Genomic DNA, 72,089 nt, shown 5'->3' with positions numbered 1-72,089 from the left:
GTCAGATGTGTGGTTAGATGTGTGGTCAGGTGTTGTCAGATGTGTGGTTAGATGTGTAGTCAGATGTGTGGTCAGATGTGTGGTCAGATGTGTGGTTACATGGCAGCTCCAGTAACCACTGGTAGAGGTCTGGTTGTACTGGTCAGCTGCTCATTTAGCATGCAGATATGATGTGTGTGTGTGTGTGTGTGTGTGTGTGTGTGTGTGTACCTTGCAAGTTGTTGTATTGGGGCTTTGCTCTTTAACTTGGGATAGATCTTGTTCCAGCCTTTTACACTGCAGACAGAGAGACAGACAGATAGTTACAGTGCATCCGGAAAGTATTCACACACCTTCACTTTCCCCACATTTTGTATGTTACAGCCTTATTCCAAAATGGATTAAATTCCTTTTTTTCTCATCAATCTACACACAATACCCCATCATGACAATTTTTTGCAAATGTATTAAAAATAAAAAACTTAAATATTGCATGTACATAAGTATTCACACCCTTTGCTATGACACTCAAAATTGAGCTCAGGTTCATCCTGTTTCCACTGATCATCCTTGAGATATTTCTACATCTTGATTGGAGTCCACCTGTAGTAAATTCAATTGATCGGACATGATTTGGAAAGGCACACACCTGTCTATATAAGGTCCCACTGTTGACAGTGCATGTCCGAGCAGAAACCAAGCCATGAAGTCAAAGGAATTGTGTATGGACCTCCGAGACAGGATTGTATCGAGGCACAGATCTGGGGAAGGGTACAAAAAATGTCTACAGCTTTGAAGGTCCCGAAGAGTACAGTGGTCTCCATCATTCGTAAATGGAAGAAGTTTGGATCCACCAGGACTCTTCCTAGAGCTGGCCGCCCAGCCAAACTGAGCAATCGGGGGAGAAGGGCCTTGGTCAGGGAGGTGACCAAGAACCCGATGGTCACTCTGACAGAGCTCCAGCGTTCCTCTGTGGAGATGGGAGAACCTTCCAGAAGGACAACCATCTCTGCAGCACTCCACCAATCAGGCCTTTATGGTAGAGTGGCCAGACGGACGCCTCTGCTCAGTAAAAGGCACATGACAGCCCGCTTGGAGTTTGCCAGAAAGCACCTAAAGGACTCTCAGACCATGAGAAACAAGATTCTCTGGTCTGATGAAACCAAGATTGAACTCTTTGGCCTGAACGCCAAACGTCACGTCTGGAGGAAACCAGGCACCTCTCATCACCTTGCTAATACCATCCCTACAATGAAGCATGGTGGTGGCAGCATCATGCTGTGGGGATGTTCTTCAGCGGCAGGAACTGGGAGACTAGTCAGGATCGAGGGAAAGATGAATGGAACAAAGTACAGAGAGATCCTTGATGAAAACCTGCTCCAGAGCGCTCAGGACCTCAGACTGGGGCGAAGGTTTACCTTTCAACACGACAACGACCCTAAGCACACAGCCAAGACAATGAAGGAGTGGCTTCGGGACAAGTCTGTGAATGTCCTTGAGTGGCCCAGCCAGAGCCCAGACTTGAACCCCATTGGACATCTCTGGAAAGACCTGAAAATAGCTGTGCAGCGACGCTCCCCATCTAACCTTACAGAGCTCGAGAGGATCTGCAGAGAAGAATGGGCGAAATACCCCAAATATAGGTGTGCCAAGCTTGTAGCTTCATACCCAAGAAGACTTGAGGCTGTAATCACTGCCAAAGGTGCCTCAACCAAGTACTGAGTAAAGGGTGTGAATACTTGTGTACATGCAATATTTCAGTATTTTATTTTTAATAAATTTGCAAAAATTCTACAAATCCCTTTTCGCTTTGTCATTATGGGGTATTATGTGTAGATTGATGAAAAAAAAAAAGGAATTTAATCCATTTTGGAATAAGGCTGTAACATAACAAAATGTGGGGAAAGTGAAGGGGTGTGAATACTTTCCGGATGCACTGTATATACAGTTTTAAACAGGTATATACAGGTATAAACAGTTTTATACAGGTAAATACAGTTTTAAACAGATATATACACTCACTGGCCACTTTATTAGGTACACCTTGCTAGTACCGGGTTGAACCCCCTTTTGACTTCAGAACTGCCTTAATCCTTCATGGCATAGATTCAACAAGGTACTGGAAACATTCCTCAGAGAGTTTGGTCCATATTGACATGATAGCATCACGCAGTTGCTGCAGATTTGTTGGCTGCACATCCATGATGCGAATCTCCCGGTCCACCACATCCCAAAGGTGCTCTATTGGATTGAGATCTGGTGACTGTGGAGGCCATTTGAGTACAGTGAACTCATTGTCATGTTCAAGAAACCAGTCTGAGATGATTCGAGCTTTATGACATGGCACGTTATCCTGCTGGAAGTAGCCATCAGAAGATGGGAACACTGTGGTCATAAAGGGATGGACATGGTCAGCAACAATACTCAGGTAGGCTGTGGCGTTGACACGATGGCTCAATTGGTACTAAGGGGCCCAAAGTGTGCCAAGAAAATATCCCCCACACCATTACACCACCACCAGCAGCCTGAACCGTTGATACAAGGCAGGATGGATCCATGCTTTCATGTTGTTGGCGCCAAATTCTGACCCTACCATCCGAATGTTGCAGCAGAAATCAAGACTCATCAGACCAGGCAACGTTTTTCCAATCTTCTATTGTCCAATTTTGGTGAGCCTGTGCGAATTGTCGCCTCAGTTTCCTGTTCTTAGCTGACAGGAGTGGCACCCGGTGTGGTCTTCTGCCGCTGTAGCCCATCTGCCTCAAGGTTCGACGTGTTGTGTGTTCAGAGATGCTCTTCTGCATACCTCGGTTGTAATGAGTGGTTATTTGAGTTACTGTTGCCTTTCTGTCAGCTCGAACCAGTCTGGCCATTCTCCTCTGACCTCTGGCATCAACAAGGCATTTTCGCCCACAGACCTGCCGCTCACTGGATATTTTCTCTTTTTCGGACCATTCTCTGTAAACCCTAGAGATGGTTGTGCGTGAAAATCCCAGTAGATCAGCAGTTTCTGAAATACTCAGACCAGCCCGTCTGGCACCAACAACCATGCCACGTTCAAAGTCACTTAAATCACCTTTCTTCCCCATTCTGATGCTTGGTTTGAACTGCAGCAGATCGTCTTGACCATGTCTACATGCCTAAATGCATTGAGTTGCTGCCATGTGATTGGCTGATTAGAAATTTGCGTTAACGAGCAGTTGGACAGGTGTGCCTAATAAAGTGGCCGGTGAGTGTATATATATATATATATATATCAAGTCAGGTAACTGTTAGGCCTACAGCGCAGCCAGATCCAACCTCAAAAAGGGCATCAGAACAGCCAAACAAATATTCCCTACGAATAGAGGACCACTTTCACAATAACTCTGATTCTCGGCAAATGCGGCAAGGCATTCAGTCTATCACAGACTACAAAAGCTCTAATAGTGGTCCTGCTGTCCATGATGCCTCCCTGCCAGACAAGCTAAATCATTTCTATGCCCGCTTCGACAAGGACAATACTGACCCGGCCACAAAAATCCCCAGCCACCCAGAAAACCAGGTGCTCACTCTATCAGTCACAGAGGTCAGAGAATCACTGCACAGAGTGAACACACAGAAGGCTGCCGGACCAGACGGCATACCGGGTTGGGTCTACCGGGAATGTGCCGAGCAGCTGGCTGAGGTCTTCACACCTGTATTTAACCTCTCACTGTCCCAATCTAAAGTCCTGGCATGCTTTAAGACCACCTCTATCATTCCTGTCCCCAAGAAACCAGCATCCACATGTCTGAATGACTACCGACCCATAGCACTCACCCCCATTGCCATGAAGTACTTTGAGAGACTGGCTCTGGCTCACATCAAAAACATTATCCTCCCACATTCGACCCACATCAGTTTGCCTATGGTCCCAAAAAGGTCTACTGAGGTACCATTGCCACTGCCCTGCACTTTGCTCTGACCCACCTTGAAGTTAACAACACATACATCCGGATGCTGTATATAGATTACAGCTCTGCCTTCAACACTATCATCCCCGCCAAACTAACCACCAAACTCCTCTCCCTTGGCCTCAACTCCTCCCTCTGTAACTGGATCCTGGACTTCCTGACCAACAGACCTCAGTCTGTTAGGTTAGGTGACCACTCCTCCTCCACCCTGACCCTCAGCACAGGTGCCCCTCAAGGCTGTGTTCTGAGCCCCCTCCTTTTCTCCCTCTTTACCCACGACTGCCTGCCAACTCACCCTTCAAATGTTATAGTTAAGTTTGCAGATGACACCACAGTCATTGGCCGTATCACCAACAATGACGAGATGGCCTACAGAGACGAGACTGAGCACCTCACATCATGGTGTGCTACCAACAATCTTGTCCTCAATGTGCCGAAGACAAAGGAGCTGATTGTGGACTTCAGGAGGTCTAGAAGCTGCAGCCACTCCCCCATACACATCAATGGGGTGGAAGTGGAGAGTGTTTCCAGCTTTAAATTCCTTGGAGTCTACATCAGTGAGGACCTTTCCTGGACATTAAACACCCAGGCCCTTGTGAAAAAGGCCCAACAATGCCTGCATTTCCTGAGGAGGCTGAGGAGCGCCCGTCTACCCCCCAAAATTCTCACCAACTTCTACCACTGCACCATAGAGAGCATCCTGACCATCTGCATGTCAGTGTGGTACGGCAACTGCACCTCAGTAGACCAGAAAGCTCTGCAGCGGATCGTCGAGGCGGCCCAGCATATCACCGGTACCCAGCTCCCAGCCATAAAAGACATTTATCACAAACGCTGCCTTCGAAGGGGTCTGAGCATCAGCAGAGATCCCACCCACCCCAACCACGGACTGTCCTCCCGCCTGCGCTCTGGGAGGCGCTACAGGAGCCTCAGAGCCCACACTACCAGGCTCAAAAACAGCTTCTTTCCACAGGCTGTTGCCCACCTGAACCTGGCTACCCACTGAATGTCGGTAGATATTTTTAAATATTTTGTACTCCAGCTTTCTTTTAACTTATTTTTAGCTTTTGGTTTTCATGTGTGTATATCTTATATTGTGTTTGCTGTGTTTGTCTGTGTCTGTCTTGCACTGTTTGGTGAAGCCACAGCCCTCATTTCATTTTTAACATGTGCCTGCACATTGTTTTTAATGACAATAAATTGAATTGAATTGAATACAGGTATATACAGGTATAAACAGTTTTATACAGTTATATACAGTTTTAAACAGGTATATACAGGTACACTATATCGACAAAAGTATTGGGACACACCTCTTAATCATTGAATTCAGGTGTTTCATTCAGACCCATTGCCACAGGTGTATGAATCCAGCAGCTAGGCATGCAGTCTGCATTTATAAACATTTGTGAAAGAATGGGTCGTTCTGAAGAGCTCAGTGAATTCAAGCGTGGTACTGTCACAGGATGCCACCTTTGCCATAAATCAGTTCATGAAATGTCTTCCCTGCTGGATATTCCACGGTCAACTGTAAGTGGTATTATTGAACAGTGGAAGCATTTAGGAACAACAGCAACTCAGCCACGAAGTGGCAGACCACGTAAAGTCACACAGCGGGGGTCAACGAGTGCTGAGGTGCATAGTGCGTAAAAGTCTCCAGCGCTCTGTTGACTCAATAACTGCAGAGTTCTAAACTTCCTCTGACATTAACATCAGCACAAAAACTGTGCACCAGGAGCTTCATGGAATGGGTTTCCATGGCCGAGCAGCTGCATGCAAGCCTTACATCACCAAGCACAATGCCAAGCGTGGGATGGAGTGGTGTAAAGCACGCTGCCGCTGGACTCTGGAGCAGTGGAAACGTGTTGTGTGGAGTGATGAATCACTCTTCTATGTCTGGCGGTCTTTTCTGTTCCAGCATGACTGTGACCCAGTGCACAAAGCAAGGTCCATTAAGACATGGTTGGGTGAGTTTGGTGTGGAAGAACTTGACTGGCCTACACAGAGCCCTGACCTCAACCTCACTGAACACTTTTGGGATGGACTAGAACGGAGATTGCGAGCCAGGTCTTCTCGTCCAACATCAGTGCCTGACCTCACATATGCTCTTCTGGATGAATGGGCGAACATTCCCACAGACCCACCCCAAAATGTTGTGGAAAGCCTTCCCAGAGGAGTGGAAGCTGTTATAGCTGCAAAGGGGGGGGACCAACTCCATATTAATGCCCATGGATTTAGAATGGGATATAATAAAAGCTCCTGTAGGTGTAACGGCCAGGTGTCCCAATACTTTTGTACAAATAGTGTGTATATACAGTTACTATATACAGGTACATACAGTTATATACAGGTATATACAGAGACACAACACAGTTTGAACAAATAACCAGATATAAACTTAATTTATTGACCTCAGTTGTCCAAAAAAATCACTTATCCGTGTGGAGAAAAAATACATCCCATAATATTAGTGATATTAATATAATCCCGTAATATTAATGATAGTAATATAATCCCGTAATATTAGTGATATTAATATAATCAAGTAATATTAATGATATTAATATAATCCCGTAATATTAGTTATATTAATATAATCCCATAATATTAATGATATTAATATCATCCTGTAATATTAGTGACATTAAAATCATCCCGTAATATCAATGATGGTAATATAATCCCGTAATATTATTGATATTAATATAATCCCGTAATATTAATGATAGTAATATAATCCCGTAATATTAGTGATATTACTATAATCCCATAATATTAATATAGCAATATAATTCCGTAATATTAGTGATATTACTATAATCCTGTAATATTAATGATAGTAATATAATCCCGTGATATTAACGATAGTAATATCATCCCATAATATTAGTGATATTAATATAATCTCGTAATATTAGTGATATTATCATCCCGTAATATTGATATCAATATAATCCCGTAATATTAGTGATATTAATATAATCCCGTAATATTAGTGATATTATCATCCCGTAATATTGATATCAATATAATCCCGTAATATTAGTGATATTAAAATAATCCCGTGATATTAATATAATCCCGTAATATTAGTGATATTAATATCATCCAATAATATTGATAGTAATATCATCCCATAATATTAGTGACATTAATATAATTCCGTAATAGTAACGATAGTAATATCATCCCGTAATATTAGTGATATTAATATAATCTCGTAATATTAGTGATATTAATATCATCCCGTAATATTAGTGATATTAATATAATCCCGTAATATTAGTGATATTAATATAATCTCGTAATATTAGTGATATTAATATAATCTCGTAATATTAGTTATATTAATATCGTCCCGTAATATTAGGGGCAAAACGTATCAACTGTCCTCTTCCACGAAGGTGAGCAGAGGAAGAATCTTCTCCCCATGATCATCTGCTAGATAGATCACTTGTTACTTTTCTCCTCCACCTCGTTTTGTCTGGCCGTCTTACTTTTCTCCTCCACCTCGATTTGTCTGGCCGTCTTCCTTTTCTCCTCCACCTCGTTTTGTCTGGCCGTCTTCCTTTTCTCCTCCACCTCGTTTTGTCTGGCCGTCTTACTTTTCTCCTCCACCTCGTTTTGTCTGGCTGTCTTACTTTTCTCCTCCACCTCGTTTTGTCTGGCTGTCTGTTTCTGATTGCCATCTTATTATTTCTGAAAATACAAAATAATGTGCAACACACAATATCCATACAACCCCCCTGAACCCACAACTCCTCATCACTCCATACTTACAACCCCCCTGAACCCACAACTCCTCATCACCCCATACTTACAACCCCCCTGAACCCACAACTCCTCATCACCCCATACTTACAACCCCACTGAACCCACAACTCCTCATCACCCCATACTTACAACCCCCCTGAACCCACAACTCCTCATCACCCCATACTTACAACCCCCCTGAACCCACAACTCCTCACCACCCCATACTTACAACCCCACTGAACCCACAACTCATCACCCCATACTTACAACCCCACTGAACCCACAACTCCTCACCACCCCATACTTACAACCCCCCTGAACCCACAACTCCTCACCACCCCATACTTACAACCCCACTGAACCCACAACTCATCACCCCATACTTACAACCCCCCTGAACCCACAACTCATCACCCCATACTTACAACCCCCCTGAACCCACAACTCCTCATCACCACAAACATACAACACCCCTAAACCCACAACCCATCACCCCATACTTACAACCCCCCTGAACCCACAACTCATCACCCCATACTTACAACCCCCCTGAACCCACAACTCATCACCCCATACTTACAACCCCCCTGAAACCACAACTCCTCATCACCACAAACATACAACACCCCTAAACCCACAACTCATCACCCCATACTTACAACCCCACTGAACCCACAACTACTCATCACCCCATACTTACAACCCCCCTGAACCCACAACTCATCACCCCATACTTACAACCCCCCTGAACCCACAACTCCTCATCACCACAAACATACAACACCCCTAAACCCACAACTCATCACCCCATACTTACAACCCCCCTGAACCCACAACTCCTCATCACCACAAACATACAACCCCCCTGAACCCACAACTCCTCATCACTCCATACTTACAACCCCACTGAACTCACAACTCCTCACCACCCCATACTTACAACCCCCCTGAACCCACAACTCCTCATCACCCCATACTTACAACCCCCCTGAACCCACAACTCATCACCCCATACTTACAACCCCCCTGAACCCACAACTCATCACCCCATACTTACAACCCCCCTGAACCCACAACTCCTCATCACCACAAACAAACAACACCCCTAAACCCACAACTCATCACCCCCCCCGGAACCCACAACTCCTCATCACCCCATACATAAAACTCCCCGGAACCCACCAGTCCTCAGCACCACATACATACAACCCCCCCGAATCCTCATCACCACATACATACAAACCCCCTGAACCTACAAGTCCTTTAACCACATACAGCACTGGACCTGGATGTCAACATAAACTCCTTCCATCAGAAGCACTGGATGCAAATATTTAGAGCAAAAAAACCCTCAAAAACCAAACCAGCTAAAACACAGGTAAGTACAAAACAAGTATATATTTTTGTCCATGCATAGATTAAGACGCTAAACAGAAAACATGTGACTCCACAGAGGGAACGTATCGCCCCATCTTCTCATCTAGACATCTACCCTCCAAAACCGTTAACAGGACATCTTTTCTGTCTGGTTATTTTGTTTGGCAATATGACTGTACCATGCCAATGAAAAATGACAGAGAAAGCGAGAGCAAGACAGCGGGGGGGGGGGGGGCAGACTGACTCCTCAGTCTCGAATATTTCCCAGAGGTCTCAGCAGACGAGTCTCACTGCTTTCCAAGCGGAGAGATAATCCCTGAGATGAGGAGACGGAACGAGGGATCAGGAGAGAGAGGGAAGAAATACCACAAATGGAGTGGACCACGATCCCCTCATCTCTGTCCTTATCCACCTCTATTTCTTATCTTCATCAACCTGTCTTATTCTCTCTTGGATTATCTTTCATTCACTACACATTTATAGTTGGCCTGGTGGTGTCACGCTGCGAGGGTGCTGGTGTATTGGTGGGGTTAGTGCAGCGGTCGGGAACCTATGGCTCGCGAGCCATATATGGCTCTTCCGGTGACGGCATATGGCTCCCAGACAATTTTGAGTTGAAAATTATTTTTTTTTCAAAAAAATCAGTTTGGAACTGATTTTAAAATACTTGTGATATTTCTTAATAATACTGTGTCATTTTAAAGTAAACAGAAATTAGTTTTGAAGATAAATTTCACGGGTCACCCGTGGGTCGGGTCGGGAACCAATGGCTCGCGAGCATGTCCGGGTCATTGTAAAGGTGAAGAAATCAATTTTATCAGATAGCCAACTAGTTTATCCGCTTCAACCCTTGTAACGGAAAAGATGGCGAAAAGAAAAAAAGACGATGATTACCGTGCATTCCAGGCTGCGTGGACAGAGGAATTTGCATTTGTGGAGAGAGCAGGATGGATCTGCGGTATGTCTAATATGGAATGATAAAATTGCATCGATGAAACGGTCAAATATAAAGCGGCACTTCGATACGCACCATGCTTCATTTGCATGGAAATATCCAGCGGGGGACAGCAGGAAAAGGGCACGCGAGGAGCTACAGTGGAGAGTGCAGACGAGTCAGCAGCAACTACGTGTGTGGACCAAGCAAGGTGACGGGAATTCCGCTAGCTTTGCGGGGGCTTTGGCAATAGTAAGGAATGGAAAGTCATTCACAGATGGCGAGTATGCCAAAACATTCATGCTTGATGTGGCCAATGAACTGTTTGATGACTTCCCAAATAAAGACAAGATAATCAAACGAATAAAAGACATGCCCGTCAGCAAGAACTGTGCACGATCGTAGCATCATGATGGCAAATCAAGTCGAGGAAACACAAATTAAGGACATAAACACCGGGACATACTTTTCTCTCGCGTTAGATGAGTCAACAGACGTTAGCCATCTATCTCAGTGCAGTATCATTGCCAGGTATGCTGCAGGTGACACACTGCGTGAGGAAAGCTTGGCTGTTTTGCCAATGAAAGGGACAACAAGAGGAGAGGATTTATTCATGTCTTTCATGGAGTTTGCTAAAGAAAAAAAACGACCGATGGATAAACTTATTTCTGTCTGTACTGATGGTGCACCCTGTATGTTGGGGAAGAACAAAGGATTTGTAGCGCTTCTCCGTGAACATGAAAAGAGAGCCATCCTAAGTTTTCATTGCATCCTGCACCAGGAGGCGCTTTGCGCTCAGACGTGTGGCCAGGAGCTTGGCGAGGTGATGTCTCTGGTCATTCGAGTGGTCAACTTTATTGTTGCCCGAGCTTTAAATGATCGCCAGTTTAAAGCTCTGTTAGAAGAAGTTGGGAATCATTATCCCGGTCTGCTTTTACACAGCAACGTGCGTTGGTTGTCAAGGGGGAAGGTGCTCAGCCGTTTTGCAGCTTGCCTGAGTGAAATCCGGACTTTTCTTGAAATGAAAGGCGTCAAGCATCCTGAGCTAGACAACACTGACTGGCTCCTGCAGTTTCACTATCTCGTGGACATAACTGGCCATCTGAACCAGCTCAATGTGAAAATGCAAGGTATTGGAAATACAATCTCATCCCTTCAACAAGCAGTGTTTGCATTTGAAAGCAAGCTGGAAGTCTTTCTCAGGGACATTGAAACAGGTCGTCTTCTGCACTTTGAAAGACTGCAACAATTTAGAGATGCATGCTTAGCAAGTGACTCCACTCAACATCTGGATCTCCAGCAGCTAGCTGGCTTTACGTTCAATCTCCTGCAGTCATTCAAAGCACGTTTTGGAGAATTTCGTGCGCGCACTGGTCTTTTCAACTTCATCACTCATCCACATGAGTGTGCAGTGGACAAAATCGACCTGACATGCATCCCCGGGGTCTCTATCGGAGACTTTGAGCTGGAAGTTGCTGACCTGAAGGCATCAGACATGTGGATGAGTAAGTTCAAGTCACTTAATGGAGAGTTGGAAAGTCTTGCGCGACAGCGAGCAGAGCTGGCGAGGGAACACAAGTGGACAGAAATTAAAAATCTTCAACCTGAAGACCAGCTGATTCTTAAAACTTGGAACGAGCTTCCTGTGACATACCACACAATGCAGCGTGTGAGTATTGCCGTATTGACCATGTTTGGCTCTACATATGCATGTGAACAGTCTTTCTCGCATATGAGGAACATTAAGACCAACCTACGCTCACGTTTAACTGATGGAAGCCTCAACGCCTGCATGAAGCTCAACCTCACCACGTATGAACCAGACTACAAGGCCATCAGCAAAACCATGCAGCACCAGAAGTCGCATTAAAAGTAAGACATATTTAATTTATTATACGTTAAAAATACTATATGGCTCTCAATGAAATATATTTAGAAATATTTGGCTTTTATGGCTCTCCCAGTCAAAAAGGTTCCCGACCCCTGGGTTAGTGGGTTTTTTTGGGAGTATTAGTGAGATTACTAGGGGTTGTTTGGGGGTATTGGTGGGGTTAGTGGGTTTTTTTGAGAGCATTGGTGAGATTACTAGGGGCGGTTTGGGGGTATTGGTGGGGTTAGTAGGGGTTGTTTGGCAGTATTGGTGGGGTTAGTTGGGGTTGTTTGGGGGTATTGGTGGGGTACGTGGGGGTTGTTTGGAGATATTGATGGGGTTTGTAGAGGTTGTTTAGGGGTATTGCTGGGGTTAGTGGGGGTTGTTTGGGGGTATTGGTGGGGTTAGTGTTTTTTTATGAGTATTGGTTCGGGTTAGTTGGGGTTGTTTGGGGGTATTGGTGGGGTTGATAGAGGTTGTTTGGGAGTATTGGTGGGGTACGTGGGGGTTGTTTGGAGGTATTGGTGAGGTTAGTGAGGTTTTTTTGGAGTATTGGTTCGGGTTAGTAGGGGTTTTTGGTGGTATTGGTGGGGTTATTGGGTGTTGGGGTTAGTTAGTAGAGGTTGTTTGAGGTTCTTGGTGGGGTTAATCGGGGTTGTTTGGGAGTATTGGTGGGGTAAGTGGGGGTTGTTTGGGGGTATTGGTGGGGTTGATAGGGGTTGTTTGGGAGTATTGGTGAGGTAAGTGTGGGTTGTTTGGGGGTATTGGTGGGGTTGATAGGGGTAGTTTGGGAGTATTGGTGGGGTAAGTGTGGGTTGTTTGGGGGTACTGGCAGGGTTAGTAGGAGTTTTTTCGGAGTATTGGTGGATTTAAGTAGGGGTTTGGAGGTATTGGTGGGGTTAGTGGGGATTGTTTGGGGGTATTAGTTTGGGTTAGTACGAGTTGTTTGGGAGTACTGGCGGGGTTAGTTGGGGTTGTATGGAGGTAGTGGTGGGGTTAGTACGGGTTGTTTGGATTATTGGTGGGGTTAGTTTGGAAGTGTTGGTGGGGTTAGTAGGGGTTGTTTGAGGTTAACAGGTTTTTTGGGAGTATTGGTTCGGGTTAGTGGGGGTTGTCTGGAGGTATTGGTGGGGTTAGTGGGGTTTTTTTGGGAATATTGGTGGGGTTAGTAGGAGTTGTTTGGGGATATTGGTGGGGTAGGTAGGGGTTGTTTGGTGGTATTGGTGGGCTTAAGTAGGGGTTGTTTGGGGGTATTGGTGGGGTTAATGGGGGTATTGGTTGGGTTATTGGGGGTTGTTTGGGTGTATTGATGGGGTAAGTGGTGTTAGTTTGGGGGTATTGGTAGGGTTAGTGGGGGTTGTTTGGGGTATTGGTGGGGTTGATGGTGGTTGTTTGGTGGTATTGGTGGGTTTAAGTAGGGGTTGTTTGGGGGTATTGGTTGGGTTAGTGGGGGTTGTTTGGGTGTATTGGTGGGGTAAGTGGAGTTAGTTTGGGAGTATTGGTGGGGTTAGTGGGGGTTGTTTGGGGTATTGGTGGGGTTGATGGTGGTTGTTTGGTGGCATTGGTGGGTTTAAGTAGGGGTTGTTTGGGGGTATTGTTGGGTTTAGTGGGGGTTGTTTGGGGGTATTGGTTGGGTTAGTGGGGGTTGTTTGGGTGTATTGGTGGGGTAAGTGGAGTTAGTTTGGGAGTATTGGTGGGGTTAGTGGGGGTTGTTTGGGGTGTTGGTGGGGTTAGTGGGGGTTGTTTGGGTGTATTGGTGGGGTAAGTGGAGTTAGTTTGGGAGTATTGGTGGGGTTAGTGGGGGTTGTTTGGGGTGTTGGTGGGGTTGATGGTTTGTTTGTTTGTTTGTTTATTTTCTATTTCGAACGTTCAAAATTTTTAAAATGTATAATAAAAGAAAACAAAGAGAAAAAATCAAAACAAGCAAGCAATATCATCAGCAAACATTTGTTTTAATCTCGGCAGTTCGAAAAGGAGGAGGCAGAAGTAAAAAAAAAACTTTTCTAGTGCTACCCCCTTTTTCTATTTTAGTATTTCAACAGTGAACTGTGTGCTTTAAATGAAAACTCAATCATCTACCACCAGTGACCATGACGTCTATCTAGTAAACCATACAAAGGTCCTTCATTCAACACAACAAGAACAAAGCAAGTGCAGAGCAACACCAAAACAACTCAAGAACAACTCACACAAGATGTCCCAGCTCCATCCCATATCTGTTCAACATATCATTTAAAGAGTCTTTTAAATTTGATTATTGATTCACATGTTTTCATTTCATCACTGCAGCTGTTCCATATCTTGACACCTTTGGTTGTGACACAATGATATTTTGTCCTTACTGGGTTTTGTTTAAACGTACTTATTCCTCTCAGGTCATAATTACTTTCCCTCAGCTGGAAAAACCCCTGGATACTGCTGGGTACTTTATGATTTAACACTTTGTACATGATTTGAGCAGTTTTAAAGTCCACCAGATGTTTGAATTTTAGTGTTTTTAGTTTGATAAAGAGTTGGTTTGTTGGTTCTCTGCAGCTGGCTCTGTTTACTATCCTTATGGCTCTGTTTTGAATAATAAAGATTGAATCGGTGTTGGTTTTATATGTGTTCCCCACACTTCCACACAGTAGGTGATGTACGGAAGTATGAGGGAAAAGTACAAGGTGTAAAGTGAAGCTTGATTTGGAAGATCTTTGGCGTTGAGTAGTATTGCGATTGATTTGGATACTTTGGCCTTGGTATAATTTATATGTGGTTTCCAACATAATTTATTGTCCACTATTACCCCAAGAAATTTAATTTCAGTCACTCTTTCTATTTCTACATTGTTAATCATGAGTTTCTTGATTGAGTTAATTTTACGGTTAGCAAAGATTATAAATTTTGTTTTACTTAAATTCAGTGTTAGTTTGTTAAGCATCAAGCCACGTCTTTAACTTCATCAGTTCCTTTTCCACTATATCCAGGAGTTGATCCAGATGATCCCCACAGCAAAATACATTTGTGTCATCAGCAAATAAAATGGCTTTCAGAGATTCAGACACTTCACAAATATTGTTTATATACAGAATAAACAGTAATGGTCCCAACACTGAGCCCTGGGGGACTCCACATGTGACTTTCAGTAGGTGAGACTTGGAGTTTTGTAATTCAACATATTGATATGTCTTTTAGATAGCTGGTTAACCAGGAGAGTGCGGTTCCCCTAATTCCATATGATTGTAGTTTTTTCAGTAATAATTCATGGTCTACAGTGTTAAATGCTTTTTTTAGATCCAGAAATACCCCTATTGCATATTTTTTGTTTTCTATTGCCATTGTTATTTCATCTACAAATTCTATGGACCAACACTGACAAAAAACTTATTGAACTCATTTGTAACCATGGCCATGTCATTAACAGTTTAATTATTACTAGTCAGGAAATGGTTAGGGCATCCTGCCTCCCCACTTCATTTTTTAATAATATCATTTAATACATCCCATGTTTGTTTAATATGGTTTTTGTTGTCCTCTAGTAATATACTGTAATAATCCTTTTTGCTGATTCTCATAATTCTAGTTAATTTGTTTTTATATATCTTGTATTTTTGATCAGCTTTTATTGTTCTTTTCTTTAAAGATTCTTTATGTAATACATTTTTCTTCTTACATGCACTTAGTATTCCTTTAGTTAACCATGGTTTTTCAGCATATATTTGTTTATCTACTTTCCTTTCTAGTGGACAATTTTTTTCATACAGCGTTACTATAATGGACAGAAATAATTCATAGGCCTCATTTGCATCTTCTACATAAGCTTTATTCCATTCATGTTTCATTAGGTCTTCTTTAAAATAATTGATCTTGTGTTATGTGCCTTGTCATTTTGAAGGTTTTGGTATCTTTCTTGGTCATGGTACAGCTCTGGATTATTGCAAAGACCGGCAGACGGTCACTAGTGTCATCTATTATTATTCCACTTACTACTTTACGGTCAATGACGTTGGTCAATATGTTGTCAATTAGGGTTGCACTGTGCATTGTTATTCTGGTGGTGGTTGTTTGGTGGTAGTGGTGGGTTTAAGTAGGGGTTGTTTGGGGGTATTGGGCTGAGAGGGGGTTGTTTCAGGGTATTGGTGGGGTTTGTGGGGGTTGTTTGGGGGTATTGATGGGGCTAGCGGGGGTTGTTTAGGAACATTGGTGGAGTTAGTAGGGGGTTTGGGAGTATTGGTTTGGTTTAGTAGGGGTTGTTTGGGGGTATCTATGGGGTACGTGGGGGCTGTTAGGGGGTATATATAGTATATATATAATGTATAGCGGGTTTTTTTTCTGAAACCGTCGATGGTGTTATAATTGCTCAACTAATGGGGAGCTGAATATCAACATAGATACAGGAAAAAAGTACAGGCCTGTTTCGCAATGTATTAAACTTTTTTTTTCCTGTCTCAGTATATCTATATATATATATATATATATATATATATATAGAGAGAGAGAGAGAGAGAGAGAGAGAGAGAGAGAAAGAAAGAAAGAAAGAGACAGAGACAGAGACAGAGAGAGTTTTCCCCCCCGAAACCATCAATGGTGTTGATAAAAGTGCTCAACAAATGAGGAGCGGGATATCAATACAGATTAAAAGTTTTTTCCTACGTGTGTGTGTGTGTGTATATATATATATACACACACACACACACACACATTTTTTTGTCCGCTTGTTTTGCTTCTCCATATAGTATACACACACACACATGCATATATATACACACACATAAAAGATAATAATCATAAAAATATTTTATCATCTGCAAACCAGAAATGTCCACATTGAATAACAGGAATGAGTTGGCCAACAGTTGCACACATAGATATAAGCACCTACTTTGTAATTACAAATAAATCACGCCACTAGACAAATACCAACCCCCCATTGGACTGTTAGCGATCACGTGCTTTTGAATTTTTGAATTTTGAATGTCGGATCCCTCCCTTCTCTATTGGACGTTGTGCACGTGATGTGCACAAGGCAGTAAATGGTATGTTCTTTCCTCCAGTAGCTTTATTGACAGCTGATATGAAACAGGCTTGTACTGTCTCAAACAATTTACTTGACTCACTGGATTATTTTGCTTCTTATTTGTTGAGCACTTTGCCTACAATTGAGGTTTTTTTTTAACAAGGTTTATATATATATACACACTCATACATACATACAAATATAAATACATGTAAAATAAATAAAATAGAAAGTAGAATAAAAAGAATTAAGAAAGGAGGGGATGGGGGAGGGGGGAACAGGCAGGGAGCTCAGCTATCCTCAGGGTCAGGTAGAACAGTCAAATTATTTATATTGTCCAAGAAGGGTCTCCATGTTTTATTAAAGGATCTCAGGCATCCTTTAAGCGAGAATCTGATGTTCTCAAGCTTGATCCATTGTGGACCCTCTTTAATCCATCGGTCATGAGTGGGAGGTGAAATATGTTACCACTTTAAAAGGACGAGACGACGGGACAATAAAGTTGTGAAAGCCAGGAGCTTTTGCAACGGTAAGGAAAAGTTTACTTCAGGTAGAATGCCAAATATTGCTGTAAGTGGGTTAGGAATGATCCTGTTGTAAGCATCCCGCAGGGTTTCAAATATTTTTGTCCAGTAGTCTAGTAGCCGGGGACAGGACCAACACATATGTATAAGGCTAGCCAGTGAGTGTTTACACCTATTACACGTGTCACTGACATTGGGGTTCATTTTTGCTAACCTAGCATTGGTAGAATAGATTCTATGCAGAATCTTCCATGTAGCAGGCCGTGCCTGGCACAACTTGAAGATGAGTGGACCAGATTAAGAATGTGATTCCATCTACCCTCTGGTAGCTCAATACCTCGGTCAATCTCCCAGGAGTTTTTTGTTTGGGCAAGAAGGCCTTCAGTTAGTAAGTCAATTAGGCTGTAAATAGTAGAGATGAGGCATTTCTGCTGTGGATCCAGAGTTAAAAAGGTATCCATTGGTGACTCAGGGGGGCGACTGGGGAAGTGAGGGAACTATCTTTTGACAAAATGCCCGATTTGAAAAAACGAAACATGTGGGAATTAGGTGGGCCAAACCGAGTGGAGAGTTCAGCAAAAGACACGACTATACCATTACTGTAAAGCTCATCCATGGTCTGTCTGTGAATGTTCTCATTCATCCAGGCCATGGGGATAACCATGGCCTCAGCGAACATAACCATAACTCAGCGACACCGACACCTATGAACCTCTGAGACGCGATCCTACTAGTGGTTACAAGAGGAGAATAATAGAGTACCTACAGAAACTACAGAAAGGAGGAACCATTGATCGGATACAATACCACCGTCTCTACCCACAAGATAACATTCCATGCATATATGGACTCCCTAAGATCCATAAAGATGGAGCCCCCCTCACGCCCATCGTCAGCAGCATAAACTAGGTCACGTACAACATTGCCAAACATATAGCCAACATCTTGACCCCTTTAGTGGGCGAAACACCTCACCAGATCCAAAACTCCATGGACTTCGTCGACAAGGTCCAAGGTGTAAAACTGGAACCGGATGAAACCATGGTATCCTACGACGTGACCTCGTTATTCACCTGCATCCCAACCATGGAGGCTTTGGAAACTGTGAGGCAACGTTTGCTATGGGACGACACCCTCCACAATAGGACCAACCTCAGCCCAGACCAGATTTTCCAACTACTGGACCTTTGCCTGAACACTACACATTTCCAATTCAGGGGCCAGTTTTACAGACAGAAACACGGCTGTGCAATGGGCTCACCAGTATCGCCCATTGTGGCCAACTTATATATGGAAGAGGTAGAACACAGGGCCCTGAACTCCTTCAGAGGAACACCTCCGAGCCACTGGTTCAGATATGTGGAAGACACATGGGTCAAAATCCAAACACATGAGGTGCAAGCGTTTACCAAACATATCAACTCAGTGGACAAGAACATTAAGTTCACAAGGGAAGATGTAAAGAACAACAGTTTGCCCTTCTTGGACTGTGACGTCCACATTGGGGAAGACAGGAGCCTCCACATTGGGGTTTAAGGAAACCTACACACACAGACCAATATCTACTTTTCGACTCACACCACCCTCTGGAACACAAACTGGGCGTCATCAGAACTCTGCAACACAGAGCTGATAATGTTCCCAGCAGCACTCAGGCCCAACGGAAAGAACACAAACACCTGAGGGGAGCTTTAAAAACCTGCGGCTACCCCAGTTGGACCTTTGTGAAAACTGCAACACGTTCCAGAAAGACCAACCAGGTGAGCAACGAGGAGAAAAGGAACAGAAGGAAGAGCAGAGTCATCCCATATGTTTCTGGGGTCTCCGAGAAACTCAGGAGAATGTTTAACAAACAACGCATCCCGGTATACTTCAAACCCAGCAACACACTCCGACAAAAACTGGTTCATCCCAAAGACCGTGTACCACACACCCGGAACAGCAATCTGGTGTATGCCGTACAATGCAATGAGGATTGCACTGACCTATACATAGGAGAAACCAAACAACCACTACACAAACGGATGGCCCAACACAGAAGGCCAAACTCCTCAGGACAAGACTCAGCAGTCTATCTACACCCAAAGGAGAAGACACACTCCTTCGAGGACAGCAACGTACACATTTTGGACAGAGAAGATAGATGGTTTGAAAGAGGGGTGAAGGAAGCCATCTATGCGAAACTGGAAAAACCATCCCTCAACAGAGGAGGAGGTCTGCGACACCACCTATCTCCCACTTACAATGCCGTCCTTTCATCTCTACCCAGGAGACTCAAGACGCCTAGTCTCCAAGAACAACAGTCGCTCACTAACGGCTCCAACGACTCTCATGACCACTGAATAATGAAGTCGATACTAACATCCCCAACGACCGTCGCTGCTAAACAAATGCAAATCAATAGCTCCGATGGCGACGGGCACGGCTGGGCATCGGAGCACAGGAGAGTCACGCATATCAATAGCTCCGATAACAACGGGCGCGGCCAAACATCGGGACACAAAAGAGCCATGGACATCTATAGCTCTGACAACGACTCCAAAGAGGATAAATTCTGAGTCTCATCAGCAGCCAGTCAAACTAGCTTGGTCTAGTCAGAAAGGCACGAACTGAGGAAGCCTCTTGGATGAGAGGCGAAACGTCTTCACGGATATATACCAAGTCCAGTTGCACTTGATTCAACTCCTTTGGCTCATCAATGGTCTTAATGCCACTGTTAAACCAAATACGGAATGACCAGTCTGTCAACAAAGGTCCAAATATACAATTATTAAAAACTTGAGCATGAGTATGGGGCATATGCAAATCAACATGTTCTCTGAACTCTGAACTGAATTGTACTGAAGGTAATGGGAAGTTAATAACTGAAGGCAATTGGGAGCAAATAACAGAGCGCAATGAAAAGGGGGCAGATAACTGTTCTATACGGGCCCAAATCAGAGATTCATAATCTGGATTATGCAGCCAATATAGAATCTTCTGAAAATTAAGAGCCCAGTAGTATTGTGTGATATTTTTTGGGAGCTGTAATACAGCCTTCCTAATACGGGTGGGCTCATTACTCTAAATTAAAGAAGAAATTAGATAATCCAGGTCAGAATAAAACCATTTCTTAAGGAGAACTGGAGTGTGCTGGAAGAGATACAAGAATTTAGGTAAAATGATGATCTTGACCATACCTACGCGACCTGCTAGGGATAGGGGCAAACTAGACCAATGCTGCATATGCGTTCCACATTTTTTTAGTAGGGGGGCAAAATTTTGGGCGATGTCTTTTAAGGATTTCATAATAAAAATCCAAAGGTATTTAAACCCAACACCTGCACTTTTGAAAGGGAAGGATGAGTGTGGGAGTATTTACCTAGGGAATGAACTGGCAACAACTCACTTTTATTGAGGTTCAGTTTGTATCCTTAGAGTTTGTCAAACTGATCCAGGGGAAGACATCGGATTAGAGACATACAGCAGTAGATCATCTGCATATAGCAACAAATTATGGGTCAGGCCTAGCCGGGAAATACCTTCAAATTCTTTGTCCTCACGGCGCCAGATGGCTCCCCTTTTTTCTCCCCAATTGTATCCGGCGAATTTCTCCACTCTTTAGAGCCATCCCAGTCATTGTTGCACCCCCTCTGCCGATCCGGGGAGGGCTGCAGACTACCACATGCCTCCTCCCATACATATGGAGTCACCAGCCGCTTCTTTCCAACTGAAAGTGAGGGGTTTCACCAGGGGGGCATAGCTCGTGGGAGGATCACACTATTCCATCCAGTTCCCCCTCCCCCCGAACAGATGCCCTGACTGACCAGAGGAGGTGCTAGTGCAGTGACCAGAACACATACCCACATCCGGCTTCCCACCCGCAGATACGGCCAATTGTGTCTGTAGGGATGCCCGACCAAGTTGGCGGTAACACGGGGATTCGAACCGGAGATCCCCGTGTTGGTAAGCAACAGAACAGACTGCTACACTACCTGGACATCCCCTAACTTAAGGGTTTAATATGTAATATTTCTGCTTTTCTGAAGCACAACGTAGGTAGTAAACAATATGACTCGTAAATATTTTTAGTATTATCATAATTTAGTATACTCTACTGCTATTTAGTACATTTCAGAGGACGCTGCTAAGTTTTACTGACTGAAATAAAGTAAATCAACACTGTCAGGTTTCTGCTTTCAGATCAATCCAACATGATCAGGATCACAGTAATGTGATTTCTATTGAAGGAGTTTGAGAAAGTCTGATGTCAGTAAATGTGCTGTGTATCCCCTGCCTTTGAATTTGAATTAGTTTGTCTGGTCTGGTTTGATTTGCTGTTGTTCACATCATTGAACATGGAGGGCAGTACTCATGTAAAAACTACACACTTGAATAAAGTCCCATTTACATAAAAATTCTTCAGTGACTGAACTGCACACAGCCAAAGCTAGCCAGCTCAGGGTTTTCACTACCAGATATCAGTCTGGCTATTAGCATCTAGATAAGAGATTACTCCACGTAGTTAGAGTGGAGTTGAAAGTTACCAGCTTTGGTTCACAATTTCATGCTGCATCCCAGAGAGGAAATATTTAGGAACTCCTACAGTATTGATACAGGACGAGGCCGAGATGAACGGTGAATTTGTGAGTGACGTGTTGGTAAAGATGGAGATGTGAGGTTTTGATGTTATGATGCTATTAGAATTATCATAGACACCATCTGCATAGGATGCTGTATACATTCCGCAAAGTGCTGTGCCTTTGAGCCAGGCATTATTGGACCAGCATGGACCCTGGTCCACATCACAACCACACCCAGCAGGCCTGTCTCCACCTACCAATCTCCTTACCATCCTCTCTCCCCTCCCAACCCTTTCCTTCTATCGCTCTCTCTCTATCTCTCCAGGTGTGATTCTTTGGAGCAGTTCATCCCATTTCTCTGACACACAACCCCCAGTGAGTGAGAGAGAGAGAGAGAGATGGAGAAAGAGAGCGAGACAGAGAGAGAGAGTGAAAGAGACAGAGAGAGAGGGAGAAAGAGAGCGAAAGAGAGACACAGACAGAGACACAGACAGAGACGGAGAGAGACAGAGACAGAGAGCGAGAGACAGAGAGTGAGAGACAGAAGGAGAGAGAGACAGGATAGAGACAGAGACAGAGGAAGAGACAGAGTGAGAGAGACAGGATAGAGAGAGACAGAGACAGAGTGAGAGACAGAAGGAGAGAGAGAGAGGCAGAGACAGAAAAAGAAAGTGACAGAAAAAGAGAGAGCGAGGCAGAGACAGAGAGAGAGACAGAGAGAGACAAAGAGCGAGAGACAGAGAGCGAGAAACAGAGTGAGAGACAGAAGGACAGAGAGACAGAGACAGAGAGGAAGAGACAGAGTGAGAGAGACAGAGACAGCGTGAGAGACAGAAGGAGAGAGAGACAGAGAGAGGCAGAGACAGAAAAAGAAAGTGACAGAAACAGAGAGAGCGAGGCAGAGACAGAGTGAGAGACAGAGAGAGACAAAGAGCGAGAGACAGAGAGTGAGAGACAGAAGGAGAGAGCGACAGGATAGAGAGAGACAGAGGCAGAGTAAGAGACAGGAGAGAGAGACAGAGACAGGCAGAGACAGAAAGAGAGGGACAGAAACAGAGAGCGAGGCAGAGACAGAGAGTGAGAGACAGAGACAGAGAGAAAGAGAGACAGAGAGTGAGAGACAGAAGGAGAGAGCGACAGGATAGAGAGAGACAGAGGCAGAATAAGAGACAGGAGAGAGAGACAGAGACAGGCAGAGACAGAAAGAGAGGGACAGAAACAGAGAGCGAGGCAGAGACAGAGAGTGAGAGACAGAGACAGAGAGAGAGAGAAAGAGAGACAGAGAGGCAGAGACAGAGAAAGAGAAAGAGAGACAGAAACAGAGAGAGAGAGAAAGAGAGACAGAGAAAGAGAAAGAGAGACAGAGACAGAGACAGAGAGATAAGGCAGCTTCTCAGCCTCATAGCAGCTAAACTCACCGGCTAAGTGGCACAATGAGAGAAAAAATAACACATATTTTATACATTATATAATATTATATAATAAATGACATATAACACATATTATGTATATGCACGTCTCTGTGTGTGTATATATATATATGTATGTGTGTGTGTGTGTGTGTGTGTGTGTGTGTGTGTGTGTTTGTGCGTACATATGTGTATGAGTATGTATATGTATGTGTGTGGATGCAAATATATAATCCATATATATATACATCAACAGTACTTTATTGTAATTTAACATTATGAATTGTAATTTGATATACTGAAAATATAAATGTTATGTAAATAATTTGTTTATCTCGTTGGAAACAGAAAAGACCTGTACTATTAATTCAGTTGCATTAGTTGAAATTCTTAAACATGGCGTCACTAACAATGTCAATGTGGAATATCCAGGGCCTGAGTTCATCTTTGTTTGGTTTAAAAAGTAAAACCCTGGAATTCCAACAAAACATTAAAAACATCGACACAATTATTCTTGACGAAACCTGGAATAGATCAGATGCAGTTACCCATCGCCCCTCAGGCTACCGCGAAATTATAATTTCTTCTATAAAAAATACCACAATTAACAAGGGAAGAGACTCAGGGGATATCACCATTTGGTATAAATCTGATTTGGAAAACTAAATCTTACCAGTAAAAAAAGAAACTACCGATGTCTGGAGATCACTGACTCCAGCCAAGATACCTATCTATGTGCCCTATACATCCCCCCCTCTGAGTCGCCCTACTTCAATGAGAAGATCTTTGCCTGTCCCCACAATGAAATCAACCACTTCCAGGCCCAGGGGAAGGTGTTGATTTGTGGAGACCTAAATGCAAGAACAGGTCATATGCCTGACTTTACTACAGACATAGTCCATGGGCCAGAGCCCAAAATTTCCTATTTCGGTACACTCAAGGTGGCAAAACTTACTTATAATTTTTGAAAGGATCCATGTCTGTAGATGATATTTTGGTATGATAACCATTCCTGAGTGGCAGCTGTATCACAGTTATCAGCTCATGAAGTTAACCACCCCCTAAAGTAAATTGCATTTTAGACGCTGGTGCATATCCTGGTTTAGCCTCATGGTCAGGACATTTTTCAATGTTCTATAATATTGTCTTTGGTATCATTTTAAAGGGGACCTTCTTAGCTTTCATTCAAGCCCTGTTGTGGATATTTCTCACAAATATAGAGGTCACTTGAGCTCTTCAGCCCGTCAATAACACACATCTTTCTGCAATGTTCGCCTAAACTATATACTTTCTTTTAGCCCTGTGGCATCTAGGAATATCAGGGACACAAAACACAACTGTAAAGATTCAGGAAATGTATAATATACCCATACTATTTCATTGTGTGAGGTGATTGTGAACCTTAAATTAGAAGGGCATTATTACTAAGAAACTAACTAGACCAAAGCCAGTTAGTCCATGGGTCAGACCAGATATCGATATCACCCAAGGTGACACAACTTCACTGGTGCCATTTTATTTGGTACACTAACAGAAGTAAAATAATACATGATAACCTTTCCAAATGAGCAGCTATTTCATTTTTCTTTCAGGAAACCTGTTTCTGTGCCTCTCACGATTGTGTATTTGCCCAGATTTTTACAAATATAGCATTTCAACACCCCTTGTACTGATTAGCCTAGCTTAAACTCTGGGACAGTTCTTAGTTGGCCAACAACCAAGGATAACCAGTACTGTGTACTTCCATTCATTGTGCTAAGCTAGGCTAACGTGCAGCCAGATACTACTACTACTACTTTCGGCTGCTCCCGTTAGGGGTCGCCACAGCGGATCATCCGTTTCCATTTCTTCCTGTCTTCTGCGTCTTCCTCTGTCACACCAGCCACCTGCATGTCTTCCCTCACCACATCCATAAACCTCCTCTTTGGCCTTCCTCTTCTCCTCTTCCCTGGCAGCTCCATATTCAGCATCCTTCTCCCAATATACTCAGCATCTCTCCTCCACACATGTCCAAGCCATCTCAATCTTGCCTCTCTTGCTTTGTCTCCGAACCGTCCAACCTGAGCGGTCCCTCTAATATAATCGTTCCTAATCCTGTCCTTCTTCGTTACTCCCAGTGAAAATCTTAGCATCTTCAACTCTGCCACCTCCAGCTCCGCCTCCTGTCTTTTCGTCAGTGCCACTGTCTCCAAACCATATAACATAGCTGGTCTCACAACCATCTTGTAAACTTTCCCTTTAACTCTTGCTGGTACCCTTCTGTCACACATCACTCCTGACACACTTCTCCACCCACTCCAACCTGCCTGCACTCTCTTTTTCACCTCTCTACTGCACTCCCCGTTACTTTGGACAGTTGACCCCAAGTATTTAAACTCAGATGTCTTTGTCACCTCCACTCCTTGCATCCTGACCATTCCACTGTCCTCTCTCTCATTCACGCATAGGTATTCCGTCTTGCTCCTACTGACTTTCATTCCTCTTCTCTCTAGTGCATACCTCCACCTCTCCAGGCTCTCCTCAACCTGCACCCTACTCTCACTACAGATCACAATGTCATCCGCGAACATCATCGTCCATGGAGACTCCTGCCTGATCTTGTCCGTCAACCTGTCCATCACCATTGCAAACAAGAAAGGGCTAAGAGCCGATCCTTGATGTAATCCCACCTCCACCTTGAACCCATCCGTCATTCCAACCGCACACCTCACCATTGTCACACTTCCCTCATACGTATCCTGCACCACTCCTACATACTTCTCTGCAACTCCTGACTTCCTCATACAATACCACACCTCCTCTCTCGGTACTCTGTCATAAGCTTTCTCTAAATCTACAAAGACACAATGCAACTCTTTCTGGCCTTCTCTATACTTCTCAATCAACATTCTCAAAGCAAACATCGCATCTGTGGTGCTCTTTCGTGGCATGAAACCATACTGCTGCTCGCTGATCGTCACCTCTCCTCTTAACCTAGCTTCTATTACTCTTTCCCAAATCTTCATGCTGTGGCTGATCAACTTTATACCTCTGTAGTTGTTACAGTTCTGCACATCGCCCTTGTTCTTGAAAATCGGTACCAGTATGCTTCTTCTCCACTCCTCAGGCATCCTCTCACTTTCCAGGATTGTGTTAAACAATCTAGTTAGAAACTCCACTGCCATCTCTCCTAAACATCTCCATGCCTCCACAGGTATGTCATCAGGACCAACTGCCTTTCCATTCTTCATCTTCTTCATAGCTGCCCTCACTTCCTCCTTGCTAATCCGCTGAACTTCCTGATTCACTATCCCTACATCATCCAACCTTCTCTCTCTCTCATTTTCTTCATTCATCAGCCCCTCAAAGTATTCCTTCCACCTTCTTAGCACACTCTCCTCGCTTGTCAGCACATTTCCATCTCTATCCTTGATCGCCCTAACTTGCTGCACATCCTTTGCAGCTTGGTCCCTCTGTCTAGCCAATCGGTACAAGTCCTTTTCTCCTTCCTTAGTGTCTAATCTGTCATACAACTCACCATACGCTTTTTCCTTTGCCTTTGCCACCTCTCTCTTTGCTTTACGCTGCATCTCCTTGTACTCCTGTCTACTTTCTTCATCTCTCTGACTATCCCACTTCTTCTTTGCCAACCTTTTCCTCTGTATAATTTGCTGTACTTCCTCATCCCACCACCAAGTCTCCTTGTCTTCCTTCCTCTGTCCTGATGACACACCAAGTACCTTCCTAGCTGTCTCCCTCACTATTTCTGCAGTGGTTTTCCAGCCATCTGGCAACTCTTCACTACCACCCAGTGCCTGTCTTAACTCCTGCCTGAACTCCACACAACAGTCTTCCTTCTTCAACTTCCACCATTTGATCTTCGGCTGTGTCTTCACTCGCTTCCTCTTCTTGGTCTCCAAAGTCATCCTACAGACCACCATCCGATGCTGCCTGGCTACGCTCTCCCCTGTCACCACCTTGCAGTCTCCAATCCCTTTTAGATGGTGCCTTCTACATAAGATATAGTCCACCTGTGTGCACTTCCCTCCACTCTTGTACGTCACCCTGTGTTCCTCCCTCTTCTTGAAATATGTATTCACCACAGCCATTTCCATCCTTTTCGCAAAATCCACCACCATCTGTCCTTCCACATTTCTCTTCTTGACTCCATACTTTCCCATCACCTCCTCATCACCTCTGTTCCCTTCACCAACATGTCCATTGAAGTCCGCTCCAATCACCACTCTCTCCTCCTTGGGTACCCTCTCCACCATGTCGTCCAACTCATTCCAGAATTCTTCTTTTTCATCCATCTCACACCCAACTTGCGGGGCATATGCGCTGATAACATTCAGCAATAAACCTTCAACGTGCAGCCAGATAGCTTTCTACTAAACACATATAGAGGAAACTGGTATCTATCTTCTTGTCTCACTCTGGAGAAGATTGTAAGCTAATTTCCCATAATGTTAGCATGTTCTTTTAATGTGTATGTTAATATGATTAGTTAAAGTGGCTACGAGGAACTTTCATCTTGTGTTGATTTTAGCGGCCTCATGTGGACAAAATACAGCTGTTGCATAGCAACTAGGTAATGTATCTATTTGTGGCTATGTAAGATAAATAATGGTAATATGACGCTGGTGAAGCAAATTAAAGTTTGTTTTAGTAGTGTTCATACACCTAAGGTACATGTATTTGTTTGTATGTGGCAGGTGAAAACTGACTGAATATGGCCACTGGTGAACAAGCAAGTTTTTACCCAATACCAAAGCGCCCACGGGTGGAGTGCATTATCCACTGTTCTGATGATACAGATAAGCTGGTTTCACTACAAAGTGTCGACTCATGGAGAACTCTGCTCAGGGCAGCTCAGATACGAAATCATGCACCAGTTTTGAAACTGGCAAAACAAGCTCATGGAAAGAAAGCACAGGATGTGGTTCTGAAGGCAGATAGAAACCTTTTCAGTCACATGATCCTGGTGGCTGAAAGCAGGAAGGTGAATCTGAAGGATGTCCTTGCCTACCCATTGGGCCCACTACCATGGGCACTGGCAAATGCTGATGGGTCCTTACGAAAAACAAACAAGGCTGCACTTGCCAGAGAGCTTGAAAAGAATGTATCTCCTGCAGAAGACATCCCAATCCCATCTACTTCCATCATTGATGGGATGAGCCTGGTCCAAAAAATGAATGGCAACAACAAAACCTTTGCACAGGTGGCAGAGTCAGCCTTGACCCAGGTCCTCCATGAGGGAGCACAGAGTGGGAGGATTGATGTTGTTGTTGATGTCTATCACCAGACTTCGATCAAAGATGCTGAACGACTGAACCGGGGTGGAGACATCACTCTCCAGTACAAGAATCTTGCAGGGGGACACCACGTCCAGCAGTGGAGAAAATTTCTGTGCAGTTCCTCCAACAAGACCAGTCTCATCAAGTTTCTGGTGGAAGAGTGGAAACTCCCACGATACAGAGCTATGCTGCATGGCAAGGTGTTGTACATGACCTGTGAGGAAACCTGCTACAAGTTGACAGAAGATGGGTGTGAGGAAGCAGCAGAACTGCACTCCACACATGAAGAAGCTGACACCCGTCTGCTCCTGCATGCATTGCATGCAGCAAATGCGGGCTCAAAGTCAGTTATCATCACAGCTGAGGACACTGATGTCATGGTGCTTTGTCTTGGCTTCCAGAAGGACATCACCTGTCCCATCTACCAGAAGTGTGTGACTCAGAACCGCACACGGTTTGTCGACATCACCAAACTGGCAAGTTCACTTGGAGACAGCATCTGTGACAGCCTAATTGGCTTACATGCCTTCACAGGCTGCGACACTGTCAGTGCATTCGCTGGTCGAGGGAAGCTGAATGCCCTGAAGATAGTGAGAAAGCACACTTCCTGCCAAGAGACTTTTAGTCAACTGGGACAGACATGGAATGTGAGTGATGAGCTGTTCCAGAAAATTGAGCAGTTCACCTGTCGGGTGTATGTTGCTAATAGCAGCACTGCTGAGGTGAACAAACTGCGTTACCAGCTCTTCTGCACCAAAAGGGGAGAGGTTGAGTCCAGCCAGCTGCCACCATGTAGAGACTGTCTCTTTATGCATGTTCAACGAGCCAACTATCAGGCAGCAATATGGAAGTGCTGTCTGCAGGCTAACCCTGTGGTACCAAGCCCTACTGAGTATGGATGGACAGACGATGAAGGCAAGCTGGCCATTTACTGGATGCGCTCCCCACCTGCACCAGATGTGGTCTTGGAAATGCTAACATGCAAGTGTGTGCATTCATGCAAAATGCCAAGCTGCATGTGCCTGTCAAATGGACTTCCATGCACAGACATGTGCAGGTTACAGACCTGCAGTAACCAAAAACAGCAGGATGGTCCAGAACTGGACTTTGAACTTGGGGAGTCAGATGATGAGAGAAACGAGCAGTTTGATGAATGACAGTGTGATGATTCTGATGGTATTACTGTGGTAGTAGTCTATTGATGCACAGGATGTTGATTCTGGACTTGGTTACCCAGAGCTTGATAACAATAATGTAACCATATTCACATATACCCATTACCCTACCCAATACCATTACATATACCCACTAATGATATGGGATTACATGTATCATTGACTAAGTATATGTAAATGTCAATGTTGTTTAAAATATTAAAATAGTTCATTACCTCACTATGGTATTCCTTTTTATCATGTATTTTGATTGTGTATTTAAACAAATGTATAGAGACCAGTTTGTGACCTAACTGGCTTTGGTCTAGTTCTCATTTAAGGCTCACAATCACCTCACACAATGAAATAGTATGGGTATATTATACATTTCCTGAATCTTTACAGTCCTGTGAGTATTCCAGTTTTTGTGTTTTGTGTCCCTGATATTCCTAGATGCCACCGGGCTAAAAGAAAGTATATAGTTTAGGCGAAAATTGCAGAAAGATGTGTGTTATTGACAGGTTGAAGAGCTCAAGTGACCTCTATATTTGTGAGAAATATCCACAACAGGGCTTGAATGAAAGCTAAGAAGGTCCCCTTTAAAATGATACCAAAGACAATATTATAGAACATTGAAAAATGTCCTGACCATGAGGCTAAACCAGGATATGCACCAGCGTCTAAAATGCAATTTAGTTTAGCGGGTGGTTAACTTCATGAGCTGATAACTGTGATCCAGCTGCCACTCAGGAATGGTTATCATACCAAAATATCATCTACAGACATGGATCCTTTCAAAAATTATAAGTAAGTTTTGCCACCTTGAGTGTACCGAAATATCGTCTGGCCCATGGACTAACAAGGGTAACAGTCACATATTTGTTCACAATTATCTCAAAAATATAGTTCACTACCAAAGAAAAAGCTTTGACACGCAGGTCAACAGAAAAGGGAAATGCCTAATAGATCTCTGTCAGAGTCTGGGTGTGTACATTGTTAATGGTAGAATGAGAGGGGACCCTCTTGGACAGTACACCTACAGGTCACCTCTAATAGATCTGTGTCAGAGTCTGGGTCTGTACATTGTTAATGGTAGAATGAGAGGGGACTCTCTTGGACAGTACATCTACAGGTCACCTCTAATAGATCTGTGTCAGAGTCTGGGTCTGTACATTGTTAATGGTAGAATGAGAGGGGACTCTCTTGGACAGTACATCTACAGGTCACCTCTAATAGATCTCTGTCAGAGTCTGGGTGTGTACATTGTTAATGGTAGAATGAGAGGGGACCCTCTTGGACAGTACACCTACAGGTCACCTCTAATAGATCTGTGTCAGAGTCTGGGTCTGTACATTGTTAATGGTAGAATGAGAGGGGACTCTCTTGGACAGTACATCTACAGGTCACCTCTAATAGATCTGTGTCAGAGTCTGGGTCTGTACATTGTTAATGGTAGAATGAGAGGGGACTCTCCTGGACAGTACACCTACAGGTCACCTCTAATAGATCTCTGTCAGAGTCTGGGTCTGTACATTGTTAATGGTAGAATGAGAGGGGACTCTCCTGGACAGCACACCTACAGGTCACCTCTAATAGATCTGTGTCAGAGTCTGGGTCTGTACATTGTTAATGGTAGAATGAGAGGGGACTCTCTTGGACAGTACACCTACTCACCTATAATAGATCTCTGTCAGAGTCTGGGTCTGTACATTGTTAATGGTAGAATGAGAGGGGACTCTCTTGGACAGTACACCTACAGGTCACCTCTAATAGATCTCTGTCAGAGTCTGGGTCTGTACATTGTTAATGGTAGAATGAGAGGGGACTCTCTTGGACAGTACACCTACAGGTCACCTCTAATAGATCTCTCTCAGAGTCTGGGTCTGTATATTGTTAATGGTAGAATGAGAGGGGACTCTCCTGGACAGTACATCTACAGGTCACCTCTAATAGATCTCTGTCAGAGTCTGGGTCTGTACATTGTTAATGGTAGAATGAGAGGGGACTCTCTTGGACAGTACATCTACAGGTCACCTCTAATAGATCTCTGTCAGAGTCTGGGTCTGTACATTGTTAATGGTAGAATGAGAGGGGACCCTCTTGGACAGTACACCTACAGGTCACCTCTAATAGATCTGTGTCAGAGTCTGGGTCTGTACATTGTTAATGGTAGAATGAGAGGGGACTCTCTTGGACAGTACATCTACAGGTCACCTCTAATAGATCTGTGTCAGAGTCTGGGTCTGTACATTGTTAATGGTAGAATGAGAGGGGACTCTCTTGGACAGTACACCTACAGGTCACCTATAATAGATCTCTGTCAGAGTCTGGGTCTGTATATTGTTAATGGTAGAATGAGAGGGGACTCTCTTGGACAGTACACCTACAGGTCACCTCTAATAGATCTGTGTCAGAGTCTGGGTCTGTACATTGTTAATGGTAGAATGAGAGGGGACCCTCTTGGACAGTACATCTACAGGTCACCTCTAATAGATCTCTGTCAGAGTCTGGGTCTGTATATTGTTAATGGTAGAATGAGAGGGGACTCTCTTGGACAGTACATCTACAGGTCACCTCTAATAGATCTCTGTCAGAGTCTGGGTCTGTACACTGTTAATGGTAGAATGAGAGGGGACTCTCTTGGACAGTACACCTACAGGTCACCTCTAATAGATCTCTGTCAGAGTCTGGGTCTGTACATTGTTAATGGTAGAATGAGAGGGGACTCTCTTGGACAGTACATCTACAGGTCACCTCTAATAGATCTCTGTCAGAGTCTGGGTGTGTACATTGTTAATGGTAGAATGAGAGGGGACTCTCTTGGACAGTACACCTACAGGTCACCTCCAATAGATCTCTGTCAGAGTCTGGGTCTGTATATTGTTAATGGTAGAATGAGAGGGGGCTCTCTTGGAAAGTACACCTACAGGTCACCTCTAATAGATCTCTGTCAGAGTCTGGGTCTGTACATTGTTAATGGTAGAATGAGAGGGGACTCTCCTGGACAGTACACCTACAGGTCACCTCTAATAGATCTCTGTCAGAGTCTGGGTCTGTACATTGTTAATGGTAGAATGAGAGGGGACTCTCTTGGACAGTACATCTACAGGTCACCTCTAATAGATCTCTGTCAGAGTCTGGGTCTGTACATTGTTAATGGTAGAATGAGAGGGGACCCTCTTGGACAGTACACCTACAGGTCACCTCTAATAGATCTGTGTCAGAGTCTGGGTCTGTACATTGTTAATGGTAGAATGAGACGGGACTCTCTTGGACAGTACACCTACAGGTCACCTCTAATAGATCTGTGTCAGAGTCTGGGTCTGTACATTGTTAATGGTATAGAATGAGAGGGGACTCTCTTGGACAGTACACCTACAGGTCACCTCTAATAGATCTCTGTCAGAGTCTGGGTCTGTACATTGTTAATGGTAGAATGAGAGGGGACTCTCTTGGACAGTACACCTACAGGTCACCTCTTATAGATCTCTGTCAGAGTCTGGGTCTGTACATTGTTAATGGTAGAATGAGAGGGGGCTCTCTTGGACAGTACACCTACAGGTCACCTCTAATAGATCTCTGTCAGAGTCTGGGTCTGTACACTGTTAATGGTAGAATGAGAGGGGACTCTCTTGGACAGTACACCTACAGGTCACCTCTAATAGATCTCTGTCAGAGTCTGGGTGTGTACATTGTTAATGGTAGAATGAGAGGGGGCTCTCTTGGACAGTACACCTACAGGTCACCTCTAATAGATCTCTGTCAGAGTCTGGGTCTGTACATTGTTAATGGTAGAATGAGAGGGGACTCTCCTGGACAGTACACCTACAGGTCACCTCTAATAGATCTCTGTCAGAGTCTGGGTCTGTATATTGTTAATGGTAGAATGAGAGGGGGCTCTCTTGGACAGTACACCTACAGGTCACCTCTTATAGATCTGTGTCAGAGTCTGGGTCTGTACATTGTTAATGGTAGAATGAGAGGGGACTCTCTTGGACAGTACACCTACAGGTCACCTCTAATAGATCTGTGTCAGAGTCTGGGTCTGTGCATTGTTAATGGTAGAATGAGAGGGGACCCTCTTGGACAGTACATCTACAGGTCACCTCTAATAGATCTCTGTCAGAGTCTGGGTCTGTACACTGTTAATGGTAGAATGAGAGTGGGCTCTCTTGGACAGTACATCTACAGGTCACCTCTAATAGATCTCTGTCAGAGTCTGGGTCTGTATATTGTTAATGGTAGAATGAGAGGGGACCCTCTTGGACAGTACATCTACAGGTCACCTCTAATAGATCTCTGTCAGAGTCTGGGTCTGTACATTGTTAATGGTAGAATGAGAGGGGACCCTCTTGGACAGTACACCTACAGGTCACCTCTAATAGATCTCTGTCAGAGTCTGGGTCTGTATATTGTTAATGGTAGAATGAGAGGGGGCTCTCTTGGACAGTACATCTACAGGTCACCTCTAATAGATCTCTGTCAGAGTCTGGGTCTGTACACTGTTAATGGTAGAATGAGAGGGGACTCTCTTGGACAGTACACCTACAGGTCACCTCTAATAGATCTCTGTCAGAGTCTGGGTCTGTATATTGTTAATGGTAGAATGAGAGGGGGCTCTCTTGGACAGTACACCTACAGGTCACCTCTTATAGATCTGTGTCAGAGTCTGGGTCTGTATATTGTTAATGGTAGAATGAGAGTGGACTCTCTTGGACAGTACACCTACAGGTCACCTCTAATAGATCTCTGTCAGAGTCTGGGTCTGTACATTGTTAATGGTAGAATGAGAGGGGGCTCTCTTGGACAGTGCACCTACAGGTCACCTCTAATAGATCTCTGTCAGAGTCTGGGTCTGTACATTGTTAATGGTAGAATGAGAGGGGACTCTCTTGGACAGTACACCTACAGGTCACCTCTAATAGATCTCTGTCAGAGTCTGGGTCTGTACATTGTTAATGGTATAGAATGAGAGGGGACCCTCTTGGACAGTACATCTACAGGTCACCTCTAATAGATCTCTGTCAGAGTCTGGGTCTGTACATTGTTAATGGTATAGAATGAGAGGGGACTCTCTTGGACAGTACACCTACAGGTCACCTCTAATAGATCTCTGTCAGAGTCTGGGTCTGTACATTGTTAATGGTAGAATGAGAGGGGACCCTCTTGGACAGTACATCTACAGGTGACCTCTAATAGATCTGTGTCAGAGTCTGGGTCTGTACATTGTTAATGGTAGAATGAGAGGGGACTCTCTTGGACAGTACACCTACAGGTCACCTATAATAGATCTCTGTCAGAGTCTGGGTCTGTATATTGTTAATGGTAGAATGAGAGGGGACTCTCTTGGACAGTACACCTACAGGTCACCTCTAATAGATCTGTGTCAGAGTCTGGGTCTGTACATTGTTAATGGTAGAATGAGAGGGGACCCTCTTGGACAGTACATCTACAGGTCACCTCTAATAGATCTCTGTCAGAGTCTGGGTCTGTATATTGTTAATGGTAGAATGAGAGGGGACTCTCTTGGACAGTACATCTACAGGTCACCTCTAATAGATCTCTGTCAGAGTCTGGGTCTGTACACTGTTAATGGTAGAATGAGAGGGGACTCTCTTGGACAGTACACCTACAGGTCACCTCTAATAGATCTCTGTCAGAGTCTGGGTCTGTACATTGTTAATGGTAGAATGAGAGGGGACTCTCTTGGACAGTACATCTACAGGTCACCTCTAATAGATCTCTGTCAGAGTCTGGGTGTGTACATTGTTAATGGTAGAATGAGAGGGGACTCTCTTGGACAGTACACCTACAGGTCACCTCCAATAGATCTCTGTCAGAGTCTGGGTCTGTATATTGTTAATGGTAGAATGAGAGGGGGCTCTCTTGGAAAGTACACCTACAGGTCACCTCTAATAGATCTCTGTCAGAGTCTGGGTCTGTACATTGTTAATGGTAGAATGAGAGGGGACTCTCCTGGACAGTACACCTACAGGTCACCTCTAATAGATCTCTGTCAGAGTCTGGGTCTGTACATTGTTAATGGTAGAATGAGAGGGGACTCTCTTGGACAGTACATCTACAGGTCACCTCTAATAGATCTCTGTCAGAGTCTGGGTCTGTACATTGTTAATGGTAGAATGAGAGGGGACCCTCTTGGACAGTACACCTACAGGTCACCTCTAATAGATCTGTGTCAGAGTCTGGGTCTGTACATTGTTAATGGTAGAATGAGACGGGACTCTCTTGGACAGTACACCTACAGGTCACCTCTAATAGATCTGTGTCAGAGTCTGGGTCTGTACATTGTTAATGGTATAGAATGAGAGGGGACTCTCTTGGACAGTACACCTACAGGTCACCTCTAATAGATCTCTGTCAGAGTCTGGGTCTGTACATTGTTAATGGTAGAATGAGAGGGGACTCTCTTGGACAGTACACCTACAGGTCACCTCTTATAGATCTCTGTCAGAGTCTGGGTCTGTACATTGTTAATGGTAGAATGAGAGGGGGCTCTCTTGGACAGTACACCTACAGGTCACCTCTAATAGATCTCTGTCAGAGTCTGGGTCTGTACACTGTTAATGGTAGAATGAGAGGGGACTCTCTTGGACAGTACACCTACAGGTCACCTCTAATAGATCTGTGTCAGAGTCTGGGTCTGTACATTGTTAATGGTAGAATGAGAGGGGGCTCTCTTGGACAGTACACCTACAGGTCACCTCTAATAGATCTGTGTCAGAGTCTGGGTCTGTACATTGTTAATGGTAGAATGAGAGGGGACTCTCTTGGACAGTACACTTACAGGTCACCTCTAATAGATCTCTGTCAGAGTCTGGGTCTGTACATTGTTAATGGTAGAATGAGAGGGGACTCTCCTGGACAGTACACCTACAGGTCACCTCTAATAGATCTCTGTCAGAGTCTGGGTCTGTATATTGTTAATGGTAGAATGAGAGGGGGCTCTCTTGGACAGTACACCTACAGGTCACCTCTTATAGATCTGTGTCAGAGTCTGGGTCTGTACATTGTTAATGGTAGAATGAGAGGGGACTCTCTTGGACAGTACACCTACAGGTCACCTCTAATAGATCTGTGTCAGAGTCTGGGTCTGTGCATTGTTAATGGTAGAATGAGAGGGGACCCTCTTGGACAGTACATCTACAGGTCACCTCTAATAGATCTCTGTCAGAGTCTGGGTCTGTACACTGTTAATGGTAGAATGAGAGTGGGCTCTCTTGGACAGTACATCTACAGGTCACCTCTAATAGATCTCTGTCAGAGTCTGGGTCTGTATATTGTTAATGGTAGAATGAGAGGGGACCCTCTTGGACAGTACATCTACAGGTCACCTCTAATAGATCTCTGTCAGAGTCTGGGTCTGTACATTGTTAATGGTAGAATGAGAGGGGACCCTCTTGGACAGTACACCTACAGGTCACCTCTAATAGATCTCTGTCAGAGTCTGGGTCTGTATATTGTTAATGGTAGAATGAGAGGGGGCTCTCTTGGACAGTACATCTACAGGTCACCTCTAATAGATCTCTGTCAGAGTCTGGGTCTGTACACTGTTAATGGTAGAATGAGAGGGGACTCTCTTGGACAGTACACCTACAGGTCACCTCTAATAGATCTCTGTCAGAGTCTGGGTCTGTATATTGTTAATGGTAGAATGAGAGGGGGCTCTCTTGGACAGTACACCTACAGGTCACCTCTTATAGATCTGTGTCAGAGTCTGGGTCTGTATATTGTTAATGGTAGAATGAGAGTGGACTCTCTTGGACAGTACACCTACAGGTCACCTCTAATAGATCTCTGTCAGAGTCTGGGTCTGTACATTGTTAATGGTAGAATGAGAGGGGGCTCTCTTGGACAGTGCACCTACAGGTCACCTCTAATAGATCTCTGTCAGAGTCTGGGTCTGTACATTGTTAATGGTAGAATGAGAGGGGACTCTCTTGGACAGTACACCTACAGGTCACCTCTAATAGATCTCTGTCAGAGTCTGGGTCTGTACATTGTTAATGGTATAGAATGAGAGGGGACCCTCTTGGACAGTACATCTACAGGTCACCTCTAATAGATCTCTGTCAGAGTCTGGGTCTGTACATTGTTAATGGTATAGAATGAGAGGGGACTCTCTTGGACAGTACACCTACAGGTCACCTCTAATAGATCTCTGTCAGAGTCTGGGTCTGTACATTGTTAATGGTAGAATGAGAGGGGGCTCTCTTGGACAGTACACCTACAGGTAACCTCTAATAGATCTCTGTCAGAGTCTGGGTCTGTACATTGTTAATGGTATAGAATGAGAGGGGACCCTCTTGGACAGTACATCTACAGGTCACCTCTAATAGATCTCTGTCAGAGTCTGGGTCTGTACATTGTTAATGGTATAGAATGAGAGGGGATTCTCCTGGACAGTACACCTACAGGTCACCTCTAATAGATCTGTGTCAGAGTCTGGGTCTGTACATTGTTAATGGTATAGAATGAGAGGGGATTCTCCTGGACAGTACACCTACAGGTCACCTCTAATAGATCTGTGTCAGAGTCTGGGTCTGTATATTGTTAATGGTAGAATGAGAGGGGACTCTCTTGGACAGTACACCTACAGGTCACCTCTAATAGATCTGTGTCAGAGTCTGGGTCTGTACATTGTTAATGGTAGAATGAGAGGGGACTCTCTTGGACAGTACACCTACAGGTCACCTCTAATAGATCTGTGTCAGAGTCTGGGTCTGTACACTGTTAATGGTAGAATGAGAGGGGACCCTCTTGGACAGTACATCTACAGGTCACCTCTAATAGATCTCTGTCAGAGTCTGGGTCTGTACATTGTTAATGGTAGAATGAGAGGGGACTCTTTTGGACAGTACATCTACAGGTCACCTCTAATAGATCTCTGTCAGAGTCTGGGTCTGTACATTGTTAATGGTAGAATGAGAGGGGACTCTCTTGGACAGTACACCTACAGGTCACCTCTAATAGATCTGTGTCAGAGTCTGGGTCTGTACATTGTTAATGGTAGAATGAGAGGGGACTCTCCTGGACAGTACATCTACAGGTCACCTCTAATAGATCTCTGTCAGAGTCTGGGTCTGTACATTGTTAATGGTAGAATGAGAGGGGGCTCTCTTGGACAGTACACCTACAGGTCACCTCTAATAGATCTCTGTCAGAGTCTGGGTCTGTAGATTGTTAATGGTAGAATGAGAGGGGACTCTCCTGGACAGTACACCTACAGGTCACCTCTAATAGATCTCTGTCAGAGTCTGGGTCTGTACATTGTTAATGGTAGAATGAGAGGGTGCTCTCTTGGACAGTACATCTACAGGTCACCTCTAATAGATCTCTGTCAGAGTCTGGGTCTGTACATTGTTAATGGTATAGAATGAGAGGGGACTCTCCTGGACAGTACACCTACAGGTCACCTCTAATAGATCTCTGTCAGAGTCTGGGTCTGTACACTGTTAATGGTAGAATGAGAGGGGGCTCTCTTGGACAGTACACCTACAGGTCACCTCTAATAGATCTCTGTCAGAGTCTGGGTCTGTACATTGTTGATGGTAGAATGAGAGGGGACTCTCTTGGACAGTACACCTACAGGTCACCTCTAATAGATCTCTGTCAGAGTCTGGGTCTGTACATTGTTAATGGTAGAATGAGAGGGGGCTCTCTTGGACAGTACACCTACAGGTCACCTCTAATAGATCTCTGTCAGAGTCTGGGTCTGTAGATTGTTAATGGTAGAATGAGAGGGGGCTCTCTTGGACAGTACACCTACAGGTCACCTCTAATAGATCTGTGTCAGAGTCTGGGTCTGTACATTGTTAATGGTAGAATGAGAGGGGACTCTCCTGGACAGTACACCTACAGGTCACCTCTAATAGATCTCTGTCAGAGTCTGGGTCTGTATATTGTTAATGGTAGAATGAGAGGGGGCTCTCTTGGACAGTGCACCTACAGGTCACCTATAATAGATCTCTGTCAGAGTCTGGGTCTGTACATTGTTAATGGTAGAATGAGAGGGGGCTCTCTTGGACAGTACATCTACAGGTCACCTCTAATAGATCTCTGTCAGAGTCTGGGTCTGTACATTGTTAATGGTAGAATGAGAGGGGACCCTCTTGGACAGTACACCTACAGTTACATTACATTACAGTCATTCAGCCGACGCTTTTATCCAAAGTGAAGTGCATTTACGTAGGCAATCAGGAGAACTACTAGTTATCAGAGGTCATAAGTGCATCTAAACAAGCATCTAAGAGCAAAACCAGTGCTAAAGTAAAAGCGCAAGAAAGAGGGTTTTGTTTTTTTTTTATGAGTGAATACAATAGTAAGTGCTAAGAACAAGTAACAGGGTAGTAGTTCTTGAAGAGGTGAGTTTTCAACCTGCGCCGAAAGATGGGCAGCGACTCAGTTCACCTCTGGGCTGCAGCACTGTTGATCACAGACTTGGATCCATTCTCTTTCAGGGCATTTACAGTCAAGTCACTAACACCTCTGTCAGATCACAGCCAAATTACTGTGTATCTTAACAAGGCAGAAACATCTAACACAACAACTAAACCCAGTAAGCTGTACAATGTCAACAAACAATACAGACGGGCCCAAAACAGCACAGAAGAATATCAGAAAGCAATTCCAGAACCTAAAATTCAATCACATACAGACAGTTATCTTGTTCAAACCTACCTTCACAATAAAGAAGGGGTAAGTCTGGCTGTACAACATATAAATTAAATATTTGACCAACTGGCATCTATATCCAATTTGAAGATCTCCAGATCCAAATCTAAAAATATACACATAGAAAAATGGTTTGATTTTGAATGCAAAAACATGAGGAAAATCCTCAGAAAATTATCAAATGAGAAACACAGACAGCCAGAGAAGCAGCACTTACGCCTTGGTTATCGTGAAGCATTGAAACAGTACAAAAACACACTCAGAATGAAGAGAGAACAGTTTACACAAAAACCATTCAAAACAGTTGAAGAATCAATTAAAACAAATCACTTCTGGGACAACTGGAATGCACTACATAAAAAAGACCATGGGGAGACACCAATCCAAGATGGAGATGTATGGAAAGACCATTTCAAGAAATGATATAGTAAAATAACAATGAACCCAGAGCGAAGTGAAATAAAGGAAAAATGCTCACCCTAGAATCAGCTATTAAAACATCTCAAAACCTATTAGACTACCAAATGACTGAAAAAGAACCAAATAGGGCGCCTGGGTAGCGTAGCGGTCTTTTCCGTCGCTTACCAACATGGGGGTCGACGGTTCGAATCTCCGTGTTACATCCGGCTTGGTCAGGCGTCCCTACAGACACAATTGGCCGTGTCTGCGGCTGGGAAGTCGGATGTGGGTATTTGTCCTGGTTGCTGCACTAGCGCCTCCTCTGGTCGGTCAGGGCACCCCCCCGGATCGGCAGAGAGGGGGTGGAGCAGCGACCAGGATGGCTCAAAAAGAGCTGGGTAATTGGCCAGATTAAATTGGGGAGAAAATGGAAAGAAAAAAAGAAAAAGAACTGAATGAGAAGTCACAGGCTCTGCGTGCGGAGCAGGCAGAACACTAAATGAAATGTTAAAAAACACAGACACCAAATGAAGACTGGCCATAGTAAAACTGTTCAAACTTGATTCTTAGTGTGGGACACGTCCCTGACATCTGCAACGCTCAGCGTTTTCGGTTTTTATTTTTCAAAGCCAAACAACATGCCGAATTTCGCCACAAGAGGACACTGTTACGTAACCTCACACAAACAGGAACAACTTTTGGATCCGTGGAAACATAAAATTCGGGTGAAAATCAGTTTAAACCGATCTGCTCCTTTTAAAAAATCTGGGTAATTTTCAGTAAAGACTGAAAACGCTTGGCCTTGGACACGTGGAACAAAGGACTCATCACGCCCATATTCACGAGGAGACAAACTCCACCCTAACAAACAACTACCCAGGCATTTGTGTGAACAGTCATCTGGGGAAGGTATTGTGTAGTGTTTTGAACACAAGGCTCATAGACTTCCTTATGGAGCACAAGGTTTTGAGTAAAGCCCAGACTGGATTCTGACCAAGCTGCAGGACATCAGACCATATTTTCACCCTCCACACCTTAACTGACAAACATGTCAACCAGAACAAAAAGAAAAGCTTTGCCTGCTTTGTTGATTTTAAAAAAGCTTTTGATTCAATTTGGCATGAGGGCCTATTTTATAAACACACACACAGTGAGTCAGCGTGAAGGACAGATAGATGTACTGCTGGTTTAGGAGACGGCATGTAAACGTCAACACGCCTCTGCTGCCTCGCCGCCGGGTGTTTGTGTTTAAATGAGGGCAGATATGCACGTTGAGATTGAAACTGCAAATATTTGAGATGTTGCTACTGCAGCTTTGTGGCGTTTAAACACACGACTTACAGCCAGCGGTGTGATCAGAGAGTGATGGCAGAAGTCCTGTCAATAGTGCTGAGGATGGAAAGTACATACTACTGAATGTTGACACACATCCCACAGGGCAGCTTTACACAACAGACACACACACCGCTGACCCACTGACTGACTGGGCTGAGGTGAACACTGTGCTGTAAACAGTGTACGGTTGAACCCTGCCTTGAAGCTTTCCAACCAGACATCAAGGCAGACTGGCAAGCTGTCTGTCTGTGGTGTGATACAGCTTAGAGCTGTCTGTCTGTCTGTGGTGTGATACAGGTTAGAGCTGTCCGTCTGTCTGTGGTGTGATACAGGTTAGAGCCGTCTGTCTGTCTGTGGTGTGATACAGGTTAGAGCTGTCTGTCTGTGGTGTGATACAGGTTAGAGCTGTCTATCTGTCTGTGGTGTGATACAGGTTAGAGCTGTCTGTCTGTGGTGTGATACAGGTTAGAGCTGTCTGTCTGTCTGTGGTGTGATACAGGTTAGAGCTGTCCGTCTGTCTGTGGTGTGATACAGGTTAGAGCCGTCTGTCTGTCTGTGGTGTGATACAGGTTAGAGCTGTCTGTCTGTGGTGTGATACAGGTTAGAGCTGTCTATCTGTCTGTGGTGTGATACAGGTTAGAGCTGTCCGTCTGTCTGTGGTGTGATACAGGTTAGAGCTGTCTGTCTGTGGTGTGATACAGGTTAGAGCTGTCCGTCTGTCTGTGGTGTGATACAGGTTAGAGCCGTCTGTCTGTCTGTGGTGTGATACTGGTTAGAGCTGTCTGTCTGTGGTGTGATACAGGTTAGAGCTGTCCGTCTGTCTGTGGTGTGATACAGGTTAGAGCTGTCTGTCTGTGGTGTGATACTGGTTAGAGCTGTCTGTCTGTGGTGTGATACAGGTTAGAGCTGTCCGTCTGTCTGTGGTGTGATACAGGTTAGAGCTGTCTGTCTGTGGTGTGATACAGGTTAGAGCTGTCCGTCTGTCTGTGGTGTGATACAGGTTAGAGCTGTCTGTCTGTCTGTGGTGTGATACAGGTTAGAGCTGTCTGTCTGTCTGTGGTGTGATACAGGTTAGAGCTGTCTGTCTGTGGTGTGATACAGGTTAGAGCTGTCCGTCTGTCTGTGGTGTGATACAGGTTAGAGCTGTCTGTCTGTGGTGTGATACAGGTTAGAGCTGTCTGTCTGTCTGTGGTGTGATACAGGTTAGAGCTGTCCGTCTGTCTGTGGTGTGATACAGGTTAGAGCTGTCTGTCTGTCTGTGGTGTGATACAGGTTAGAGCTGTCCGTCTGTCTGTGGTGTGATACAGGTTAGAGCCGTCTGTCTGTCTGTGGTGTGATACAGGTTAGAGCTGTCCGTCTGTCTGTGGTGTGATACAGGTTAGAGCTGTCTGTCTGTCTGTGGTGTGATACAGGTTAGAGCTGTCTGTCTGTCTGTGGTGTGATACATGTTAGAGCTGTCTGTCTGTCTGTGGTGTTATACTGGTTAGAGCTGTCTGTCTGTCTGTGGTGTGATACAGGTTAGAGCTGTCTGTCTGTCTGTGGTGTGATACAGGTTAGAGCTGTCTGTCTGTCTGTGGTGTTATACTGGTTAGAGCTGTCTGTCTGTGGTGTGATACAGGTTAGAGCTGTCTGTCTGTCTGTGGTGTGATACAGGTTAGAGCTGTCTGTCTGTGGTGTGATACAGGTTAGAGCTGTCTGTCTGTCTGTGGTGTGATACAGGTTAGAGCTGTCCGTCTGTCTGTGGTGTGATACAGGTTAGAGCCGTCTGTCTGTCTGTGGTGTGATACAGGTTAGAGCTGTCCGTCTGTCTGTGGTGTGATACAGGTTAGAGCTGTCTGTCTGTCTGTGGTGTGATACAGGTTAGAGCTGTCTGTCTGTCTGTGGTGTTATACTGGTTAGAGCTGTCTGTCTGTGGTGTGATACAGGTTAGAGCTGTCCGTCTGTCTGTGGTGTGATACAGGTTAGAGCTGTCTGTCTGTCTGTGGTGTGATACAGGTTAGAGCTGTCTGTCTGTGGTGTGATACAGGTTAGAGCTGTCTGTCTGTCTGTGGTGTGATACAGGTTAGAGCTGTCCGTCTGTCTGTGGTGTGATACAGGTTAGAGCCGTCTGTCTGTCTGTGGTGTGATACAGGTTAGAGCTGTCCGTCTGTCTGTGGTGTGATACAGGTTAGAGCTGTCTGTCTGTCTGTGGTGTGATACAGGTTAGAGCTGTCTGTCTGTCTGTGGTGTGATACAGGTTAGAGCTGTCTGTCTGTCTGTGGTGTTATACTGGTTAGAGCTGTCTGTCTGTGGTGTGATACAGGTTAGAGCTGTCCGTCTGTCTGTGGTGTGATACAGGTTAGAGCTGTCTGTCTGTCTGTGGTGTGATACAGGTTAGAGCTGTCTGTCTGTCTGTGATACAGGTTAGAGCTGTCTGTCTGTCTGTGGTGTGATACAGGTTAGAGCTGTCTGTCTGTCTGTGGTGTGATACAGCTTAGAGCTGTCTGTCTGTCTGTGGTGTGATACAGGTTAGAGCTGTCCGTCTGTCTGTCTGTGGTGTTATACAGGTTAGAGCTGTCTGTCTGTGGTGTGATACAGCTTAGAGCTGTCTGGCTGTCTGTGGTGTGATACAGGTTAGAGCTGTCTGTCTGTCTGTGGTGTGATACAGCTTAGAGCTGTCTGTCTGTCTGTCTATGGTGTGATACAGGTTAGAGCTGTCCGTCTGTCTGTGGTGTGATACAGGTTAGAGCTGTCCGTCTGTCTGTGGTGTGATACAGGTTAGAGCTGTCTGTCTGTCTGTCTGTGGTGTGATACAGGTTAGAGCTGTCCGTCTGTCTGTGGTGTGATACAGGTTAGAGCTGTCTGTCTGTCTGTGGTGTGATACAGGTTAGAGCTGTCCGTCTGTCTGTGGTGTGATACAGGTTAGAGCTGTCTGTCTGTGGTGTGATACAGGTTAGAGCTGTCCGTCTGTCTGTGGTGTGATACAGGTTAGAGCTGTCTGTCTGTCTGTGGTGTGATACAGGTTAGAGCTGTCTGTCTGTCTGTGGTGTGATACAGGTTAGAGCTGTCTGTCTGTGGTGTGATACAGGTTAGAGCTGTCCGTCTGTCTGTGGTGTGATACAGGTTAGAGCTGTCTGTCTGTGGTGTGATACAGGTTAGAGCTGTCTGTCTGTCTGTGGTGTGATACAGGTTAGAGCTGTCCGTCTGTCTGTGGTGTGATACAGGTTAGAGCTGTCTGTCTGTCTGTGGTGTGATACAGGTTAGAGCTGTCCGTCTGTCTGTGGTGTGATACAGGTTAGAGCCGTCTGTCTGTCTGTGGTGTGATACAGGTTAGAGCTGTCCGTCTGTCTGTGGTGTGATACAGGTTAGAGCTGTCTGTCTGTCTGTGGTGTGATACAGGTTAGAGCTGTCTGTCTGTCTGTGGTGTGATACATGTTAGAGCTGTCTGTCTGTCTGTGGTGTTATACTGGTTAGAGCTGTCTGTCTGTCTGTGGTGTGATACAGGTTAGAGCTGTCTGTCTGTCTGTGGTGTGATACAGGTTAGAGCTGTCTGTCTGTCTGTGGTGTTATACTGGTTAGAGCTGTCTGTCTGTGGTGTGATACAGGTTAGAGCTGTCTGTCTGTCTGTGGTGTGATACAGGTTAGAGCTGTCTGTCTGTGGTGTGATACAGGTTAGAGCTGTCTGTCTGTCTGTGGTGTGATACAGGTTAGAGCTGTCCGTCTGTCTGTGGTGTGATACAGGTTAGAGCCGTCTGTCTGTCTGTGGTGTGATACAGGTTAGAGCTGTCCGTCTGTCTGTGGTGTGATACAGGTTAGAGCTGTCTGTCTGTCTGTGGTGTGATACAGGTTAGAGCTGTCTGTCTGTCTGTGGTGTGATACAGGTTAGAGCTGTCTGTCTGTCTGTGGTGTTATACTGGTTAGAGCTGTCTGTCTGTGGTGTGATACAGGTTAGAGCTGTCCGTCTGTCTGTGGTGTGATACAGGTTAGAGCTGTCTGTCTGTCTGTGGTGTGATACAGGTTAGAGCTGTCTGTCTGTGGTGTGATACAGGTTAGAGCTGTCTGTCTGTCTGTGGTGTGATACAGGTTAGAGCTGTCCGTCTGTCTGTGGTGTGATACAGGTTAGAGCCGTCTGTCTGTCTGTGGTGTTATACTGGTTAGAGCTGTCTGTCTGTGGTGTGATACAGGTTAGAGCTGTCCGTCTGTCTGTGGTGTGATGATACAGGTTAGAGCTGTCTGTCTGTCTGTGGTGTGATACAGGTTAGAGCTGTCTGTCTGGTGTGATACAGGTTAGAGCTGTCTGTCTGTCTGTGGTGTGATACAGGTTAGAGCTGTCTGTCTGTCTGTGGTGTGATACAGCTTAGAGCTGTCTGTCTGTCTGTGGTGTGATACAGGTTAGAGCTGTCCGTCTGTCTGTCTGTGGTGTTATACAGGTTAGAGCTGTCTGTCTGTGGTGTGATACAGCTTAGAGCTGTCTGGCTGTCTGTGGTGTGATACAGGTTAGAGCTGTCTGTCTGTCTGTGGTGTGATACAGCTTAGAGCTGTCTGTCTGTCTGTCTATGGTGTGATACAGGTTAGAGCTGTCCGTCTGTCTGTGGTGTGATACAGGTTAGAGCTGTCCGTCTGTCTGTGGTGTGATACAGGTTAGAGCTGTCTGTCTGTCTGTCTGTGGTGTGATACAGGTTAGAGCTGTCCGTCTGTCTGTGGTGTGATACAGGTTAGAGCGTTCTGTCTGTCTGTCTGTGGTGTGATACACGTTAGAGCTGTCTGTCTGTCTGTGGTGTGATACAGGTTAGAGCTGTCTGCTGTGACACATTATCAAACCTCTGCTCCCCACCTGCCGCCCAATGACTGCTGGGATGGGCTGCAGCATCCCCTGAGAGCAGGATAAGTGGGTTGGCTAATGGATGGATGGATGGATGGATGCTCACGAAGAAAAGATGCCTCCATTATTTGTCACTACAGACTTACCTCAACTCTTTCTTGTCATCGTTGGATGCTTCAAAAGGTTGCATACAAACAACTGCCTCAATATTTAACTTCCAATAAACACACGAGATGGATTTCACTCTGCTTTTCACACCAACACCAGCACAAAAACAACTGTTGTAATGGAAGCTACCGACGCTAACTGTTGGATGTCAGTGTAATGGAAGCTACCGACGCTAACTGTTTGATGTCAGCATAATGGAAGCTACCGATGCTAAATGTTGGATGTCAGCGTAATGGAAGCTACCGACGCTAAATGTTGGATGTCAGCGTAATGGAAGCTACCGACGCTAACTGTTGGATATCAGTGTAATGGAAGCTACCGACGCTAACTGTTGGATGTCAGTGTAATGGAAGCTATGTTGGATGTCAGTGTAATGGAAGCTACCGACGCTAACTGTTGGATGTCAGTGTAATGGAAGCTACCGACGCTAACTGTTGGATGTCAGTGTAATGGAAGCTATGTTGGATGTCAGTGTAATGGAAGCTACCGACGCTAACTGTTGGATATCAGTGTAATGGAAGCTACCGACGCTAAATGTTGGATATCAGTGTAATGGAAGCTACCGACGCTAAATGTTGGATATCAGTGTAATGGAAGCTACCGACGCTAAATGTTGGATTTCAGTCTAATGGAAACTACCGATGCTAACTGTTGGATGTCAGTGTAATGGAAGCTACTGATACTAACAGGTTAGAGCTGTCCGTCTGTCTGTGGTGTGATACAGGTTAGAGCTGTCTGTCTGTCTGTGGTGTGATACAGGTTAGAGCTGTCTGTCTGTCTGTGGTGTGATACAGGTTAGAGCTGTCTGTCTGTCTGTGGTGTTATACTGGTTAGAGCTGTCTGTCTGTGGTGTGATACAGGTTAGAGCTGTCTGTCTGTCTGTGGTGTGATACAGGTTAGAGCTGTCTGTCTGTCTGTGGTGTTATACTGGTTAGAGCTGTCTGTCTGTCTGTGGTGTTATACTGGTTAGAGCTGTCTGTCTGTGGTGTGATACAGGTTAGAGCTGTCTGTCTGTCTGTGGTGTGATACAGGTTAGAGCTGTCTGTCTGTCTGTGGTGTGATACAGGTTAGAGCTGTCCGTCTGTCTGTGGTGTGATACAGGTTAGAGCCGTCTGTCTGTCTGTGGTGTGATACAGGTTAGAGCTGTCCGTCTGTCTGTGGTGTGATACAGGTTAGAGCTGTCTGTCTGTCTGTGGTGTGATACAGGTTAGAGCTGTCTGTCTGTCTGTGGTGTGATACAGGTTAGAGCTGTCTGTCTGTCTGTGGTGTTATACTGGTTAGAGCTGTCTGTCTGTGGTGTGATACAGGTTAGAGCTGTCCGTCTGTCTGTGGTGTGATACAGGTTAGAGCTGTCTGTCTGTCTGTGGTGTGATACAGGTTAGAGCTGTCTGTCTGTCTGTGGTGTGATACAGGTTAGAGCTGTCCGTCTGTCTGTGGTGTGATACAGGTTAGAGCTGTCTGTCTGTCTGTGGTGTGATACAGGTTAGAGCTGTCTGTCTGTCTGTGGTGTGATACAGCTTAGAGCTGTCTGTCTGTCTGTGGTGTGATACAGGTTAGAGCTGTCCGTCTGTCTGTCTGTCTGTGGTGTGATACAGCTTAGAGCTGTCCGTCTGTCTGTGGTGTGATACAGGTTAGAGCTGTCTGTCTGTCTGTGGTGTGATACAGGTTAGAGCTGTCTGTCTGTCTGTGGTGTGATACAGGTTAGAGCTGTCTGTCTGTCTGTGGTGTTATACTGGTTAGAGCTGTCTGTCTGTGGTGTGATACAGGTTAGAGCTGTCTGTCTGTCTGTGGTGTGATACAGGTTAGAGCTGTCTGTCTGTCTGTGGTGTTATACTGGTTAGAGCGGTCTGTCTGTCTGTGGTGTTATACTGGTTAGAGCTGTCTGTCTGTGGTGTGATACAGGTTAGAGCTGTCTGTCTGTCTGTGGTGTGATACAGGTTAGAGCTATCTGTCTGTCTGTGGTGTGATACAGGTTAGAGCTGTCCGTCTGTCTGTGGTGTGATACAGGTTAGAGCCGTCTGTCTGTCTGTGGTGTGATACAGGTTAGAGCTGTCCGTCTGTCTGTGGTGTGATACAGGTTAGAGCTGTCTGTCTGTCTGTGGTGTGATACAGGTTAGAGCTGTCTGTCTGTCTGTGGTGTGATACAGGTTAGAGCTGTCTGTCTGTCTGTGGTGTTATACTGGTTAGAGCTGTCTGTCTGTGGTGTGATACAGGTTAGAGCTGTCTGTCTGTCTGTGGTGTGATACAGGTTAGAGCTGTCTGTCTGTCTGTGGTGTGATACAGGTTAGAGCTGTCCGTCTGTCTGTGGTGTGATACAGGTTAGAGCTGTCCGTCTGTCTGTGGTGTGATACAGGTTAGAGCTGTCTGTCTGTCTGTGGTGTGATACAGGTTAGAGCTGTCTGTCTGTCTGTGGTGTGATACAGGTTAGAGCTGTCTGTCTGTCTGTGGTGTTATACTGGTTAGAGCTGTCTGTCTGTGGTGTGATACAGGTTAGAGCTGTCCGTCTGTCTGTGGTGTGATACAGGTTAGAGCTGTCTGTCTGTCTGTGGTGTGATACAGGTTAGAGCTGTCTGTCTGTCTGTGGTGTGATACAGGTTAGAGCTGTCTGTCTGTCTGTGGTGTTATACTGGTTAGAGCTGTCTGTCTGTGGTGTGATACAGGTTAGAGCTGTCCGTCTGTCTGTGGTGTGATACAGGTTAGAGCTGTCTGTCTGTCTGTGGTGTGATACAGGTTAGAGCTGTCTGTCTGTCTGTGGTGTGATACAGGTTAGAGCTGTCCGTCTGTCTGTGGTGTGATACAGGTTAGAGCTGTCTGTCTGTCTGTGGTGTGATACAGGTTAGAGCTGTCTGTCTGTCTGTGGTGTGATACAGCTTAGAGCTATCTGTCTGTCTGTGGTGTGATACAGGTTAGAGCTGTCCGTCTGTCTGTCTGTCTGTGGTGTGATACAGCTTAGAGCTGTCCGTCTGTCTGTGGTGTGATACAGGTTAGAGCTGTCCGTCTGTCTGTGGTGTGATACAGGTTAGAGCTGTCTGTCTGTCTGTCTGTGGTGTGATACAGGTTAGAGCTGTCTGTCTGTCTGTGGTGTTATACTGGTTAGAGCTGTCTGTCTGTGGTGTGATACAGGTTAGAGCTGTCTGTCTGTCTGTGGTGTGATACAGGTTAGAGCTGTCTGTCTGTCTGTGGTGTTATACTGGTTAGAGCTGTCTGTCTGTCTGTGGTGTTATACTGGTTAGAGCTGTCTGTCTGTGGTGTGATACAGGTTAGAGCTGTCTGTCTGTCTGTGGTGTGATACAGGTTAGAGCTATCTGTCTGTCTGTGGTGTGATACAGGTTAGAGCTGTCCGTCTGTCTGTGGTGTGATACAGGTTAGAGCCGTCTGTCTGTCTGTGGTGTGATACAGGTTAGAGCTGTCCGTCTGTCTGTGGTGTGATACAGGTTAGAGCTGTCTGTCTGTCTGTGGTGTGATACAGGTTAGAGCTGTCTGTCTGTCTGTGGTGTGATACAGGTTAGAGCTGTCTGTCTGTCTGTGGTGTTATACTGGTTAGAACTGTCTGTCTGTGGTGTGATACAGGTTAGAGCTGTCTGTCTGTCTGTGGTGTGATACAGGTTAGAGCTGTCTGTCTGTCTGTGGTGTGATACAGGTTAGAGCTGTCCGTCTGTCTGTGGTGTGATACAGGTTAGAGCTGTCCGTCTGTCTGTGGTGTGATACAGGTTAGAGCTGTCTGTCTGTCTGTGGTGTGATACAGGTTAGAGCTGTCTGTCTGTCTGTGGTGTGATACAGGTTAGAGCTGTCTGTCTGTCTGTGGTGTGATACAGGTTAGAGCTGTCTGTCTGTCTGTGGTGTTATACTGGTTAGAGCTGTCTGTCTGTGGTGTGATACAGGTTAGAGCTGTCCGTCTGTCTGTGGTGTGATACAGGTTAGAGCTGTCTGTCTGTCTGTGGTGTGATACAGGTTAGAGCTGTCTGTCTGTCTGTGGTGTGATACAGGTTAGAGCTGTCTGTCTGTCTGTGGTGTTATACTGGTTAGAGCTGTCTGTCTGTGGTGTGATACAGGTTAGAGCTGTCCGTCTGTCTGTGGTGTGATACAGGTTAGAGCTGTCTGTCTGTCTGTGGTGTGATACAGGTTAGAGCTGTCTGTCTGTCTGTGGTGTGATACAGGTTAGAGCTGTCCGTCTGTCTGTGGTGTGATACAGGTTAGAGCTGTCTGTCTGTCTGTGGTGTGATACAGGTTAGAGCTGTCTGTCTGTCTGTGGTGTGATACAGCTTAGAGCTGTCTGTCTGTCTGTGGTGTGATACAGGTTAGAGCTGTCCGTCTGTCTGTCTGTCTGTGGTGTGATACAGCTTAGAGCTGTCCGTCTGTCTGTGGTGTGATACAGGTTAGAGCTGTCCGTCTGTCTGTGGTGTGATACAGGTTAGAGCTGTCTGTCTGTCTGTCTGTGGTGTGATACAGGTTAGAGCTGTCCGTCTGTCTGTGGTGTGATACAGGTTAGAGCTGTCTGTCTGTCTGTGGTGTTATACTGGTTAGAGCTGTCTGTCTGTGGTGTGATACAGGTTAGAGCTGTCTGTCTGTCTGTGGTGTGATACAGCTTAGAGCTGTCTGTCTGTCTGTGGTGTGATACAGGTTAGAGCTGTCCGTCTGTCTGTCTGTCTGTGGTGTGATACAGCTTAGAGCTGTCCGTCTGTCTGTGGTGTGATACAGGTTAGAGCTGTCCGTCTGTCTGTGGTGTGATACAGGTTAGAGCTGTCTGTCTGTCTGTCTGTGGTGTGATACAGGTTAGAGCTGTCCGTCTGTCTGTGGTGTGATACAGGTTAGAGCTGTCTGCTGTGACACATTATCAAACCTCTGCTCCCCACCTGCCGCCCAATGACTGCTGGGATAGGCTGCAGCATCCCCTGAGAGCAGGATAAGTGGGTTGGCTAATGGATGGATGGATGGATGGATTGATGCTCACGAAGAAAAGATGCCTCCATTATTTGTCACTACAGACTTACCTCAACTCTTTCTTGTCATCGTTGGATGCTTCAAAAGGTTGCATACAAACAACTGCCTCAATATTTAACTTCCAATAAACACACGAGATGGATTTCACTCTGCTTTTCACACCAACACCAGCACAAAAACAACTGTTGTAATGGAAGCTACCGACGCTAACTGTTGGATGTCAGTGTAATGGAAGCTACCGACGCTAACTGTTTGATGTCAGCATAATGGAAGCTACCGATGCTAAATGTTGGATGTCAGCGTAATGGAAGCTACCGACGCTAAATGTTGGATGTCAGCGTAATGGAAGCTACCGACGCTAACTGTTGGATATCAGTGTAATGGAAGCCACCGACGCTAACTGTTGGATGTCAGTGTAATGGAAGCTATGTTGGATGTCAGTGTAATGGAAGCTACCGACGCTAACTGTTGGATGTCAGTGTAATGGAAGCTATGTTGGATGTCAGTGTAATGGAAGCTACCGACGCTAACTGTTGGATGTCAGTGTAATGGAAGCTACCGACGCTAACTGTTGGATATCAGTGTAATGGAAGCTACCGACGCTAAATGTTGGATATCAGTTTAATGGAAGCTACCGACGCTAAATGTTGGATATCAGTGTAATGGAAGCTACCGACGCTAAATGTTGGATGTCAGTCTAATGGAAACTACCGATGCTAACTGTTGGATGTCGGTGTAATGGAAGCTACTGATACTAACTGTTGGATGTCAGTGTAATGGAAAACACCCAAACAACTACCTATAGTTGACCTCAACACATCCACAGACTCAGCTATAGGGAAAAACAATCTAATGGAAACCGAGGCGGAACAGCTTAGGTTAAAGGTGTCAGCAGCTCTGTCCAATACGAAACCCCATCCTTCCAACCTAACCATGGAGGAAAGGAAAGCCGTGACACCCTGTGCAAGGATGAAAAACATCACTATCCTTCCAGCAGATAAGGGGAGATGCACGGTTATCCTCAACACAAAAGACTACCACACCAAGATCACGTCATTACTCAGCGACACCGACACCTATGAACCTCTGAGACGCAATCCTACTAATGGTTACAAAAGGAGAATAATAGAGTACCTCCAGAAACTACAGAAAGGAGGAACCATTGACCGGATACAATACCACCGTCTCTACCCACAAGATAACATTCCATGCATATATGGACTCCCTAAGATCCATAAAGATGGAGCCCCCCTCACGCCCATCGTCAGCAGCATAAACTCGGTCACGTACAACACTGCCAAACATATAGCCAACATCTTGACCCCTTTAGTGGGCGAAACACCTCACCATATCCAAAACTCCATTGACTTCGTGGACAAGGTCCAAGGCGTAAAACTGGAACTGGATGAAACCATGGTATCCTACGTCGTGACCTCGTTATTCACCTGCATCCCAACCATGGAGGCTTTGGAAACTGTGAGGCAACGTTTACTACGGGACGACACTCTCCACAATAGGACCAACCTCAGCCCAGACCAGATTTGCCAACTACTGGACCTTTGCCTGAACACTACATATTTCCAATTCAGGGGCCAGTTTTACGGACAGAAACATGGCTGTGCAATGGGCTCACCAGTATCGCCCATTGTGGCCAACTTATATATGGAAGAGGTAGAACACAGGGCCCTGAACTCCTTCAGAGGAACACCTCCGACCCACTGGTTCAGATATGTGGGCGACACATGGGTCAAAATCCAAACACAAGAGGTGCAAGCGTTTACCAAACACATCAACTCAGTGGACAAGAACATTAAGTTCACAAGGGAAGATGTAAAGAACAACAGTTTGCCCTTCTTGGACTGTGACATCCACATTGGGGAAGACAGGAGCCTCCACATTGGGGTTTACAGGAAACCTACACACACACACCAATATCTACTTTTCGACTCACACCACCCTCTGGAACACAAACTGGGCGTCATCAGAACTCTGCAGCACAGAGCTGACAATGTGCCCAGCAGCACTCAGGCCCAACGAGAAGAACACAAACACCTGAGGGGAGCTTTAAAAACCTGCGGCTACCCCAGTTGGACCTTTGTGAAAACTGCAACACGTTCCAAAAAGACCAACCGGATGAACGACGAGGAGAAAAGAAACAGAAGGGAGAGCACAGTCATCCCGTATGTTTCTGGGGTCTCAAAAAACTCAGGAGAATTTTTAACAAACACCGCATCCCGGTATACTTCAAACCCAGCAACACACTCCGACAAAGACTGGTTCATCCCAAAGACCGTGTACCACACACCCGGAACAGCAATCTGGTGTGTGCTGTACAATGCAATGAGGATTGCACTGACCTATACATAGGAGAAACCAAACAACCACTACACAAACGGATGGCCCAACACAGAAGGCCAAACTCCTCAGGACAAGACTCAGCAGTCTATCTACACCTAAAGGAAAAGACACACTCCTTCGAGGACAGCAACGTACACATTTTGGACAGAGAAGATAGATGGTTTGAAAGAGGGGTGAAGGAAGCCATCTATGTGAAACTGGAAAAACCATCCCTCAACAGAGGAGGAGGTCTGCAACACCACCTATCTCCCACTTACAATGCCGTCCTTTCATCTCTACCCATGAGACTCAAGAAGCCTAGCCTCCAAGAACAACGGTCGGTCACTAACGGCTCCAACGACTTATGACCACTGAATGGAGCACTAATGAAGTCGAAACTAACACCCCCAACGACTGTTGTTGCTAAACATCAGAACACAAAAGAGCCATTGACATCAATAGCTCTAATAACGACTGTCGTTGCTAAACATCGGAACACAAAAGAGCCATTGACATATATAACTCTGATAACGACTCCAAAGAGGATAAATATCTGAGTTTCACCACCAGCCAGTCAGACTAGCTTGGTCTAGTCAGAAAGGAACGAACTGATGAAGCCTCTTGGATGAGAGGCCAAACGTCTTCACGGAGAAATAACCAAGTCCACTTGCACTTGATTCAACTCCTTTGCATAACCATGACCTGGATGAATGAGAACATTCACAGACATATTACCGATGCTAACTGTTGGATGTCAGTGTAATGGAAGTTACTGACGCCAACTGTTGGATGTCAGTGTAATGGAAGTTACCAATGCTAACTGTTGGATGTCAGTGTAATGGAAGTTTCCGATGCTAAATGTTGGATGTCAGTGTTATGGAAGTTACTGATGCTTACTGTTGAATGTTAGCGCAGCCTCACAGTTTACTGACAAATGGACGAGGGAGTCGGCTAGCACCTCAGACACACCACTTTAACTCTTATCTTCTATATTTAACTCTTTTAAAACTTATTTCGTAGAAGCATGTTGAGATGCCCGTGGCATAAAATGGGCTTTATAAATACAGTGTGTGTGTTGGAATGTGGTATAATAGCAGCATGACAAATGGACTGATACAGTGAGACACAGACAGGTAGACAAATAGACCTACCCTGGTTGCAGACCTGTCTCTCTCTTCTATCACAGCCTTCATCTCCTGGGCGGTGATGTTTACTTGGCGCTGTCGAGCCTCCTGGAGCCGAGCCACCAGAACAGAACCAGTCCTCTCTATAGCCTGGCCTGAGTCTGCTCCACACACTCCCCTTAGCAAGTCCTCCAGGTCCTGACCCAGATAAGAACACATACACACACACACACACACACACACACACACACACAAACACACACACACACACACACACACACACACACACACACACACACACACACACACACACACACACTATTACCAATGTTCCCAAAGGGGCATGCAGAATCCCAAAAATTACAATTTGAATATAATCAAATATTATATTCAAATATATGATATAATATAATCAAATACAAAACTAGAATGTAATCCACTTTTATGGCAGCAGAAAATAGATATATGAAAGTAGATATATGGAAACATAGTTGAAACTTTACTTTTTAGGATTATGTATGTACTTGTGAAAATGATTTGGGATAAAATTGTTAGCGCTAGGCTAATGAGTAAAACGTATTAACAACCAGCTTTACAGAAGGTGTATTTCATTTTTTTTTCTTTTTGAGAGGAGCTGGTAATGATCCTGCTATATGTCTAGCATTTGAGTTAAGCTGGGCTATTGAGCAGGCATGGATCAGGATGGGTGCTTGTTGCAGTTGCTCTCGCTCTTTTCTACGTTGTGCGCCTCTGAAAGCATGCGGTCAGAGGAGTTTGTCTGACGTCTGGAATACTCCTTCTGAGTCAAATCAAGTCAAGCTTATTTATACAGTACAGTTAACACAACCACAGCTGAACCAAAGTGCTGCACAAGCTTAAAATACAGTATAAAATAAGTGACACATACGTATGAATATAAATATACATGTAAAAAGACAGAATAAAATAAAAAATATAAAATGTAAACAATAAAACATAAGAATAAAAGTATATTTGCACAATAAAATCACAGTGTCAACCTCAACTTGAATTGAATGGAAGCAAGAAGAGGTCGGCCTTTAACACAGATGTAAAAGTCTCTAGAGTCTGAGCAGATCTTATGTGTATTGGTAGGTACACACCATGAGAGGGATGATCCAGGTGTTGTGCTCTGAGGCTGACATGTCTCTCTGACACCTGTCTGGTGTCCACAGACACCATGAGAGGGATGATCCAGGTGTTGTGCTCTGAGGCTGACATGTCTCTCTGACACCTGTCTGGTGTCCACAGACACCATGACAGGGATGATCCAGGTGTTGTGCTCTGAGGCTGACATGTCTCTCTAACACCTGTCTGGTGTCCACAGACACCATGACAGGGATGATCCAGGTGTTGTGCTCTGAGGCTGACATGTCTCTCTAACACCTGTCTGGTGTCTACAGACACCATGAGAGGGATGATCCAGGTGTTGTGCTCTGAGGCTGACATGTCTCTCTGACACCTGTCTGGTGTCCACAGACACCATGAGAGGGATGATCCAGGTGTTGTGCTCTGAGGCTGACATGTCTCTCTAACACCTGTCTGGTGTCCACAGACACCATGAGAGGGATGATCCAGGTGTTGTGGTCTGAGGCTGACATGTCTCTCTAACACCTGTCTGGTGTCCACAGACACCATGAGAGGGATGATCCAGGTGTTGTGCTCTGAGGCTGACATGTCTCTCTGACACCTGTCTGGTGTCCACAGACACCATGAGAGGGATGATCCAGGTGTTGTGCTCTGAGGCTGACATGTCTCTCTAACACCTGTCTGGTGTCCACAGACACCATGAGAGGGATGATCCAGGTGTTGTGCTCTGAGGCTGACATGTCTCTCTAACACCTGTCTGGTGTCCACAGACACCATGAGAGGGATGATCCAGGTGTTGTGCTCTGAGGCTGACATGTCTCTGTAACACCTGTCTGGTGTCCACAGACACCATGAGAGGGATGATCCAGGTGTTGTGCTCTGAGGCTGACATGTCTCTCTAACACCTGTCTGGTGTCCACAGACACCATGACAGGGATGATCCAGGTGTTGTGCTCTGAGGCTGACATGTCTCTCTAACACCTGTCTGGTGTCCACAGACACCATGAGAGGGATGATCCAGGTGTTGTGCTCTGAGGCTGACATGTCTCTCTAACACCTGTCTGGTGTCTACAGACACCATGAGAGGGATGATCCAGGTGTTGTGGTCTGAGGCTGAAATGTCTCTCTCTAACACCTGTCTGGTGTCCACAGACACCATGAGAGGGATGATCCAGGTGTTGTGCTCTGAGGCTGACATGTCTCTCTGACACCTGTCTGGTGTCCACAGACACCATGAGAGGGATGATCCAGGTGTTGTGCTCTGAGGCTGACATGTCTCTCTAACACCTGTCTGGTGTCCACAGACACCATGAGAGGGATGATCCAGGTGTTGTGGTCTGAGGCTGACATGTCTCTCTAACACCTGTCTGGTGTCTACAGACACCATGAGAGGGATGATCCAGGTGTTGTGCTCTGAGGCTGACATGTCTCTGTAACACCTGTCTGGTGTCCACAGACACCATGAGAGGGATGATCCAGGTGTTGTGGTCTGAGGCTGACATGTCTCTCTCTGACACCTGTCTGGTGTCCACAGACACCATGAGAGGGATGATCCAGGTGTTGTGGTCTGAGGCTGACATGTCTCTCTAACACCTGTCTGGTGTCTACAGACACCATGAGAGGGATGATCCAGGTGTTGTGGTCTGAGGCTGAAATGTCTCTCTAACACCTGTCTGGTGTCCACAGACACCATGAGAGGGATGATCCAGGTGTTGTGGTCTGAGGCTGACATGTCTCTCTGTAACACCTGTCTGGTGTCTACAGACACCATGAGAGGGATGATCCAGGTGTTGTGCTCTGAGGCTGACATGTCTCTCTAACACCTGTCTGGTGTCTACAGACACCATGAGAGGGATGATCCAGGTGTTGTGGTCTGAGGCTGACATGTCTCTCTAACACCTGTCTGGTGTCCACAGACACCATGAGAGGGATGATCCAGGTGTTGTGCTCTGAGGCTGACATGTCTCTCTCTAACACCTGTCTGGTGTCCACAGACACCATGAGAGGGATGATCCAGGTGTTGTGGTCTGAGGCTGACATGTCTCTCTAACACCTGTCTGGTGTCCACAGACACCATGAGAGGGATGATCCAGGTGTTGTGGTCTGAGGCTGACATGTCTCTCTAACACCTGTCTGGTGTCTACAGACACCATGAGAGGGATGATCCAGGTGTTGTGCTCTGAGGCTGACATGTCTCTCTGACACCTGTCTGGTGTCCACAGACACCATGAGAGGGATGATCCAGGTGTTGTGGTCTGAGGCTGACATGTCTCTCTCTGACACCTGTCTGGTGTCTACAGACACCATGAGAGGGATGATCCAGGTGTTGTGGTCTGAGGCTGACATGTCTCTCTAACACCTGTCTGGTGTCCACAGACACCATGAGAGGGATGATCCAGGTGTTGTGGTCTGAGGCTGACATGTCTCTCTAACACCTGTCTGGTGTCCACAGACACCATGAGAGGGATGATCCAGGTGTTGTGCTCTGAGGCTGACATGTCTCTCTCTAACACCTGTCTGGTGTCCACAGACACCATGAGAGGGATGATCCAGGTGTTGTGCTCTGAGGCTGACATGTCTCTCTCTGACACCTGTCTGGTGTCCACAGACACCATGAGAGGGATGATCCAGGTGTTGTGGTCTGAGGCTGACATGTCTCTCTAACACCTGTCTGGTGTCTACAGACACCATGAGAGGGATGATCCAGGTGTTGTGGTCTGAGGCTGAAATGTCTCTCTAACACCTGTCTGGTGTCCACAGACACCATGAGAGGGATGATCCAGGTGTTGTGCTCTGAGGCTGACATGTCTCTCTCTAACACCTGTCTGGTGTCCACAGACACCATGAGAGGGATGATCCAGGTGTTGTGGTCTGAGGCTGACATGTCTCTCTAACACCTGTCTGGTGTCCACAGACACCATGAGAGGGATGATCCAGGTGTTGTGGTCTGAGGCTGACATGTCTCTCTAACACCTGTCTGGTGTCTACAGACACCATGAGAGGGATGATCCAGGTGTTGTGCTCTGAGGCTGACATGTCTCTCTCTAACACCTGTCTGGTGTCCACAGACACCATGAGAGGGATGATCCAGGTGTTGTGCTCTGAGGCTGACATGTCTCTCTCTAACACCTGTCTGGTGTCCACAGACACCATGAGAGGGATGATCCAGGTGTTGTGGTCTGAGGCTGACATGTCTCTCTAACACCTGTCTGGTGTCCACAGACACCATGAGAGGGATGATCCAGGTGTTGTGGTCTGAGGCTGACATGTCTCTCTAACACCTGTCTGGTGTCCACAGACACCATGAGAGGGATGATCCAGGTGTTGTGGTCTGAGGCTGACATGTCTCTCTAACACCTGTCTGGTGTCTACAGACACCATGACAGGGATGATCCAGGTGTTGTGCTCTGAGGCTGACATGTCTCTCTGACACCTGTCTGGTGTCCACAGACACCATGAGAGGGATGATCCAGGTGTTGTGGTCTGAGGCTGACATGTCTCTCTAACACCTGTCTGGTGTCTACAGACACCATGAGAGGGATGATCCAGGTGTTGTGGTCTGAGGCTGACATGTCTCTCTAACACCTGTCTGGTGTCTACAGACACCATGAGAGGGATGATCCAGGTGTTGTGCTCTGAGGCTGACATGTCTCTCTAACACCTGTCTGGTGTCCACAGACACCATGAGAGGGATGATCCAGGTGTTGTGGTCTGAGGCTGACATGTCTCTCTAACACCTGTCTGGTGTCCACAGACACCATGAGAGGGATGATCCAGGTGTTGTGCTCTGAGGCTGACATGTCTCTCTAACACCTGTCTGGTGTCCACAGACACCATGAGAGGGATGATCCAGGTGTTGTGGTCTGAGGCTGACATGTCTCTCTCTAACACCTGTCTGGTGTCCACAGACACCATGAGAGGGATGATCCAGGTGTTGTGCTCTGAGGCTGACATGTCTCTCTAACACCTGTCTGGTGTCTACAGACACCATGAGAGGGATGATCCAGGTGTTGTGCTCTGAGGCTGACATGTCTCTCTGACACCTGTCTGGTGTCCACAGACACCATGAGAGGGATGATCCAGGTGTTGTGGTCTGAGGCTGACATGTCTCTCTAACACCTGTCTGGTGTCCACAGACACCATAAGAGGGATGATCCAGGTGTTGTGGTCTGAGGCTGACATGTCTCTCTAACACCTGTCTGGTGTCCACAGACACCATGAGAGGGATGATCCAGGTGTTGTGGTCTGAGGCTGACATGTCTCTCTAACACCTGTCTGGTGTCCACAGACACCATGAGAGGGATGATCCAGGTGTTGTGCTCTGAGGCTGACATGTCTCTCTAACACCTGTCTGGTGTCCACAGACACCATGAGAGGGATGATCCAGGTGTTGTGCTCTGAGGCTGACATGTCTCTCTAACACCTGTCTGGTGTCTACAGACACCATGAGAGGGATGATCCAGGTGTTGTGGTCTGAGGCTGACATGTCTCTCTAACACCTGTCTGGTGTCCACAGACACCATGAGAGGGATGATCCAGGTGTTGTACTCTGAGGCTGACATGTCTCTCTAACACCTGTCTGGTGTCTACAGACACCATGAGAGGGATGATCCAGGTGTTGTGGTCTGAGGCTGACATGTCTCTCTAACACCTGTCTGGTGTCTACAGACACCATGAGAGGGATGATCCAGGTGTTGTGGTCTGAGGCTGACATGTCTCTCTAACACCTGTCTGGTGTCCACAGACACCATGAGAGGGATGATCCAGGTGTTGTGGTCTGAGGCTGACATGTCTCTCTAACACCTGTCTGGTGTCCACAGACACCATGAGAGGGATGATCCAGGTGTTGTGCTCTGAGGCTGACATGTCTCTCTGACACCTGTCTGGTGTCTACAGACACCATGAGAGGGATGATCCAGGTGTTGTGGTCTGAGGCTGACATGTCTCTCTAACACCTGTCTGGTGTCTACAGACACCATGAGAGGGATGATCCAGGTGTTGTGGTCTGAGGCTGACATGTCTCTCTGACACCTGTCTGGTGTCCACATACACCATGAGAGGGAAACACATGCTTGTCCTCTCACTTCTCATGTCACTTGCTTCAAACTTGCAACCACTTTCAGATCAATCTTATTAAACCTTTTAAGAATGCAATTTTTCTCACGTAGGTGTTCTAACACTGTCATACACTAATCTTGAGTTTATTAGGTTGATAATGTGGACTAACCAGCTCGGTGTTTACTTTAGAAAACAATAAAGTCATTCAGAAATTAACTGTGGCATAGCATGTGATTATCTTACCATGACCAGCTATAGAATAAACACAGAGGAAGCAGGTTGTTTAAATGTGTGTGTACCACCAGCTGTTGTGCTTACCAGGCCACGCTCCTCCGAGTCCACACTGTCCAAGCTGAGAGACAGAGACAACATGCTTGAGGAGAGGTCACAAAGAAAAGACAGAAAATGACAAAGCCATTGTTTTTGTGTGTACTGTACATTGTTTATACTGTAATAAGTGAATGTGTGTGTGTGTGTGTGTGTGTGTGTGTGGGAGTCTGTCCCAAACACGGTTTGGTGTGAGAGGAACCTGTCGGGAAAACACCTCCGTGTTCCTCGTCCCCGGGTCCGTTGATGTGAAGAAACAGCCACCACGTCTTAGGAGATTAAAATGATTTTATTGAGTACAGATCTGGAGACACACTCTGCCAATCCGTCGTACGTGTCTGACTTTCTATTGTGTGTGAGCTTCTTTATATGCTAAACCTCCCTTGTTCATTCATCACACATGGCCTTGATTTTCCTGTCCACTATGTTTGGTCAATGCTCCCTTTCATGGTTGAGCTTTAGGGAGTGCTCATCCTGCAACTCTTGTCGGGGGCCCTCCTTGCAACAGACACGGTATCTTTCCCGAAGCCTCAGAGGACGGCAACCCCCCACATTCCGTGCGAGGCATGTAATATATTTCATCGACATGAATGAGTCTTCCTTCACCCTCTGTTCTGGTTACACACATTGGTTACATACAGAGTAATACAAATAATACCTTGGTTACATACATAGTGATACAAATAATACCTTGGTTACATACATAGTGATACAAATAATACCTTGGTTACATACATAGTGATACAAATAATACCTTGGTTACATACATAGTGATACAAATAATACCTTGGTTACATACATAGTGATACAAATAATACCTTGGTTACATACATAGTGATACAAATACACTCGGGTTATATGTAATATCAATCAACAAACCCTACATTAAAACAGGAAGTCTTCAGTGTCCACTGAGAAGGGCCCGGTGGCCCCTGGTGGGTGTGGGGTCAGGTTCCCCTGCTCGCTGTAAGGCAGCAGTTGTCACCACTGAGAAGGCCCCTGGTGGCCCCTGGTGGGTGTGGAGTCAGGTTCCCCTGCTCGCTGTAAGGCAGCAGTTGTCACCACTGAGAAGGGCCCGGTGGCCCCTGGTGGGTGTGGGGTCAGGTTCCCCTGCTCACTGTAAGGCAGCAGTTGTCACCACTGAGAAGGGCCCGGTGGCCCCTGGTGGCCCCTGGTGGGTGTGGGGTCAGGTTCCCCTGCTCACTGTAAGGCAGCAGTTGTCACCACTGAGAAGGGCCCGGTGGCCCCTGGTGGGTGTGGGGTCAGGTTCCCCTGCTCGCTGTGAGGCAGCAGTTGTCACCACTGAGAAGGCCCCTGGTGGCCCCTGGTGGGTGTGAGGTCAGGTTCCCCTGCTCGCTGTAAGGCAGCAGTTGTCACCACTGAGAAGGGCCCGGTGGCCCCTGGTGGGTGTGGGGTCAGGTTCCCCTGCTCGCTGTGAGGCAGCAGTTGTCACCACTGAGAAGGCCCCTGGTGGCCCCTGGTGGGTGTGGGGTCAGGTTCCCCTGCTCACTGTAAGGCAGCAGTTGTCACCACTGAGAAGGGCCCGGTGGCCCCTGGTGGGTGTGGGGTCAGGTTCCCCTGCTCGCTGTGAGGCAGCAGTTGTCACCACTGAGAAGGGCCCGGTGGCCCCTGGTGGGTGTGGGGTCAGGTTCCCCTGCTCACTGTAAGGCAGCAGTTGTCACCACTGAGAAGGGCCCGGTGGCCCCTGGTGGGTGTGGGGTCAGGTTCCCCTGCTCGCTGTGAGGCAGCAGTTGTCACCACTGAGAAGGCCCCTGGTGGCCCCTGGTGGGTGTGGGGTCAGGTTCCCCTGCTCGCTGTGAGGCAGCAGTTGTCACCACTGAGAAGAGCCCGGTGGCCCCTGGTGGGTGTGAGGTCAGGTTCCCCTGCTCGCTGTGAGGCAGCAGTTGTCACCACTGAGAAGGGCCCGGTGGCCCCTGGTGGCCCCTGGTGGGTGTGGGGTCAGGTTCCCCTGCTCGCTGTAAGGCAGCAGTTGTCACCACTGAGAAGGGCCCGGTGGCCCCTGGTGGGTGTGGAGTCAGGTTCCCCTGCTCGCTGTGAGGCAGCAGTTGTCACCACTGAGAAGGGCCCGGTGGCCCCTGGTGGGTGTGGGGTCAGGTTCCCCTGCTCGCTGTAAGGCAGCAGTTGTCACCACTGAGAAGGCCCCTGGTGGCCCCTGGTGGGTGTGGAGTCAGGTTCCCCTGCTCGCTGTAAGGCAGCAGTTGTCACCACTGAGAAGGGCCCGGTGGCCCCTGGTGGGTGTGGGGTCAGGTTCCCCTGCTCACTGTAAGGCAGCAGTTGTCACCACTGAGAAGGGCCCGGTGGCCCCTGGTGGCCCCTGGTGGGTGTGGGGTCAGGTTCCCCTGCTCACTGTAAGGCAGCAGTTGTCACCACTGAGAAGGGCCCGGTGGCCCCTGGTGGGTGTGGGGTCAGGTTCCCCTGCTCGCTGTGAGGCAGCAGTTGTCACCACTGAGAAGGCCCCTGGTGGCCCCTGGTGGGTGTGAGGTCAGGTTCCCCTGCTCGCTGTAAGGCAGCAGTTGTCACCACTGAGAAGGGCCCGGTGGCCCCTGGTGGGTGTGGGGTCAGGTTCCCCTGCTCGCTGTGAGGCAGCAGTTGTCACCACTGAGAAGGCCCCTGGTGGCCCCTGGTGGGTGTGGGGTCAGGTTCCCCTGCTCACTGTAAGGCAGCAGTTGTCACCACTGAGAAGGGCCCGGTGGCCCCTGGTGGGTGTGGGGTCAGGTTCCCCTGCTCGCTGTGAGGCAGCAGTTGTCACCACTGAGAAGGGCCCGGTGGCCCCTGGTGGGTGTGGGGTCAGGTTCCCCTGCTCACTGTAAGGCAGCAGTTGTCACCACTGAGAAGGGCCCGGTGGCCCCTGGTGGGTGTGGGGTCAGGTTCCCCTGCTCGCTGTGAGGCAGCAGTTGTCACCACTGAGAAGGCCCCTGGTGGCCCCTGGTGGGTGTGGGGTCAGGTTCCCCTGCTCGCTGTGAGGCAGCAGTTGTCACCACTGAGAAGAGCCCGGTGGCCCCTGGTGGGTGTGAGGTCAGGTTCCCCTGCTCGCTGTGAGGCAGCAGTTGTCACCACTGAGAAGGGCCCGGTGGCCCCTGGTGGCCCCTGGTGGGTGTGGGGTCAGGTTCCCCTGCTCGCTGTAAGGCAGCAGTTGTCACCACTGAGAAGGGCCCGGTGGCCCCTGGTGGGTGTGGAGTCAGGTTCCCCTGCTCGCTGTGAGGCAGCAGTTGTCACCACTGAGAAGGGCCCGGTGGCCCCTGGTGGCCCCTGGTGGGTGTGGGGTCAGGTTCCCCTGCTCGCTGTAAGGCAGCAGTTGTCACCACTGAGAAGGGCCCGTTGGCCCCTGGTGGGTGTGGAGTCAGGTTCCCCTGCTCGCTGTGAAGCAGCAGTTGTCACCACTGAGAAGGGCCCGGTGGCCCCTGGTGGGTGTGGGGTCAGGTTCCCCTGCTCGCTGTAAGGCAGCAGTTGTCACCACTGAGAAGGGCCCGGTGGCCCCTGGTGGGTGTGGGGTCAGGTTCCCCTGCTCGCTGTGAGGCAGCAGTTGTCACCACTGAGAAGGGCCCGGTGGCCCCTGGTGGGTGTGGGGTCAGGTTCCCCTGCTCGCTGTGAGGCAGCAGTTGTCACCACTGAGAAGGGCCCGGTGGCCCCTGGTGGGTGTGGGGTCAGGTTCCCCTGCTCGCTGTGAGGCAGCAGTTGTCACCACTGAGAAGGGCCCGGTGGCCCCTGGTGGGTGTGGGGTCAGGTTCCCCTGCTCGCTGTAAGGCAGCAGTTGTCACCACTGAGAAGGGCCCGGTGGCCCCTGGTGGGTGTGGAGTCAGGTTCCCCTGCTCGCTGTGAGGCAGCAGTTGTCACCACTGAGAAGGGCCCGGTGGCCCCTGGTGGGTGTGGGGTCAGGTTCCCCTGCTCGCTGTGAGGCAGCAGTTGTCACCACTGAGAAGGGCCCGGTGGCCCCTGGTGGCCCCTGGTGGGTGTGGGGTCAGGTTCCCCTGCTCGCTGTGAGGCAGCAGTTGTCACCACTGAGAAGGGCCCGGTGGCCCCTGGTGGCCCCTGGTGGGTGTGGGGTCAGGTTCCCCTGCTCGCTGTAAGGCAGCAGTTGTCACCACTGAGAAGGGCCCGGTGGCCCCTGGTGGTTGTGGGGTCAGGTTCCCCCTGCTCGCTGTGAAGCAGCAGTTGTCACCACTGAGAAGGGCCCGGTGGCCCCTGGTGGGTGTGGGGTCAGGTTCCCCTGCTCGCTGTAAGGCAGCAGTTGTCACCACTGAGAAGGGCCCGGTGGCCCCTGGTGGGTGTGGAGTCAGGTTCCCCTGCTCGCTGTGAAGCAGCAGTTGTCACCACTGAGAAGGGCCCGGTGGCCCCTGGTGGGTGTGGGGTCAGGTTCCCCTGCTCGCTGTAAGGCAGCAGTTGTCACCACTGAGAAGGGCCCGGTGGCCCCTGGTGGGTGTGGAGTCAGGTTCCCCTGCTCGCTGTGAAGCAGCAGTTGTCACCACTGAGAAGGGCCCGGTGGCCCCTGGTGGGTGTGGGGTCAGGTTCCCCTGCTCGCTGTGAGGCAGCAGTTGTCACCACTGAGAAGGGCCCGGTGGCCCCTGGTGGCCCCTGGTGGGTGTGGGGTCAGGTTCCCCTGCTCGCTGTGAGGCAGCAGTTGTCACCACTGAGAAGGGCCCGGTGGCCCCTGGTGGCCCCTGGTGGGTGTGGGGTCAGGTTCCCCTGCTCGCTGTGAGGCAGCAGTTGTCACCACTGAGCCACCGTACCATCTTCAGCACACATTTTGCACAGTGCTGTGGTCTTTGATTCAGGATGTGGAGCAATCCAGGTTCCATACTTTGGGATTTTGAGCCATAAACTATTTAGTGAAGCATTAAAATTCCTCAATTCTGCACCAGCTCCGTGATGGCGGTGGGCCCATGTGGTTGTGGGTGCAACTCAGTCCCCTTCCTTCCCTGGATAGGATGGCGTGAAACAGGGACATGTGCAGTGACTTGGCGTGGGAATCTTTTTTTTGAGGGAGCCAAGTGTGACCAGACCTCTAAATTTGTCCCTCTTTTTTTTGGTGGCGGGGGGGGAGGGGGGGTGTTAATTGATGGGAGTACATCGCTGTTTTAACAGCCAACGTAATGCAACCTGATGAGCTATTATTAAGAGCGCCCCGTATCATACTGATGCAGGGCCTGCACATGCTAGCTACCCTCTTGCTGTCCAACATACAGACTGTACGATATGGCCGTTACTCAGATGCACAGTATAGACAAACAAGTGGTATTAAACCCAGGGACCTTGAAACATCCCAGTTGACCGACTGGCATGGAGTTCTGCATGCACAAGGGATATTTTGCAACTGAAAGACAAATATGCTGATCACTGAACTGTGCAACATCAGCGCACACAGCGGCGCATGCCTCCACAATCCAGCATGCCCAGCTCCAAATTCACAACTGTGGAAAGATGCGTGGGTCATAGGCTGGACTCTACAGCCACAGTCAATGGCACCACCAACAACCCTCCACAAACACAACCATGGAAGTGACAACATCTTCAGTTACGATGGACAGGCATAAGTAAGTAAACGTGTATTAGTGCGTCTATGAAAATGCATATTATTGTGTTGGTGTGTGTTCGTGTATATTTGTATGTATAATGAATGTCTGTTAGTGTGTGTTTGTATGTATAAGTGAATGTGTATTATGTACTGTGTGTATAAGTGAATGTGTATTAGTGTGTTTGCAATGTATTTGTGCGTAAAAATGAATGTGTATTATGTATTGTGTGTATTAACGTATTGATGTGAATGTGTGTTAGTGTTTGTGGGTGTACTGTGTGTATAAGGGAGTGTGTGTGTGGGGTGTGGGTATATTAAAGCCTGCCAGAGGTGGAGACTTCTCTGCTCTGGCCTCTATATTAATGTTTTCTGCCACATATGAGCAGAAGGATCACTGCTTCATATGTGACCACAGTAAAGCTCCACTGACTTGCTGGTTTCCAAAATACACACTCCACCACATACACCGACAAAAACTCATAACTCCAAAAGCTGCTGATTCCTGCAGACCTGAACAATGACAATTAATGATCACGTTTAATTAAATCAATTACCTTCACTGACACGGGGGTCTAAGTAATGAGTACATGACTCTGCTTCAAAGCTTCATAAGCCATTGGAAACTCCATGAAACTCATTTAAACCTGAACTTGATCCCTCTAATGGAGTTAGAGGGAACACAAGCTTTCCAGCTAGCAGCCGATAGGAGTGGGACTTCCCCAGGGAAGCTCTTTTGATTCAGTCCGCTTGTGATTTGCAGTAATAAAGTGTAATATCTTGGCTTGGCCAGTGCTCCTCTGTAGGGAGGACCAGCTAATAACAATGACAGAACAGGCCTCTGTTTAGCCAAGTCCAATAACGCCACACCACAACTGCTCTGGATTTCACTGGAAAAATTTCACACAAAATGTGTTTTCCACCATTATTTTCAAATACTATCAATAAATGATGATTAAACAATACAGCTAATCTCATGTACTTTATAATCTCCTGATTTCTGGATCTACAAGTGAATGTAAATGTACCAAATGTTCAAAGTCAAGTTCAAGTCAAGTTTTATTTGAAAGCCATGAATCTAAATTCAGTCCCAGAGGGCTCACCTTCTGTACAATGTACTACACGCCCTACCAACCCCCACCAGCCCCTATTACCCCCTACCAACCCCCATCAGCCCCTATTAGCCCCATCAGCCCTCATCAGTCCGCATCAGCATTATTACTACCATCAGCCTATACCAGGCAAAGATACACTATTATGTCATTGTACATACATACAACTAGCAGAGGTGCCCGGCATTGCCCGGGGGAAAATGTTCTCACCAAAACAATCAACACGATGTGATCTTTACGATATAATGGATGATGAAATATAGGATAATTTACGATATGATACATGTGATAAACAAATGTTGAATAAACAAATCTTTTGAATGAAAATGATCAAATGTCATAATTTTCAATCCATTCATCAAGCTCCTTTGCCAATATGTTTATTAGTCGCTCAGTGCTCAAGCACCTCAGGGTAAACCATGTTGTGTGCCTTCAGGCTAGCATTGACAATGTTAGGTGTAGTGCCTCCCTTGACCACTGGAAGGATTTTCCAGAAGTCTCCACAAAGCATCGTTGGGATGCCTCTTTCATAAATAAATAAAATGTTTTACCTGGTTTTTGAAATATTTTTCGAACTGTGCTAATTCTAAAGATACCTTTGTTTTTGTTCTACAATGAGTATTTCTGGAATTTTAAGCGAACATACAAAAATACACTCTCGCTTTATATATATAGATGAATGTGTTCTCTATATGTAACCATCCTATTGTATAGGAGCAGTGGGCAGCTGCAGCACCCAGGGACCAACTCCAGTTCTTCTTTCCATTGCCTTGCTCAGGGGCACAGGCAGGAGTATTAACCCTAACATTCATGTCTTTTTGATGGTGGAGGAAACCCACGCAGACACGGGGAGCACATGCAAACTCCACACAGAAAGGACCTGGGACGGCCTGGGGTTAGAACCCAGGACCTTCTTGCTGCGAGGCAACAGTGCTGACCACTGGACCACTGTGCTGCTCAATCAGCACCTAGCACCCCCTATCACCCCTTTGATGACATAACTCACAGGGAAGGCAAGATGTTGCCCCACCGAAGACTTCAGGGAAGCGGGAGGATTTTCCAGTTGTTCCGCTGCCATCTCCAACTTCAGCAGTGGCCATGGTGTCTCAAAAAAGGTGTCTGTGAATGTTCTCATTCATCCAGGTCATGGTGATCCAAAGGAGTTGAATCAAATGCAACTGGACTTGGTAAATATCCGTGAAGACGTTTTGTCTCTCATCCAAGAGGCTTCCTCAGTTCGTGCCTTTCTGACTAGACCAAGTTAGTCTGACTGGCTGGTGATGAGACTCAGAATTTATCCTCTTGAAGTCGTTGTCAGAGCTATAGATGTCCATGGCTCTTTGTGTTCCGATGTTTACCAACGCCCGATGCTAACAGAGCCATAGATATGAGTGGCTCTTTTGTGTACTGATGTTATTATTCGTTATTCACCTGCATCCCAACCATGGAGGCTTTGGAAACTGTGAGGCAACGTTTGCTACGGGACGACACCCTCCACAATAGGACCAACCTCAGCCCAGACCAGATTTGCCAACTACTGGACCTTTGCCTGAACACTACATATTTCCAATTCAGGGGCCAGTTTTACAGACAGAAACACAGTTGTGCAATGGGCTCACCAGTATCGCCCATTGTGGCCAACTTATATATGGAAGAGGTAGAACACAAGGCCCTGAACTCCTTCAGAGGAACACCTCCGAGCCACTGGTTCAGATATCTGGACGACACATGGGTCAAAATCCAAACACAGGAGGTGCAAGCGTTTACCAAACACATCAACTCAGTGGACAAGAACATTAAGTTCACAAGGGAAGATGTAAAGAACAACAGTTTGCCCTTCTTGGACTGTGACGTCCACATTGGGGAAGACAGGAGCCTCCACATTGGGGTTTACAGGAAACCTACACACACAGACCAATATCTACTTTTCGACTCACACCACCCGCTGGAACACAAACTGAGCATCATCAGAACTCTGCAGCACAGAGCTGACAATGTGCCCAGCAGCACTCAGGCCCAACGGAAAGAACACAAACACCTGAGGGGAGCTTTAAAAACCTGCGGCTACCCCAGTTGGACCTTTGTGAAAACTGCAACACGTTCCAGAAAGACCAACCAGGTGAGCGACGAGGAGAAAAGGAACAGAAGGAAGAGCACAGTCATCCCGTATGTTTCTGGGGTCTCCGAGAAACTCAGGAGAATTTTTAACAAACAACGCATCCCGGTATACTTCAAACCCAGCAACACACTCCGACAAAAACTGGTTCATCCCAAAGACCGTGTACCACACACCCGGAACAGCAATCTGGTGTATGCTGTACAATGCAATGAGGACTGCACTGACCTATACATAGGAGAAACCAAACAACCACTACACAAACGGATGGCCCAACACAGGAGGCCAAACTCCTGAGGACAAGACTCAGCAGTCTATCTACACCTAAAGGAGAAGACACACTCCTTCCAGGACAGCAACGTACACATTTTGGACAGAGAAGATAGATGGTTTGAAAGAGGGGTGAAGGAAGCCATCTATGTGAAACTGGAAAAACCATCCCTCAACAGAGGAGGAGGTCTGCGACACCACCTATCTCCCACTTACAATGCCGTCCTTTCATCTCTACCCAGGAGACTCAAGAAGCCTAGCCTCCAAGAACAACAGTCACTCACTAATGGCTCCAATGACTCTCATGACCACTGAATATTGAAGTCGATACTAACACCCCCAACAACCGTCACTGCTAAACAAATGCAAATCAATAGCTCCGATGGCGACGGGCGCGGCTGGACATCGGAGCACCGGAAAGCCACGCATATCTATGACTCTGACTACGACTCCTAAAGGATAAATTTTGAGTCTCATCAGCAGCCAGTCAGACTAGCTTGGTCTAGTCAGAAAGGCATGAACTGTGGAAGCCTCTCGGATAAGAGGCGAAACGTCTTCACTGATATATACCAAGTCCAGTTGCACTTGATTCAACTCCTTTGGGGTGTCTCAAAAAAGTGCAGCTGCATGGCTACTGGTAAGCTAGGTTGTGTCATACAGAGCCCAGCAGGTGACATGGACATAATGCTTTTATAAAGTGCACGTGTGACTTTCTAAAGCATGTACAATTGACCTGTGACACCCCTATTAAATACAATGACTCTGAAAGTGTGTTTATGTGTTAGAGAGAGAGAGACAGACAGACAGACAGACAGACAGACAGACAGACAGACAGACAGACAGACAGACAGACAGACAGACGTGTTGGTCCAGTGGTGATGAGAAAAAGTTTGTCAAACCTTCTGTTCACTCTCACTCACACACACACACACACACACACACACACACACACACACACACACACACACACACACACACACACACACACGAGCTGTGAGGC

This window comes from Lampris incognitus, chromosome 16 (assembly GCF_029633865.1).
Source record: "Lampris incognitus isolate fLamInc1 chromosome 16, fLamInc1.hap2, whole genome shotgun sequence".
Lineage (NCBI taxonomy): Eukaryota > Metazoa > Chordata > Actinopteri > Lampriformes > Lampridae > Lampris > Lampris incognitus.
The sequence above is the reverse complement of the archived record's forward strand: the minus strand, read 5'-3'. Positions refer to the sequence as shown.